This window comes from Staurois parvus, unplaced genomic scaffold (genome assembly GCF_062004578.1).
Source record: "Staurois parvus isolate SC_StPar_1 unplaced genomic scaffold, SC_StPar_1.0 ptg000131l, whole genome shotgun sequence".
NCBI classification, from domain to species: domain Eukaryota; kingdom Metazoa; phylum Chordata; class Amphibia; order Anura; family Ranidae; genus Staurois; species Staurois parvus.
In genome coordinates this window covers 9,444,368-9,516,456 of record NW_028317927.1, presented here as the reverse complement: position 1 = coordinate 9,516,456, position 72,089 = coordinate 9,444,368, and the positions used below count along the sequence as shown (strand labels likewise).

Here is a 72,089-nt window from a genome sequence, read left to right as displayed (position 1 = left end):
ACACACACACACATACAAATACACACACATACACTTACACACAGCCCTATAAAAATTTGCAGTATATAGTTACCTTCACTCACAGAGCCGGGTACTGCACTCTAGGGGGAGGCAGAGAGCACAGCACACACTCCTTCCTTTGCTTTCATTTTGCTTAACTATTGAGCAGTCTGACGGCTCCCAGTGTGAGTGACAGATCTGGCCCTGAGTTCCGAGCCTGCTCAGCAAGACGGCCCTGGGGACACACTTGCCCCCACCATAATTCCCACTCACCAATGCGGGCAGGCAAGTGGAAATTTCAAGCTCTGGCCTATATTTCCATTACATGTAGTGTGCTGTATAGTACAGTATATGTAGGTATATCGGTCACTACCATTCAACAGTCTTGCAATAAAAATCATAGCAGTAGTAGATTGTTGTTAGTCATTAGTCATTAATGAGGCTGTAATGGCTGAAGGTTTTTTAACTTTATGCATGAAGGTAAAAAATCATCTGTGTGCTGCACCCCCACCCCCATAGCCCCCTAATACGTACTAGAACCCCCTCTCAATCCAATGATGTGCACATGAGTTTTGGCTGTCCTGGGTCTCTCTTTCCTCATTGGCTTAGACAGCTGCGAGAGCTGTGGTCTCCCACTGCTGTCAAACACAGTCAGTGAGCCAATGAGGAGAGAGCTGCAGTGGGGGCGAGCCACGGCTCTATGTGTCTTATGGACACATAGAATGGGGCTTAGGAACACACACCAGTGGCTTGCTATTGAGGGTTTTGGTCAAGGGGGAGGAGTCAGAAGCACTGTCAGGAGACCCAAAAAGAAGTGGATCAGGGCTGCTCTGTGCAAAACCACAACACAGAGCAGGTAAGTGTGACATGTTTGTTATTTTGTTTACAAAAAAGCCCCTTTATTATCACTTTAAATAATGCAGAAAGTCTGGATTTTAAAGTGATACCCTTTTATCAGCTAATTTAGGTTATCAAAGATACAAAGAGTGATGTAAGGAACTAAGCTTTCCTGGAAGCTTATGCCTTTAATAAATTGTTAGCCAAAAAAGGTATCACTTAAACGCCAAACTTTCTAAATTAAAAATCATAACATTTAAGCCCTAGCCAAGCCCCTTCTCAAACTGGTTAACCAAGGTGGACAGAGGTGGGAGATATGCAAAGTTAAAAAAAGGCAAAAATGCACAAACATTGAAAATTATACTGCCCAGATCAGGGAAGTCCTGAGTAGATTGGACATTTTTGGATAAGACAGGGTTTTTGTACCCTGATTTATCCAAAACATGTTGTATAGGGTCAGCTGTACAAAACCCAACACCCCAAGCTAAACAGTACAGCTAGTACTGGTAACCCAATCAATGAATGTGTACATTTGATGTTCAGTCTTTATTCACTTCAAGAAGCACTATGAAGAAGCATTAAGCATTGCAGAATATCTACTTGAAACTAGCTATTTTAATAAAAATCAGAAGGTTTGAGCATCAGCAGTTCTTAAAGTATACCTAAAGCCAATTTTTTTTTTCATTTTTGGATAGAATAGAGGAGGGTAAACCACTGTCATTCATTCTTTTCCTTTTTTTGACATCTGTATCTCATTAGAGAGATTTCCCTTCACATTTTTTGTCCTGTAGACTCAAGAGGACGTGAAAGTTTGTCTTTTCAAGTATTTGAGGGAAATTCCCTCTTTGACATTTGTCATTGGAAAAAGGGTCCACAATATTTTCCCTCTATTTCTGTTTTGGTTAGAACTCCAAATTTTAGATTTACCCTCACTTTCATTCCAAGATACATTGGTGATCAGGACAATTAGAAAGAGTGCATCTCCCTAACAGAGACACAGACAGAAATGATAACCTAGCAGGAGTCCCAACCCCTCACCGCTCTATCCAAATCTAAAAAAAGAACGTTTTGCCTTTAATCATGCTTTCACGCCTTAGCATTTGCAAATATTTGCAAAAATGTTAGAGAAGAGATTGAGGATGGCCTGATGTAATAAAGCAAATGGTTCTGAATCGGATAGTTATGATGATCTGTTTGACATATAGCATTGTTCAAAACAACTAAAACCAAAACTAATGTGTGTTCCGCTGCTGCCAATTAATCAATAATAATAATATTAATATAATATATATATATATATATATATATATATAAATAAATAATACCATGTGTTAAAGTATACAACATCAACAAAAATACTCACACGTGAATCCACATATAGATATATACAGTTTTTGAAAAGTGCATGAGATAGTCCCAAATTCACTCTACTCCAGTCACGTAAAAACTTCAAAATATTTGATCCTCCTATTGGTAAGTGAGTCCACTTTTCGGATGCTGTAATGCTTTACATCAATGTGCATCGCCAACAGGATTGGAGAGATGTAGGAATAGCGGTGTCAATATAAACTGTTAGCGCATGTCACCTAGCTACCCCTGATGAGATCACGTGGTTTGTGATGATACATGTGGGAAGGAGCAAGGTGACATCAGAGCCGAAATACCAGAGACACTACAGGACGCTGAGCACTAACAACCTGGAGTCCGTGTATTTGTTTTTTTTAAGCATGTTTTTAACATTTTACATGTGAGTCCATTTTAATAAATAAATTGGTTTTTTTAATGTTCTGCACTATGGTGGCTTCCTTTTGCTTTGAGCTTTACCCTACAGAACTATAGCAGTTGTACAGTGATCACTAGGACACATTTACCTATGTATAGGAAGTGGAAGAGAGAGGGGGGCCAGGACGATTGAGATGCCTATATAGATCCACAGAAGAGGAAAAGCGTTGTTTTGACCTGTTATAACCAACAGGTTAATGCTTGAAGATGAGGGTCCATCTTAAATCAGGAGTGTGGTGATGCACATTGATGTGAAGCTTTGCAGCATCGGGAAATTTGGCTCACTTGCCAGTAGGAGGATCAAATATTTTGCACTTTTTCCCTGTTTGGAGGAGTGAATTTGGGACTTTTCACAGACTGTATATATCTATGTGTGGATTTACGTGTGATCAATACTTTGCAAGGAGTATTTTTGGTGATGTACACTTGGTATTATTTATTTATATATTATATTATTATTGATTCATTGGCAAGAGTGCAACACACATTCGTTTTGGTTTTAGTGTTACACTAAAATGAACACACAATAACAGTTATTGCAGCAGCTGGAATATTTGCATCCATTTTATTTATTAATTTACTTAGTACACATTTGGCAGTACACAAATTATCTTAGGTTTAATTGTTCAAAATAATCAAAATAAACAAGAAGTTTCCTCTAGAAGAAGTTTCTTGAGCTTAGGGTGGGCAAATTCAAATGACCAGCCTGAATATTGGGGAGGTATACCCAGATGGTGGCTGGAATGATGTTAAATAGTCTGGAGCCCTAAGGAGATTGTCTTCTTCTCTGCTGGATCTGTGAGCTGAATAGCGGGGACTACACATATGGATTGATCATGTTCCAGGACTCTGAGTATACCTCCTTTACCTGTACTCAAACCTACTTCATGGTACCCAGCTGTGATCATATAGACTGTTCCAGTTTACCTGGTACTTGTGCTGCTGTTACTGAGCAAGAAATATCCTCTGCTAACAATATCTAAGATTTTGGAGTATCTCATACCACCTCAAACCCCCTCCTATTACCAGTTCTACAAGCAAATAAAAATTAAAAAGACATCCCTTGTTCCATGAGCCAGAGTGAATGGACTGTTACTGTGTGAACTTGTTAAACTACAGCAGCCCCTACAAGTGTAGCAGTACGTGTCAACTTTCTCAGCCTAAAATCCACCATGAGAAAGTTAATTATTTTCAGTTTGTACTGTAGGTCATCTGGCAGTTTCATAATAGATTCCAAAATTCTAATGTCACAAATGAGATCTATATGGGACAATTCATAAGTAATAGACTCTGAATATAATAGACTATGACTATGTCCTTTCACCTTTGTTTCTGGTTTTGGCAAATATTGTCTGGTTTTCTCATTACCTCTTTTTGCAGGACTTTGCCTATGGTCCATTTTATGACCAGGTGAATGCTGTAGGACTTCCTGTATTCGTGCCTCATATGGACTGTAGGAAAACAATTTAAAGAGTTTCTCCACTTGTTTCCTGTGTTTGGTCAGGCAAAAGTATAAGTTTAGGGATGTTTTAGTTACGAGGTTAAAATGTGGGGTGAAAGGTCAATAAAAGGAAGGTACTTTGTGCAATGCATAAAAACTGTATGTTTCTTCTGAAAAATTGTTTCCCTGCTGATAATTATATAAAAGTTTCAAAAATAATAAGAACGGTAATAAAATATACATTACATTTTGCAGTTAATATGTTTTCTGAGCAGAAATCTAAATCGACAGATGGTAACTCAAATGTTGACAGAGACATAAGTGACAGAAGGTTGTTTTGCATGTGCATGGCATCTGGACTGGATGAGCAGCCACACAGCATTAGACAACAAACAATGGTGCTATTTCTAAAACAGGAACTAGCATTCCCATCAAGGGTCACACTAGAGGAAGGAAGAATACAGCTGCAGTTACTCTTCTACAGCTTGATTCAAAGGATTGATAGGCTTCCTGGAATAGAGTTCATGGACCAAACTCAATGTTTGGAACATTAGTGTATATTTAAAGAGTATCTCCACTTTTGTTGATGAAAAAAAACTATCCCCTCTGGGATATCAATGTACATTGCAGTTATTTTAAAAGGTAAGTTCACCTATTCAAAAAATAAATGTGCATTTATTATTTTTTGTTTCTGGTGCCTCTAAAGCATTGCACCAGCGATCAGCAGATCACTAGTGCCATGCAGATCTACCTTTGATCTGTCAGTGTATCTGCTTCCTCGTACATCCCATATGGGCAAGCAGATACTTACTGGGTGGAAGGCTCAATGAACTACTATGGCGTGTGGAGTGCCGTGGTAGTTCATTGAGAACTACAAGCTGACAGCCGCAAAGGCTGTCGGAACATGTAGTTTTCGCATTCACAGAAATACTATGAATGAGGGATGTGGTTGTGTTTATTTAAAATTGTGACAGCTAGACAACTAGAGGGGAGGAGAAGATACCCTGCTAGCTGTCACAATGGGGATGGGGGGGGGGGGGTGGAAGGGGTGTGGGGGTTGAATACTGGTTAATTTATAACATGTCACATGTTACATCCTGAATATGGATGTTACATAGTATGAAAGGTGAACTTATTCTTTAATAAACTTTGCTGCAGATTTCTACCTGTTTCTGCTCTAAATAATAAAAAATAAATAGCTGTTTGTTAGACCTTGCCCTGTGCAGACAGATTTTGAATAGAAAGTCTGGTTCATTATAATCACCTGGTGCACTCTCAGCATCCTGATAGTGTCTATATCCCTTTAGTAGTAATTAAGTCTTAAGGAGTATTTTACCAAATATTACATTTCTGTTGCAGTGGATGTATACATTATATATATATATATATATATATATATATATATATATATATATCATATACATACAAAAGCCATATTGTAGTTGAATATTATTAAAAATCATCTTTCTTTTCAATCTGCAGGGCTGTAATTTTCTGTAAAATGCAATGCAGTATGGCAGCCTAGAGACATTCTGTACAATGTTGGTGTACAGAAGACCTCCAAAAATGTAATATTGCTTGCTGCCAATCCAGCACACATGTTTAAAGTGGTTGTAAACCTCAGACATGAACAAAGCACATACAGTCAGGTCCATAAATATTGGGACATGGACACAATTCTAACATTATTGGCTCTATATACCACCACAATGGATTTGAAATAAAACAAACAAGATGTGCTTTAACTGCAGACTGTCAGCTTTAATTTGAGGGTATTTACATCCAAATCAGGTGAACGGTGTAGGAATTACAACAGTTTGCATATGTGCCTCCCACTTGTTAAGGGACTAAAAGTAATGGGACAATTGGCTTCTCAGCTGTTCCATGGCCAGGTGTGTGTTATTCCCTCATTATCCCAATTACAATGAGCAGATAAAAGGTCCAGAGTTCATTTCAAGTCTGCTATTTGCATTTGGAATCTGTTGCTGTCAACTCTCAAGATAAGATCCAAAGAGCTGTCACTATCAGTGAACCAAGCCATCATTAGGCTGAAAAAACAAAACAAACCCATCAGAGAGATAGCAAAAACATTAGGCGTGGCCAAAACAACTGTTTGGAACATTCTTAAAAAGAAGGAACGCACCGGTGAGCTCAGCAACACCAAAAGACCCGGAAGACCACAGAAAACAACTGTGGTGGATGACCGAGGAATTCTTTCCCTGGTGAAGAAAACACCCTTCACAACAGTTGGCCAGATCAAGAACACTCTCCAGGAGGTAGGTGTATGTGTGTCAAAGTCACCAATCAAGAGAAGACTTCACCAGAGTGAATACAGAGGGTTCACCACAAGATGGAAACCATTGGTGAGCCTCAAAAACAGGAAGGCCAGATTAGAGTTTGCCAAACGACATCTAAAAAAGCCTTCACAGTTCTGGAACAACATCCTATGGACAGATGAGACCAAGATCAACTTGTACCAGAGTGATGGGAAGAGAAGAGTATGGAGAAGGAAAGGAACTGCTCATGATCCTAAGCATACCACCTCATCAGTGAAGCATGGTGGTGGTAGTGTCATGGCGTGGGCATGTATGGCTGCCAATGGAACTGCTTCTCTTGTATTTATTGATGATGTTACTGCTGACAAAAGCAGCAGGATGAATTCTGAAGTGTTTGGGGCAATAAGGAGGTGAGCTTACATCTGCACTAATTGGAGGATTCACAAACAGTCACAGATTCACAAACAGTCATGGATTGAAGATTAAATAAAGCACAGAGTCACTATTTTTATGATTAATGGGACACTGTTTTTACACAATATTAATTAATTATATATGAGTATTTATTCACAATATTTTTTTGAGATTTTTATATTTTTTTCACTAATAATGATGCACAATTGGTTTAATAATAATTAATTTTATAATCACGGATATGTATTAATATTATGAGTTATTGAGGTTTTTTTTAATTAGAATAATTTTTTAAGTATATTAAGTTATTATTATATATGAATTTTGGTCAATGGTATGAACATATGTTTAAATATATTTGCAAATTAGATCACTTGTTTATATATGATTATTAATTTTGGGTATAAATAAGGGATTATAAGTATTAAAGAGATATTATAAATTAATAAGGAGCGCAACACACTATGGTGAAAAAAGTGTTTGGGGCAATATTATCTGCTCATATTCAGCCAAATGCTTCAGAACTCATTGGACGCCGCTTCACAGTGCAGATGGACAATGACCCATAACATACTGCAAAAGCAACCAAAGAGTTTTTTAAGGGAAAGAAGTGGAATGTTATGCAATGGCCAAGTCAATCACCTGACCTGAATCCGATTGAGCATGCAATTCACTTGCTGAAGACAAAACTGAAGGGAAAATGCCCCAAGAACAAGCAGGAACTGAAGACAGTTGCAGTAGAGGCCTGGCAGAGCATCACCAGGGATGAAACCCAGCGTCTGGTGATGTCTATGCGTTCCACACTTCAGGCTGTAATTGACTGCAAAGGATTTGCAACCAAGTATTAAAAAGTGAAAGTTTGATTTATGATTATTATTCTGTCCCATTACTTTTGGTCCCTTAACAAGTGGGAGGCACATATGCAAACTGTTGTAATTCCTACACCGTTCACCTGATTTGGATGTAAATACTCTCAAATTAAAGATGGTAGTCTGCAGTTAAAGTACATCTTGTTCGTTTTATTTCAAATCCATTGTGGTGGTGTATAGAGCCAAAAATGTGTCCATGTCCCAATATTTATGGACCTGACTGTATTTCTATAGTATTTACTTGCCTCTCTCCAAAGCACTAAATGTAATTTCTCTCTGTTGTCTCTTTCCTGTCTCATGTTATCTGAATGAGTCACATCTAACAAGTTTTCCTGACACCAAGAGCTAAAAAGCTGACAGGGGAGGGAGCTCCAGCTGACTGACAGCCTCAGCTCTGTTCCTGTGTGCTGTGTGAAGGGGGGTGTGTCTCTTCCCTCCAATCAGTTCTCCAATCAGAGCTCTTGTACAGTGTGTAACTGCAGCTCTCCACCCCCTGCTTTGTGAGTCTGTGAAAAATCCTTTTCATCTCTGAGTTTCACAAGGATGTACAGGAAAAACGGCTGCAAGTAAACAGTTAGAATGTATGTAGGGGGTTTTGCTTTACCTCTGTGTACATGGCCAGATCTAGGTCAGATTCCAGTTGTGCACTCCCCCCCCCCAGAGCCAACAACCCCCTCCCACCTCCACCATCCCTGGACTCTGTGCCCAGCTGCTGAACTCCTCCTGGGGCTGGAGTAGTGGCTAGAGGCAGGGGCACACAGAGAGCTCCAGCAGCTCCGTTCTCCCTATTCTAAAAGACGACAAATGCCTAGCATAAAAATATTGGACAAAATAAATCTTCTCCCTTGATAACAGAATTTCCACTGCAAACAGCCTTGCCTACTGCCAGGCTGATCGTGCATTTTGTTATCAGGTGGGAAGGTTTACTTTCATTTAACCCTTTATTTCTGTCCATTTGTTTACTTGGCTATTCTGATGGGTACTCACAGGAAGTTTTTTTCATTCAACCCCAGTGATCTCAGTGAAAACAAAAACTTACAGATCACCAAACTATTACTACTAGTGATGTTAGTGCGGTGATCTCCCCGCTGAGCTATTTTGTTCTGATAGGGGGACACCCCCACCCACACACACCAGGACACACTGATCAGTGCTGGCTGCCATTGACTGGCAGCGCTGATCAGATGCTGGTTTTCCAGCATGCTCATTTGATAGAGAGACCGGCTTCTGTCAGACGTGGAGCTGTATACAAGGACCGAAAGTCTGACTGTTTTCAGCTGATTTTTGGCCCGTGTGTACCCAGCTTTAGGCTGGCCATACATTAAGCAATTTTATTTCCTTCAACCATGAGTGAAAGGAAAGAAAATTGCTCAATTTCCCCATCAACACAGTCAGTGTAGATGTGAGAATCCCTCCTGTTGCACTGTTGTATTTTGACAGCGGGAGGTTTCCCCATGGTCAGAATTCAATAATCATTGCTAGCGGCTACAGCCAGCAGCAGTAATCATACGAAAAAAAAACCTACAGGCTGGTTGTACTGAGGTCAATTGATCGATTGACTTCAGTACAACCAGTCTGCCCAATTTCAATCCATCTTTGGATGGCTTTAGAAGCACCGCCTTCCTTTTATATTTAATTTCTTTGTCTATAATTCAAGAAGGGCTCTTGGGACACTGATATAGGGAGGAGGGGGGACCCTGATGTTGGGGAGGTGACACTAGCAACCCTGATGTTAGGGAGCCATCTCTGAGAATCCTGGTGGGTGGTTCAGGTGACACTAATGTAAGGGGGATGAGTCTGGGACACTGATGTAAGGGGGAGTCTGCGGACCCTGAGCTAGAATGAGGAACGTCAGGAACCCTGTTGTAAGAGGGGGATTTAAGGACCCTGATGTTAGGGGGTGGGTGGTTCTGGGGATCCTGATGTAAGGGGGAGGACTCTGTTTGTGGGGGACCTCTGACAGGGATTCTTGATGTAAGGGGGAATCTGTTGTGAACATGTGGGCTCGTCCTAATGCTGTACTCAAGCTGAACTAGGCAATTTTAATGTTACTTACTCCTCACCTCCTGTATTCTATACATTATGCTGTACATAGACCTGACCAAGGTGTTCAGTGCCCCAACAGCTGCTGGTTTTAATGAAGTTCTTTAAGGTGGGCTCAGTCACAAAAAGTGATCACTTTTTGTGCTCAGAAAAGCATATGTGATGGGAGCATTTACATTTTTAAAAATGATCCTTTGTCCTGAGGGTTATGTGTATCTGTGAGACTGTGATTTGTGACATATAGTATTAAGTAGTATTTTATGGGTACGAGGTCTGTGCTATATGTGTGCAGTATATACAACAACTAGGCACAGATTCTGTTTATTCGTCCCCTTTAAGCTCCTCCCATTGTTAGGTAAAATCTGTCTTCTGCGTCACTTACTACTGACCCCTGAACTCTGCCTTACCTACTACTGACCTCTGTCCACCACCCTGCTGCCCTCGTGCACTGCCTTTCAAACTGCTAACCTTATCCTCTTCCCTACTGACCCCCTGTATAATGCCCTGCTGACCTCTCATACTCTGCCCCCCCTGACATTTTTTTACTGCACCCCCACATTGGACAGGCTAGATCCGGCCCTGCTACTGACCTCTGTCCACCACCCTGCTGCCCCTGTTCACTGCCCTTCAAACTGCTAACCTTATCCTCTGCCCTACAGACCCCCTGTATAGTGCCCTGCTGACCTCCCATCCTCTGCCCCCTGACATTTTTTACTGCACTCCCACATTAGCAAACAAAACAAAAAACGATTAGTTATGGACTCAACCAAGATAATGGGTTTGTTTATACATATTGTTATACTCATACTCCACAGGTCTCATGTAATATCCTCCTCAGGGGGGTACCCGTCATATCAATAGGTAAGCAATTGATGACATTTGATAACTCTCTCTAGAGAAAATGTTTTGCTCAATACATAAGATTCCAAAGCTTGGTCATTTAGAATCCTCTTTAAAGGAAATACTATCTGCATCATATATATATATGTATATCTGCCACTCAAAGAAAACCACTATGAATGGAAATATAGTTGAATTCCCATGTGTAAATGAAAATGTGTAGTTCAGAGAAGGAGGATGCAGATTGTCTGAACCTCCATCTCATTGGGAATAGCCATGTGGAAGTACCAAACAATGCACCAATATGAATGTAGTCAAGAGGAGGAAACCAGTAACAAAAACTGTATGTATATTTTAGAAGATAGCTCCACCTTCCTCTGGTGCCCAACACTTAAGGCACCATCCAGGGGAGGATATATATGTCAGCTGAACCTCCCTCATACATTAGATTCAGTAGATGGAGTCTTAGTCCAGGAAATGACCAAATTCTCATCCATGAAAAGTGATAGTGGCAGTCCCTTTAGTGCATATTAGCAAAAGAGTTCTTCCAAAATTGATAGAATTGAAGCATCAAAGCGGAATTAGAGCAGAGTTGAAGGTACTTATCGTGTTGTGGAAATCTATCAAAGAGTTCCTAGAAGACCATGGGGTGTGGAGATAACCCTTTCCTAACCTGTTTTGCCAGCACAACTGGCTGCATCAGAGGTAGGCTCAAGTTTGTTTGACATGCTTTCCTGGGCTGGGCACCTAAAATGGCCGCTCTGCTCCAACTACGCATGTGTGTAAAGTCACAATGTCCTGACGCAACGTGCATAATGACGTCATGCGCATGCGCAGTGAACAAGACATATACATACTCAAAATAGTGGTGAAAATGATAAAGGTCTCTAATGCATCATCTAGTGGACATTACAAAAATTGCAGTAATTAATGAAAAAATATCAGGATACATGAATGTATATGGTGCTGAAGAAATGTTGTTTCCAAAAGATCGGTTTTTTGAAAGAACAGAAAAACAACCAATTAAAGAAAACCCAATCCACAGCATGCCAACAGCCAATATTAAAAACAAATCATTAAATGGAATTGTCAAAATAATGTCCCAAAAACCACACAGCCCAACATTATTCTAAAATATCTACCTCTATATGAAAAACAAAACCCCAAAATTGAATAAATGCACGGAAATGCCCACGCAAACCCCCTCTCCCCCCAAAAAAAACAAAAACAAAAAACAATAGGAAAACACAACAGCAAATGAGCCATGGAGAAAACCTCAAGTTGTTAAAAAGGGGGCAAAGCTAAGGCTTTCATTCAAACCAGGGGGTTTGGAAGCTCCAAGCTCCCATATCCACCTTGTTTCATGTTGAAGTACCAATTTATCAAAATCCCCCCCCCCCCCTGGTATTGTGAGGGACAACTTCCAATACCCAACATTGAAGATATCTGGAATCACTATTATGTTTAAGACACACATGTCTTGCCAACGGGAATTTGAGATGATAGGTGGAGATCTCATAGGGATGATCCCGAAATCTCTTACGAATAGTATGGATGGTCTTACCAACATAGAAGGACCCACAGGCGCAGAGAATAATGTATACAACTCCAGACGTGCCACAATTGGCTCTTTGTCTGCACCTTAGGGTCTTGCCAGTCGGCAAGGTCAAACTATCACCCTCAATGATAGAAGGGCAAACAACACAACATCCACACCAATGCATACCTGATAGATGACGCAATTTGGTGGGGACCAATTGATATCACTGTGGACCAATAGATCTGCTAGGGATTTAGCCTTCCTATAAATCAGATTGGGATGGTTGTTAACATATTTCTCAACCGAACAACCGTCTTTTAAAATGTGCCAATGTTTGGCACAAATTTCTTACATTATACAATTATCTGGAGATTTTTGGTTTAGATTTACCAAAAACCATATAATAGGAGGACAAACCTAAACAACACTTTCAGTTATATCCAATTAGGCAGGCCCTTGCACTACACAGTTGAAGGTAAATCTAAAGGAAATTGGGCAGAAAATTGGAAGATAATTGTATAATGTATGGCCAGGCTTAGATCCAAAAATTAATTTCTCATGGTCAGAATCTCTCACTCTTTGATAGGTCTTTGTCAGCCATTTCTTTTTGTATCCTGTTTGGTAAATCGTTCACATAGATTAGATGCTTCCTTTTCAAAGTCCAAGGGGTCTGAACAGTTCCTTCGTGCCCTCAGATATTGACTCACCGGGATACCCTGAATGAGAGGGTGGGGGTGGAAACTTCTAGTATCCAATACATTATTAGTAGCCGTAGTCTTCCTAAAATGTTTTGTCTTGATACTTCCATTCCCATCCAATTCAATCTCCTGATCCAGAAAGGTCACTTTTTGGGTGTTATACTCACTGGTGAACTTTAGATTGTAAGGGTTGGGGATGAGCCCTTCTACATACTCTTAGGACCTTGAGGCTCCCTTTTGGAGGTTTTGAAACACCCCCACATTAGACAGGCTAGATCCGGCATTGTCTGTGTATCACCTGAGGCCAATAACTTCACTGGGTATATATAAGGGTTTACAACCACATTAAATCAAAACTGTTTTCACAAAAAAAATTTCATGAAACGGTGCTTTACCACTTGAGCTCTGGAAGGTTTTACCCCCTTCATGACCAGGGCATTTTGTTTTCTATTCAGCACTGCACTACTTTAATTGGTCATGCAATACTGTAAGCAAATTAAATTGTAATACATTTTTTCACACAAATAGAGCTTTCTTTTGGTGATATTTGATCACCACTGGGTTTTTTATTTGCTATGATATAAACGAAAAAAAAAATAGAACATTTTGTAAAAAACAATATTTTATACTTTCTGTCATAAAACATATCCAATAATATCAAATTTCATCACAAGTTGAGGCCAAAATGTTACTACATGTCTTTGATAAAACAAATCCCAATAAGTGTATATTAATTGGTTTTTGTGAAAGTTATAGTGTCTACAAACTATGGCATATACACTGTATATTTGATCCTGACGGCCTCATCTCATTTCCTGAGGCCCTAAAATGCCAGGACAGTACACATTCCCCCCAAATTACCCCTTTTTGGAAAGTAGACAGTCTGAGGCATTTAGTAAGAGGCATGATGAGTTATTTGAAAATTAAATGATTAAATAAAATAGTTTTTTCATAATGTTTTTTTTCACATACTGTTACCAGTGAAGTACAGTGTCATCATATGACTGATGTGGTGGTGATCAGGTACACTAACTGGTGATCTTATTTAAAAAAAAAAATATTGAACCATTTTTTTTTTCAATTTTTTAGATAGATAGATAGATATTTTTGTTTTTAATTTTTGAAAAATGTTTTATTTTTTTTTTTTACATGCTTTTATCAGAGTAGTTCAGTGTCACCATAGTAACACTGCACTACTCTAAGGGAGTGATTTTTTTTTTTACACTTTGCTGTTACAATGAAGATTATTTTAACAGCAATGTTTTTAACTGTCATAAATGGGCTAACTATTCATCATAGCTGTGATCAATAGTGTAGTGTGGCTACAGCTAATCACATGCTACAGGGTGCTGTAATTGACCTAGATACCATGTGATAGCTGTGGGCCAATCACAGCATAGTTATTTTAATAAAGTGTTTAAATGATAAAGCACTATTTCTGCCTATTCCATTTGTACGGATCGATGGGGAGGGGAGGAGAAGGAGGACAAGATCTAAAGCCTGTTGTGGGATTGAGTGCCAACAGGGGAATCCTCATCTTATTCTGTCTCATATAGAGTACACAAGCGTGGTGTGACCAAAACATTATATAATGTGAGGTCAAAAAGCTCCAGGTGAGAGCACAATTTGGGTGTTGATGGAGAAACACTGATTCATGTCTTATGAAAATACTGTGGTGAAAGATTAAAGCTACTTCAAGATACATGGGACTTTATATATTCACTATTATGCACATGACTTTTTTGCAAATGTGTATAAATTTATGAATATTTTTAGGTAAAAGGAAGGTGCTGCACTAATTTGTTTGTTTACACCCAGCCCGTGCCATCATCTTCATTTAATGTCAACAGGGGGCCAGCTTTCTTTTCCAGGTCATGTAGTGGCCCTGTGATGACATGCATGTGCAATGTGCCGTGTCATCAAAAAATTGCACAATCCCAATGCACACATTCCTGCATCAAGAAGTGGCTATATTTGTAGGTGGGTGCATCAGCAGCCATCGGCTGGAACCGAGAAGCATCACAGGAGAAGAATGTCACCAGCTACTGAAAGGCACACCTCCAATGTCTTTGAGCAACGATGCCCAGCTGTTTTGACAGGGATAAGCAGCCTGTCTGTTCTTCCTTTGTTTACATCATGTTAATACACAATAGTTATACCTTTGTGAGGAATATTTTACTTCATATGTGACCATATTCTATACCCCTTATGTACTACATGATTCACAGATTTGATCTCTGTTTTGTAGCTTATTTATTAATGCACAAACATTGATATTGTTTACATTTCCTATACATATATATGGCGGGAATATGATGTTTAGGGGTGGGGCTTGGTGTATTTTGTTTGCATTGGTTGATGGATGGTTCTTTAAATAGTTTCTTTGTATTGCTACAACTTGTCTCATGCCTGATGAAAGGGCCCTGCGAGACTCCAAAACATTGCTCTTGCTGTAACAATGTGATTGCTTATTAAAGCAATTCTAAATGTTCATCTTTTTTTGCAAAATAACAAGCATGTTATACTTACCTACTGTGTGCAGTGGCTTTGCACAGAGCAGCTTGGATCCTCCTCTTCTTGGGTCCCCTGAAGTTTCTCTTAGCCCCTCCCTCCGGTCTGGTGCCCCCACAGCAAGCAGCTTGCTTTGGGGGAACCTGCTGCTCTGTGTGTCCATTCACCCCTCTTTCTTCTTATTGGCTCACTGGTTGTGATTGATAGCAGCGGGAGCCAATGGCTCCCTCTTGCTGTCTCAGCCAATGAAGAGGCAGAGACCCGGGACAACTGAGGCTGTAGTGCACATCGCTGGATTGCGACAAAGCTCAGGTAAGTATTGAGGGAGCTGGGGGCACTGCTGCAAACAGAAGGTTTTTTACCTTCATGCATAGAATACATGAAGGTAAAAACCTTCAACCTTTACAACCACTTTAAAGCTTTGAACCCATATTGGAGAACCTGGTGCTGGTTACATTCTTCTCCTGTGTCATCAAGGGGGCTGCTGCAAAAAACACGAATAGACAGCAAGCCTCTGGTGTGGTGCATGAGTCGTAGAGTACCCCGTGTCCTCCTGGGATCTGTGATGAAGGTACCATAAGAGGCTGTGGGCACAGGAAACCTTATTCTGGCCTAGGCCTAAAATAAGAAGTGCAGGGAGGGGTCCCCCCCAAAAAAATCTGTTCCATTCTGTTAAATAAAATTGAAAGTGAGGGTAAAGTTTTGCTTTAACTAACGTAAGTGGGATATATTTTTCTAACACAACAGTTATATATGGTTTGTAAAAAGTGTTCTGTTCTGCGCTTGTAACTGAGCAAATAGCTAAACAGCTGCCAGTGCAGCACTTAGTAGCCATTATCACAGTCAAAATCATTTCATAGCTGTGCAGTGATTTACAACAGCACAAAGAAGGTCTGAGACCACCAGCAGGACAGACAGCAACTCCTGGATTTTCAGACCCTGTTGGGAATGTGGCCATACAGCACAGCTCACAGGCACTAGTATGACATTTCAGCTGATCCCTGCATGCCTATACTTCTGAAAACTCCGTTCATACCGTCTGACTCCTAAAGTCCTATTGGATCATTTCTTCCTATATATATATATGTATATTGCAGAAACAAAAATGCACAAAGGTAACCTAAATCAGTTCCAGAATAGAAGGGAGTTATCTGGAACTAGTGACATTTCAAATGAGCATACATTGTGTTACCAAAAATACAGTGAGAGTATCGGGTGTCAATGACATCAAGTCCTGTGTATGTACTAAGTGTGCTAGTCTCCAGAAATACTGGGAGAGGATGCTGTACAGCAGTCCAGTGTGCACTCCTGATCTCCTTCTCTCCGCTGTGCAGGGAGACTGCAGGGGGCAGAGAGGAGACACACACACATGAATCAAGAAAGGAATTCCAAAAATATAAGAAGAGATAGAAAGCCAGCTACTTCTACTTTTACTGGGAACAGATGGAGAGAGACCTGTGAGGAGTAGAAGTACAGCTCATGAAAGGATCTTGCACATCACAAGAGAAAGAAGTTATGCTTTTGCTCCATACAATCCAGTGCTTGATTGACTTCCCACCACACATGGGCACAATTTACCATGAAGATGTCTAATCTCTTCAATACAAAGAAAGACCACTGACTCCTGGACTGGTGTTACACAACCTGCTTTATATATGACTGGGACTACCTACAGTACCTGCATGCTGCATTAGTCCTTACTCAGAGGAATCCAGCCACATCCAGGACCACCAGGTACCACGTTTACTTTGTGCATGCAGAAACAAAAATTCTCTCCATTCAGCCAAAGTGTATACAAGTGGATGGATCAATAATCTGATCATTGTGATGATCGCTTGATATGGTTTATTGTTCTTGTTTACTCTTTGTACTGACTTAAAGGCTAAGCCCACCTTTTACACATGGTGAAGCGTGGTGATGGTAACATTGTAAACATGGTAAACAGTGGAGTTAGCCTTCAAAATGTGCCTAATGCAAACATTTTTATTTAGTTTTTAGTTTTGGAAGGTGTTTGGCAGGGTTAGCACCCCTGTCATGTTTCTTTTGCTGTCTGTATTCTCACCGAGGACATTCACCCTTCTCGTTATCCTGTTGACCTTTGTCACCAGTACTGAAAATGAGGGAAAGATCCAATTTTTTTTAGTTGTCACTGGAAGAGAAATAGAAGTAAAATTGTGCAATGGGGACACTTGTTATGGTAATAACTGAGCGAGGAATTCCTCACATTGGAAGGATTTCCTCTCACTTCTTGATGTGTCTATGGGACACAAAGTGAAGGAAAATCTCTCCAAATGAGATAGCAAGAAAAAAATGTCAGGTTTTAACCTTAAGCTATCAAAAATATGTATATTTTGTATTGTAGGTATACTTTGTTTATTATGGCCATATATATGTTGCCAACAATTTATGCTTAGCGTTACATACTATACATTCTTATCAGTCACTGCCCTCAAAAAGCTTACAATCTAAGCTATCTACCTCACATACTAGAGCCCAGGGGCAGACTGACCATTTGGAAACTTGGGCACTGCCCGAGGGCCCAGGGTCAGTAGGGGGCCCCATGAGATGCCCCTGGTACCTTTTTCATAGGCTTTTTTGAGTTTGGGCAAGGACACAGGGGCCCCATGATCCCCTATTGCCCAGGGGCCCCATGAGTTGTCAGTCCGCCCCTGCTAGAGCCAATATACCTACCGGCATGTCTTTGAAATGTGGAAGCCTTGCAAGCACAAGGAGAACATGTATACTCCATGAAGGTAGTGTCCTGGTTGTGATTTAAGCTGAGGACCTCAATGCTGCAATGCAGAAGTGCTACCCACTATGCCACTGTGTTACCAAGGTATTGTGCAATATGTAATGGCATTCACTGTATAAACAACAGGTAGTAAAAAAGGGAGGCTGGAAGCTTACTATATGAAATGTAGTTTGTACTGGAGCACTGTGTATATGGTGATCGCAGACAAAACACACAGTACTGTAATCATGAGTGTTGATAAGTAACTTGTGACAATCAATCAGAAGTCAGCTGTTGACAGCCTATTTAAAAGGTACTAAATGTTGAATTTTTGTTGCTGAGGGTTATTGCCTGCCATTGCTCAGTGTGATAATATACATTTGATTTCTCCAGAAATAACCTAAAATTATTTCACGACTAAAATCACCCTTGTTGAACCATTTATTGATCTGTTTTGCGCTTAAGTTTTGTTTTTTCATCTAGCAAGTTTTTATATTCTTACTAAAATATCTATTGCATATAAGATTTGACAAATTGTACAGAGATCTGGGAATGCCCTGATATATTTTAGCAGTTTAATTTACTTATTCTAAAAATTTCTATCTGCTAATTTAAAGGGACATTTCCAAAAGCAGATTTCCTAGTGTTAATTACATTGTAACAGTAGTACAAAAGTAAGAGTGATTCCTCTATTTCCTCCAAGTGTTGTACAGCACCGCCATCTATCTCTACATGTCAAAGATGGCTCTTAGATGATGATGGATTGGCAGCTTTAGGCTGCTGCACTTTGTATCTTTAAACCATGTTACTGAATAAGCAGCTTTCTTTTCTACTTGCAATTATCTGTTAGAATTATAATATTTCACTAATTTATGGTACATCAATAAAACATTACCATGCATCATATAATGTGATGTAAGAAAAAAGTGGAAATCAATGAAATGTCTCTTCCTTGAATCAGCTTTGAAGTAGATCTTGGGACAGCTGATTGGCAGGAACCCATGGGGAAGAGGTCACTGCTACTGAACCTCATCTGAAGAAGCCTCCAAATTCATGTTATGAGGATAGATAGACAGACAGACAGAAGGATGGATGGATGGATGGATGGATGGATGGACGGACAGACAGACAGACAGGGATGGATGGATGGACGGACAGACAGACAGACAGGGATGGATGGATGGACGGACAGACAGACAGACAGGGATGGATGGATGGATGGACAGACGGACAGACAGACAGAGATGGATGGACGGATGGACAGATGGACAGATAGATAGAGAGATATTCCATATGATATGATATAGCACAAGGCATTCTGTGCAGTATCTACAGTGTAAACATGACCAAACATGTCAGTTTCTTCTACAAGAGAGTTTACCCTGTTAACATGTCTTAACCGCTTTCCCGCCACCCTATAGTAGAAGTACTGCTACAGGGTGGCAGGGCTGTGCAAAATCATGCATATATATATATACGTGATTTGCATTTCCATTGGCACCTAGGGATGTCAATCACGGGGTTCCAGATGGATATTCCCTGCCAGCACCCGGCAATCGTTGGGGAAAGCTGACAGGCTGTGTTAACAACACAGGTCTCCCTCCAGCCAGCAAGGACATTCTGCTTTGTATATCTCTGCACAGCAGAGAAATACAAAGCAGCATGTCTCCATAGTAAAACACACACAGCACACAGTTTACCCTTTGATTGCCCAAAAGTTAACCCCTTCCTGCCAAGTGTCATTAGTACAGTGTCAGTGGTTTTTATTAGCACTGATCACTGTATTAGTGTTACTGGGAATGTTTAGTTTGACCTAAATTTATGACGAAATTTAATTTTTAAAATTTTTTTATTGCATATGTTTTGAAGCAAAATGTCAAAACTGTCAGTCTTTTTTGGTTTATAGCGCAAAAAAATAAAAAACGCAGCGGCGATCAAATACCACCAAAAGAAAGTTCTATATGTGGGAGAAAAGGACATAAATTTAATTTATGTACAGCGTTGCATGACCGCACAATTGTCAGTTAAAATAACGCAGTGTCGTATCGCAAAAAATGGCCTGTTCAGCAAGGGGGATAAATCTTCTGGAGGGCAAGTGGTTAAAGGGAACTTGAACTCAGAAAGTGAAGATTTGCCATGTTATAGGGAACATTAAGAAATTTTATTTGCCTAAGCAGTGCCTTGAAAATCTAATTTTTGTCTTTAATTCATTCTGTAAAATTGAATTTTTTTTTCTGTGCCTGCAGCCTGATAGCTGTACACCAGCCAGCCACAACTTTATGATCACTCTGTAGCTGCAGACTGGTCAGGGTGCCCATTCTGTTTGTGTCCATGGGCAAAAGCGCCTCCAGTCGGCATGTGAGCATCAGAGCTGGACCATGGAGTAATGGAAGAAGGTGGCCTGGTCTGATGAATCACACTTTCTTTCATACCATGTGGTTGGCCTGGGTCGTGAGTGTCACTTACCTGGAGAAAAGATAGCACCAGGAAGCAAGATGGGAAAAAGGCAAGCCTGCAGAGGTAGTGTGGTACTTTGGGCAATTATCTGCTTGGAAACCTGGGGTCCTGCCATTCATATGGATATTACTTGAGGCATACCACCTTCCTCAACCCAGTTAGTGACCAAGGACATTCCTTTATGGAAGCAGTATTCCCTGATGACAGTATCCTCTTTCAGCAGGATAATGCACCTTGCCACATGCACAAATGGTTATAAAATGGTTTTAGGAACACAAAATCGAGTTTGAGGTGTTGACCTAGCCTCCAAATTCTCCAGATCTCAGTCCAATCAAGCACCTGTGGGATGTGGTGGAAAAACAAGTCCGATCCATGGAGGCTACATCTCACAACTTACAGGACTTAAAGGATCTGCTACTGATGACTTGGTGCCCGATACCACAGTATACCTCCAGAGGTATAATGCCTTGATGGGTCAGGGCAGTTTTTGTGGCAAAAGGGGGACCTACTCAATATTAAGTAGGTGGTCATAAAGCTATGGCTGATTGGTGTTTATCTGCATGTAAATCTAAGCCATAGCTGCCTCTGACTGCTAGCCCCAGAAGAATTGGTGGTGTCACTGTACTGCTTAGTCTTCTCCTTGCTGGAGGCTCTGACATGAGAAAGGAAAACCCTGCCTCTGCAAGATGGCCACCTCCATATGGAGACACAGTGCAGAATGAGGCATGATAAGTCAGGGAGATCACAGGCAATACTTGTGTAGCATACCCTTAATTGTAGGCTTTGATAAGAATATAAGTACAAAAATATAAGTGCAACAGGCACAACCAAACTTTATTTTTGTCAGATGAAATTGCCAAGAGATTAAACAAAAAAAGCACAAAGTACAGGATAAAAAACACCACATTTGTATATGTAGACATTTGAAGGGTGGTCAGTAATACTGACCAACAAGCTAATTAAATAATATTACTGCTACTAGTGCTGACAACTTGAAGTAGACCCACTTGATTCCCAGGTGTGCACAATACTACCAATACTTAACCAGCTGTAAATTGCTGTCCTGGTGGGGAGCCCTCTTCACCGTGGATACAAATGCAATCCAGTGGAATTCTTTAAATATTCAATAATGGGTTTTCTTGATCACTCGACTTTACTCCCGTGAGACTGGAATATTTTGGATTCTGACAGACAGATAAATGGCAGTAGACTAATTTATGATTCCTGTTGTTACACAATCTGAGCACTGTTGATCAACAGCTCTACAGTCCATAAAAGGCACACGGTCCATTAGCAAAATATAGTGGCTGTCCACAGTTGTAACGAAGGCTTAATGAAAGCAGTGCTACTACAGGAATTTTGGAATTTCAGATTTGCAGCTGCTGTATCTTAAGTTAGATTTCAGCTTCCCTCCAATCAACAGTAGAAATGGCAGATATGCATAACCCCTCAAAATTCTTGAACTGACAGAACAGGGGTTCAATAACCTACAGCCTTGGTGAAGTGCTTCTTCTGTTATTATGGCAGATTTCTCTGGATGAGTATCTCTGCTTAGCTGCAATCTTAGCTACCATAGACAAAAGTCTCCTCTCTAGACATAGGGACAGAATACTGACTTATTGCATGTTAAGATGGCTCCTCTCCTTCTTCATTCCTCTCCCTTCATCCTGCAGAATATTCCCTCCTCTGATGTCACATCCACACACCAGGCTGGCAAATATATTATTCTCTTCTACAGCTATGGTAAATTGTGGTGACCATTTTTGAGTGATCCAAAGTATATTGAGCTACGTTGCTGGTAAGCTGTCAGATATGGACTGTTCTCTAGGGCCAGTAACAGTTTTTGTGAAATACTGTTTCACTAATGTAGCAAGTGAAAATGTAATTTTTACAAAGTGGAACAGTCCACTGTTCTGCAATACAAGCACACAAAAGGCAGTAAAGCAATGTCTGTGGGGTGGCTATACCACCCCTTCCTTCCTTAAATACTAGGGCCCTTCCAAGTAAAAGCATGATGTAGGCTGACAACCTGATAACTTTACATTTCACAAACACAGTCGCTTCTCAATTTCAATACATTTTCTTTAGAAGTAGGGTATGCTTCTGGAAGAAGTCTCTTAACCTTTAAGCGACAGTTGGCTGTCACAGGGAATAAATAATCTGCATTCACATTGAGGTTACTCTTGAGTCCCCATATGCCAACCATAGAAAATTCCATCCAAATCATGTTCATCTTCACCATCATTTTCTTCTTTGATGAATGTTGGAGGTGATTGTGTGAGTGGTGGAATGTCTACTCTGCACCTTAATCTTCTGGACCTTCAAGAGAGGCTTACAGTGAGAAATTCTGGGTTCAGATTTTAACTTTCTCACTGACTCTGCCAAGGCATCATGTTATTATGGTGCCAAGTTTTGATGGATTCTGCTTTCTTTTCAGGACAAACTTGGAAAACTGAAATGTTGGGCAATTGTAAACCGATTATGTAAATATGAAAACCCAAATGATTGGCTTGCTTGTTCGTTGCTTGCAGACCCAGGTCCCAGGGAGGAACTTGTCCCCAGGTTGCAAATCATGTATCTTTACCTTCTGGTCATAACGTTTACTATTCTGTTGGTATCAGTGGTGGCCTTAGTCCTCTCATAAGCCTGTTGAGATCTTTCTCTAATCCTTCCACATAGCTTGCATGAGATTAGACAGGGTTCAGCATTAAGTTGAAAAGCCATATTAAATGGAAGATAAGCTTCTCTCTTTAATATTAGAAAATAAGGTGAGAATCCTAAAACATTATTCTTGGTGCTGTTGTAAGCATGCACAAAAGTAGCTACATGTCTACTCCAGTGGCAGTGTACCTAGCATATTCAGCATGGTTTGGGTAAAATGCTCAGATTGAGGGACACCTTGAGAGTGATAAGAAGTAGTATGAGACTTTTGAACCCCCAGAAGAGTAAACAGTTCATGGACAAGCTTGTTCTTGAGGTCACATTCTTGATGTTAATGAAATCTGTTTTTATAGTGCACAAAAAAACATTTCAACAGGTATCCTGGCTAATGTGATAGCCCTCTGATCACAGGAAAGAAATTAAAGTACATGCAGACATGTTCCACAGATCACTCTCCATTTTTCTTAGGGGGGTAGCTCTAGTAGTTAGGGCTTCTGCTGAAGGCAACAATGCATGATCAGCAATAGATTTCCACATTGTTTTTAAGTTCTGTCATAGCTCAAATGGTCATGCTCATCATGGAGTGACTGGACTATTACATCTCAGTGCTTCTGAGGAAGCACTGTCCTGTGCAGTAGGTTCTGTATACTAAACCATTTTGAATTTCTAATTTTCCAGGGATGAGCATGAGTATGAAGGACATCATCATCGTTCATGAGGTCTGCTTTGTAGGCCATTTGCACCTCCATTTGGTGTTCCTAAATGATACTTTAAACCAAAGTTATACCTGAGAACGTAGCCATCCATCTGTGCCCTGTAGCATCCATATTATCTACCACAGCCCATTTCAAAGTAAGGAATTTGCATACTATGTATTTTTTTGGCATATTTTTTAGCATCAACAAGAAGACTGAATGACTGTGCTTGATTAGCATATGCCAAAATCAGCATCTCAGGAGTCCAATAGTCTTTTGATGCCCTCTTTGAAACCCCTTAGTTCTCTTGGCTTCTTTAAATGAATGTGTTCATCTGTCTCCTCACTGACAATCATTCTGTAGCAACTGATTGAGGGGTTTTGCAATTTTGAGAAGCCTTTGAAAACTGTCTGTAGTAACCTTAGAAGCCGACAAAACAGTGCAGCTAAGTGATGGCCCTTAGCCTAGGTCAAGAGGTAACATCTTCTACTTTGCTCTAGTCAGTGGCTATTCCTTTGATTGACACCACATGTCACACTTATATAATGAATGACTACAAGAATTTGTAATTATAAATTTACAGTTTCAGTCTTTCTTTCTCAAGTCTGTCTAGCACTCTTCAAGAGTCCTCTCAAGGGCAACAATTTAATTGAGATAAACAAGAACCTTCAGCCAATGCATATCTCCTACTGTTCTGTACATTAGCAGGTGAACAATTTAATCCTTCTGGCATGCACTCAAATTCAAAGAATCCCAAATGACAAATGAAAGCTGTCCTATTGCAATCTTATGGATGCATTGAAATTTGATAATGGTCACTTCTTAAGTACAGGACACTTAACCACTTGCTGCCCACCAGTCAGTTCAAAGCATAATGTACTGGTCAGGAACATTTGGAATGACCTGTTTCTCTTTCTAACAACAGTTGGAAAAGCATAAGAACTTCTAGACTCACTAATTATTCCTCCTGATTTCAGACCTTAAAATTATTTTCTTAGATCTTTTATTTCTCCCAGTGCTACTATCTTGGAGTTCACACAGAATGGACAATCTTCTTTGACCCTTATTCAATGCTGAGTGCTTTTAGCTCAGCCTGCATCGGATATACTTACACAAAAACATTTCTTCTTTGTCAACAAAAACAGTTCTCCTTCGTCAACAAAAATCAGTTCCTCAAAAATCTCAACAAATCTCATGCTCTGGCTATCCATTCAGGTGATATCTACCTCCCAAATCCACATCATTATCATTAGTCTTGTAATTTCTTTGGAAAGTGATAGGCAAAGAACTAGCAGCATACACATTACCCATGTGTACTTTGAATCTATGGTCTACATACAGGTGCACATTCTATGTGTGCTTGTGTGTGTGTGTGTACAGAGTGGCTGGGTTACAACTTTTTTGTTTTTATATTACATTTTAATATTTTTTTTTTACTTCTTTTTCAACAGTCTGGGTTTCTGCTTCATTCCTTACTGTAGATCTCTCCATATCAGTGTTTCTGTTTAGCAGCAGTGTTAGCAGACACAGACTCTGTGGACACAGGGGCAAGATATGACCTGAATGATAGGTGTATTTTGATGGTTTTGTGTCTTGTAGTATGAAAAATATTTTACACTGACATTCAGCAAGAAAGAAATCAATGGTTGTACATATTATTAGCACAATGATGAACTGAGATTTTTCAGGAACTTGATAACTTTAGGATTATTATGCACATTGTATATGGTATAGCACATTGTATATGGTATAGATGGAATTTAGCATCTTTGAGTTGTAATCTGCTCTTATAACTGTTACCTGAAGTTATACTACTAGGAAATGTGTATTACTTTACTGTAAAATCCTTTAGACTGTTCTTCATAGAATGTATGGTAAGCCTAAATGTGGCTGTGTGCCATTATTCCATTTCATACATCCCCAGCAGGAACACCTCCGTACATACAGAAGCTTCATGTTTCGTCTACAACATAGAAAACACCTAGTGAAACGCACGTCCTGCAGAGGAGGGAAGGGACAAGCAATTCAATCATATCAGCAAATTTTCTTCCTGGAATTCACTTTGCTGGTGCTATCCATCTTGTGTAAACCATTCGTTTTTTTTGGAATGGCTGTTTGGCAACCAGGGAGCTGACGTGTTCTCTGGCACTGGCCTAGTCACAGACAATTTAAGAATGTTGTTAATGGATGAAATGTGTTTTGTAAGACACAACTATCCAGCAGTTGATTGCCCTGGGCTTGTTCAGGTTTCAGAATGAGGACAGACTACAAACAGCAAGATATGTAGTAGAGAAAAGGCCATTATGGCAAACAAGGGAAATAGTTCACAATACCATAGGACTTACGATGGCCGCAATGAATTCATAGCAATGTCCATTTTTATGTTGTCATTCTGTGTTTTCACTCAGATGACTTTAGTATGTAAGGGGGAGTTAATGGATTGTTTTTGGGATTGGCCTGGAAGTAAAGCCTTGGTCTAATTATAGAGTGGGAGTAGTGAGTTAAAGATCCAAATTCATGTTGCAAGAAAGATGAAGGTGTAGGATGTGCAATGTCCTATTTACACCAGTTGCTTTGGACCATTATTCTTCTTGGGAATTGAATACAACCAATCATTTGTAATTAAGTGTGCCTTTTGCATGGATTCTATTATGGAGTTTATTGTATTGTGCAAGTGTACAGCATGGAAAGTGAGTGCAATTGCGTAAAAAGGCTGCAAGCAGTGGGCATAGAACCGGTCCAGTGGGCATGCTGGATGAAAATAGAATTGGTATTTCCTTTTAGCAGCCAGTTTGGGATAAGAGTGGTGGTGGTTATTTACAGAGGTCAGTTAGCGGTAATGACCAGTAAGGTTCCTCATGTACACCAGTGTTGCACATGACTGTTGTCTTTTAATAGCTACTGAGGAAGGGACATCCTGTAGGTCAAGGAACTGGCTTAAAAACCTTGATGCTACCTATCCACGATGGGTTTCCATTTCCCACTTTCCTCAACTCCTCCTTAATCTCATTTAATAATGCTATATAATTGGCTTTATATAGGTTCTTAATTGAGGCTGATAATTTTATTCCTAGATATTTCAATTCTTTGTCTCTCCAAAGGAAAGGGAATTCCTCTTGTAATTTTTCCTTTTCGCTGTTTTTAAGGTTTATATTTAAGATTTCTGTTTTTGTCCGCATAAGCCACTACCTTATGTTCTCTATCTCCTATCTTTATTCCTTTTATGTCTATGTTCTTCCTAAACATGGACAATAAGGGTTCCAATGATAACACATATAACAATGGCGACAATGGACATCCCTGTCTTGTACCATTTGACATCTTAAAATACTCCGATCTTCCTCCATTTACCATTATGGTAGCGGTAGGGCTTCTATATAACTCTCCAATCCACCTTCTCATTCTATTTCCAATTCCTAACACTTCCAGGGTATCCATCATAAAACCCCAACTCACCCTGTCGAATGCCTTCTCAGCATCTATCGACATCAGTATCATTGGGGTTTTTCCTTTTTTACCCTCCTGTATAAGCAACAGTGATCTCAGAGCATTATCTCTACCCTCTCTTCCTGAGACAAACCCCACCTGATCTCTATGTATCCACTCCGGCATCAACTCTTTCAATCTATTTGCCAAAACCTTTGCATATATTTTGGTGTCTACATTCAGCAGCGCTATTGGTCGATAACTCGCACATTGCGAGGGGTCTTTATCTTCCTTCTGTATCAATACTATATTAGCCTGTAAAGATTCTCCCCTTATCTCCATCCCCTTCCCCAAGGAGTTCATGTAGATCTTCATCTTAGGTATTAAAAGCTCTTTATATTTTTTATAGTATTTGACCGTATATCCATCCGGACCCGGACTTTTCCCTCCCGCCATGCTTTTTAACGCTGTTTTTATTTCCTCTGCAGTTATTTCTGCTTCTAAAGAGTCCAGTTGTGTTTCTCTTAATTTCGGTAGGCCTGCGTCCTCTAGGTATGTCCTTCTTTTCCCTCTATTTACTGTTTCCGTTTTCTCAAACGTATCCTGAGGTATGATATTATACAGCTCGTTATAATACTCTTTAAATGTACTAGCAATATCCTTGGTTGAGTGTACAAATTCCCCCTAGGATTTTTTATTTTCTCAATATAATTTCTATTTTTCTTCTTTCTTAAAGTTCTCATTAAGTACTTTCCCGGCCTATCTCCCCATCTATACCTTTCACATGTTATTTTATTAAAGACTCTTCTTTTTTCCTCCTTCATTGCATTCTCTAATTCTTCTTTCTTCTTCATTAACAGCTGCATTGTCTCCTTAGATCTTTCCCTTTTATGCACCTGTTCAAGGTCATATATTTCATTTAATAATCTATCTTTTCTCTCCTTTCTTTTTTCTTTTTTGTCCCCATTGCAATGAGTAGACCTCTGATGTAGGCTTTATGTGCTTCCCACACCGTTGCAACCGACACATCCTCTGTTTCATTCTCTTCAAAAAACCATTCAATTTCCCTCTTAATTCTTTGACCAATCATTTCATCTATGAGAAGTGCCTCATTCAACTGCCATACATACCCTTCTCTCCCCTCTCTACCCCATCTTAACTTCATTGCAACTGGGGCATGATCCGACAGGGTGCTTCCTCCAATTTTTACTTCCTCCACCCACTCTATCATTCGATGTTCCACTAATATGTAATCTAATCTAGAATAAGTCTTATGCACATGCGAAAAGAAAGTATAATCTCTCTCCTTCATATTCCTAATTCTCCAGATGTCCACCAGTTGACATTCATGCAACAATTTCTTTAACATTCTCAAGGACTTGCTTTCCTCCCTCCTCACACAGGAATTAGTATCCATCCGCGTATCCATACAGATGTTAAAGTCTCCTGCTACTATCATACACCCCCTTTTAAAATCCATCAATCTCTTCAACACTTCTCTCATAAACATCTCCTGCCTCTTATTTGGACTGTATATGTTTGCTATTGTACACTCAGTTCCCTGTAATTTACCTCTCAAAAATAAAAACCTTCCCTCCAAATCCATTAATCTCTCCTCCAACTCAAACCTTATATTTTTTGCAAAGCCTATAGCTACTCCTTTTGCTCTTTTAATTGGTGAGTCTGCATAAAACCATGTTGGAAAGTGTCTAGTCCTCAATCTAACCTTTGATTCTATCTCTAAGTGTGCTTCCTGCAGAAATACCACTGAGAATTTTCTATGTTGTAGTTCTTTAAATAATCTAAATCTCTTTCCTGGACAGTTTAACCACTTTACGTTTTAGGTTATATATTGGATTTCTTCCATCTTACTTTTTTCCTGTGGGCTTATCCTTCCTCTTCCATCCTTCTCTTATCCTGCAGAGTTTTACTACCCCCCTACTCTTTACCTTTCCCATGTCCCTACCCCCCTCTCCCAATAGCCCCTTCCACCCTCCCTTCCACCCCCACCCCTCACCTCCCCTCCCCTCCCCTCCTCCCCCCCCTCAGGCCTCCTTTGCCTTTGGATCATAATCCACCTCTGATCCCTACCTTAGAGGTTCGGCTCTGCCTATGACCGCTCACCTTCCCCCCCTCCTCCCTGGTGTCCCTTTATCCATTGACTCTCTGTTTCCTCTTCTAACCAGCTGCCACTTTCCTTCCCCAGGAGCGTATAACTCTCCCTCCTCTACTTCCCAGCCCGGTATCTCAAGTCTCTGCAGTCCAAATTTATCACAGAAATCTTCCATATCTTCTGGAAATCTTAAAATTTCTGTGATTCCATCCCTCCAACCGATTAAGCTCGTTGCACGACCCCATCTGTATTTCACATTATATTTTTTCAACACTTCTAATAGGGGTTTCAGTGATCTTTTCCTTCTCAGAGTCTCTGCTGTTAAATCCGCAAAAATTTGAATATTTTTCCCTCCATATACAATACTTGTTCTTCCTTTAATCTTTTTCCATATTTCTTCTTTATCTCCGTAATTATGGAATTTAACAAGTATATCTCTTGGTTTCTCTAATCCTTTTTCTTGTTGGTACTTCCCAATTCTATACACTCCATCCAGTTTAAACGTCACCGTATCCGATTTATCCATTATGGAGTTCAAGATTTTGCCAATTAACTCTTTTAAGTCTTCCCCCTGGGTCGGCTCTGGGACTCCTCTTACTCTAAGATTATTTCTCCTTTCTCTATTTTCTTGTTCTTCCATCATATAAAGCAATCTTTTTTGTTCCTTTCTATTATCTGTTGTCCATTTCTCTAATTTTGGGAGAATTTGGGTATGAATTTGAACTTTTTCCTCCGTTTCCTCCACCCTGGTTAACAATTGCTCCAAATCTTCCCGCATTGTCCCCATCTCTTGCTTTATTGATTTTTCCAGGTTTTTACACATCTCCTCTATTTCCTTTTTATTTGGTAATTGCAGATCTCTTTCAATTTCTCTCGACTCTATACCTTCCGTTAGATGTTGACTATTATATACCGGTCCCAGGGAAAGTCTCGGACTATTATCCAAACTTATTTCCAATTCAGGTATAGATGAATCAGAGTGACTTGCGAGCCACAGGTGTGATAATTACTAGAGGATCGCAAACATGAAACACATAACTACAATTGTGTTGGAAATATCTACAAATATATGTTGCACTCCTAAATACTTCTCAATAAATAATAATTAAATTATTACCATTAAATTAATTCAAATTATGATACAAATAACTAATAAAAGTGTATAAATACCAAAAAATATTTAAATAGATAATTTCAACTAATCAAACTCCTCCAAATAAATATCAAAATAATTCCACATGAAATACTCCTCTAAAAAAATATTTTACCAAGTGCTCATAAATCATCTATTAGTGACATGATGATCCAGGGAAAGTGAACCGAATGCGTGTATAGCCTAATTGCAGGCATCAAAGGAGGTGAGTGCACATCTTCACTATTTGAAGGATTCACAAAAGTCACAAATTGAAGAACAACAAGCACCAAGTCACTATAAATAAACAATTGTTTATTCAATGGGACTATTATTTTGATGATATTTGGATTCATACTAATCACTACTAATTATTTATGAGCATCTGGTTATTTTTATTTATGGGGGATTATTTAAATGCGTTTTAGTTGAGGGTTATTAGTTGGTTTATTATTTTTATTATATTAAATGAGGGTATTATGAATATAAGTGAAATTGAGGGTATTAGTAAGTACATCATGTGTACTTAAGTTAAGTTAAGTTAACCTCCCTGGCGGTATGATCATGTCAGGAATGTTGTGCTGAAAGCGGTACCATTTTTTTGCATGGAAATATGTAGTTTTTAATTGTAGGCTGTAATTTTTAGGAATAACTCACTGAAATCTATCCGAAAAAGAGTCTATTAAACATTCCGGATATGATAAAACTTGAAACACGAAATCATAAATTATAATTTAATAAATAATCATAAAAAATAATAATATAATAATAATAAATTTAATTCAATAATATAATCAAACCAAAAACACTGAAATTTGAAATACAGAGGCAAATTCGCACATCGCTGAGCAAAGTTGCAAAATCGTTTTCAGTGTCTGATGACGAATTTCCCCACAAATCATTATCACTCAATTCTGCAAGTGATTCTGATTTACTATCGCTGTTCTAAAACCGCTTTTGACGTAAAGGGATGCTTTTTGGCCGCCATGGACTTTTCTAAGTTTCCAGGCAGAAAGAACAGTCAAAATGCAGGCAGGGCACAGGACAAAGCAGTGGGGACAAAATGTATGTGAAATGCAGTGAAAAAGCAATGACAGCAAAAATGTCATTTTTTAAAAATTTCAAATTTCCCGCCGGTTCCGCCGCCCGAACGTTCCGACGTCACGGGGACCGCAACACGGAAGTCAGATGCCGGCATCCGCCGGAGGAGATGGACGGGGACGATGCAGGGGACCCATCGTGGGAGCAAAGGACAAGGTAAGTGCTGCAGGGACCCCCAGAGAACGCTGCATGGTAAGCCCGAGTGTAGCTCGGGGTTACCGTTCTTGGTATAGAAATTCTACCCCGAGCTACACTCGGGAAAACCGCCAAGGAGGTTAAGGGAAAGTTAACCCCGAGCTACACTCGGAAATACTGCCAGGGGGGTTAATGGGGAGCGGGGGACAAAGCATTAAAGCGGAACTTCCCCTTTTGGATGGAACTCCACTTTAAAGTCTACGTGTGCCCAGAATATAGACATTAAGTAAATGACACTGTTTTAACATGCAACAAAAAGATTTAAAACAAACCTCTTTAGCTGCTTGTACTTTAACCACTTGCCTACCAGGCACTTACACCCCCTTATTTACCAGGCCAATTTTCAGCTTTCAGCGCTGCCGCACTTTGATTGACAATTGCGCGGTCATGCAACATTGTACCCATATGAAATTTTGATCATTTTTTTCTCACGAATAGAGCTTTCTTTTGGTGGTATTTAATCGCCACTGGGCGCTTTACTTTTTGCGCTATAAATAAAAAAATTGCAAAAAATTTGAAAAAAAAAGTTTCTTTGTTTCTATTATAAAATTTTTCAAACAGGTAATTTTTCTCCTTCACTGATGTGCGTTGATGAGGCAGCACTGATGGGCACTGATAGGCGGCACTGATGGGCACTGATAGGCAGCACTAAAGGGCACTGATAGGCAGTACTAATGAGGTGGCACGGATAGGCGGCACTGATAGACAGCACTAATGAGGTGTCACGGATAGGCGGCACTAATATGCAGCACTGATAGGCGGCACTGATAGGTGACACTGATGATGGGTACTCATAGACGGCACTGACCGGCATCACTGCTGGGCACTGACTGGCGGCACTGACTGGCACAACCGCTGGGCACTGACTGGTGGCACTGACTGGCAGCACTGCTGGGCTGCACTGGTGGGTGGCACTGGTGGGCAGCACTGGTGGGTGGGCACAGGTGGGTGGGCACTGGTGGGCACAGGTGGGTGGGCACAGGTGGGTGGCACTGCTGGGCACAGGTAGGTGGCACTTCTGGGCACAGGTGTGTGACACTGCTGGGTGGCACAGGTGGGTGCATTGCTGGGCACAGGTGGGTGCACTGCTGGGCACAGGTGGGTGATCTGCTGGGCACAGGTGGGCAGAGTTAGTGGGCGCACTGCTGGGCACAGGTGGGCTGAACTTGTGGGTGGCACTGCTGGGCACCGATCATCAGGGCACTGATCATCAGTGCCCTGATGATTGGTGCCGATCCTCGCTCTGACAACTGCTGGTTCTCGGCAGTACTTTCCTCACGATCTGACAGCGTGAGGAAAGTGCAGCGGAGAACCGGCAATTGAATTTCCCAGTGATCAGCGTGTCATTGGACACGGCTGATCACTTGGTAAAAGGCCACTGTGATTGGCCTTTTACCACATCACATGATCAGCTGTGTCCTACGGATCACGGAGATCGCCGGGTGCGCGCCCCCTGGGGCGCGCAGGAGAGCGCGTTCTGGGAGCACGTCATATGATGTCCACCCAGAACTGGCCGGCCTCAGTGCAGCCGTCATTCGGCTATCTGCGGTCGGCAACTAGCTAAGGGCCAGTTCACAACATTTTGTATGCATTTTAGATGTGTTTTTGATGCATTCCAATTCATTTTTCCTCCTCTGTTGTTCTTCAACTTAAATAAGGATGCATTCCAGTGCATTTAGATGCTTTCCGCTGTGTTTTTGATGCATTTTACTGAGTTCCAGTACAGTTCAGTGCAGAAAAACTGCAGCATTTTTTTCTTTCTGGAAATGGAACGCACTGGAATTGGCCGCACTGGTGTGAACTATGCCATTTGAAACCATGTAACCTACTATCAATGCGTTTTTGATGCAGAAAAAAAACACACTGGACTACATGTGGTGTGAACTGGTGCTAAGAGAAAGTAACAGGAAAAATATGAAGATTACACGGGCCAGCACACATTTTGGTGCCTCGAATGTTAGACCTGTTCCTGGGTATATTTAACCTTCTGATTCCAAAAATGACACTGTTTTTTCCCTATCAACTCTAGTTTTTGAGATACAGTATTAATGCATTATACCACTCTTCATTCTGGTTGTCCATCAAAAATCAGGATATTTTAATGTAACGTTTTATTTTATCTTCTTGTTGCATGAAAGAAACACATAAAAAATTATCCATAACCTCTACGGTACTCAATATGCAAAAATTAAACAATACTAGTGGCAAAATACACACGCCTCTTATACTGTACAATCATAACTATAATACAGTTGATAACTTACACTTTAGAATCCAATGTTTCCAATGTAAATTTACCATTCTAAGTAAACACTCTCACCATATCTGCCAACTTGTACACAAAAACACAAACTAGGTAACAGAAGAACAAGTTGATCAGGAAGATCTTTTAGTAAACTGACTAAACAATTATAAGTTCAACCTTATCTAAGAAACTAGAGCTGATGCAGTCTAGCCAATGCAGTATTCTGAATCAGCGCCCCAAATAACCATAACGAAAAACGTTTTTTTCTATTGGACTGTGATTTTTTTCCACCACACCTATACATACAGAGGTGAATGAGGGCTTATCTTACAGTACTTTTGCTGCTTGTTCAGAATATGTAATGCTTTAGTGTGCATAGTCTAGGCACAGGTTCACTTGTGTTTTCACAGAGAGAGTGGTTGTTTTTCATTAATTGCAATTTGCTTTAGGTAAGAAGACAATATAGATACACACAGTGCTTCTGCTTACTGGAGTCCTTCTATAAGTACACAAGGGAAAACCAAACCGGGGGCGGACTGACCATTTGGAAACTCGGGCACAGCCCGAGGGCCCGGGGTCAGTAGGGGGCCCCATGAGATGCCCCTGGTACCTTTTTCATACGCTTTTTTGAGTTTGGGCAAGGACACAGGGGCCCCATGATCCCCTATTGCCCATGGGCCCCATGAGTTGTCAGTCCGCCCTTGAATCAAACCTTTATTTAGCAAAGTTAAGGAAGTAGGCAAAGTGCACTGTCCTGAACTAACGATTCACAAATCATCTTTTATAATGTTCTGACTACTGGAAACTTGTGTAAGAGGAAATGTTATTATCTGTTTCGAGCAACTCCACAACATTGCTATATGCCTTTTTCTTAAACAAGCAGACCTGATGTCTGCCAAGTTTGAAAACCCACACTTAGGAACAGGTTAACCCAGACTTCTGGTGATTAGACTGACACATCTACATTACGTACAAAAACCACATTTTGATTTCTTGGCTAAATCTTTATGGTAACCTGAACTGCCTTACCAGAAATTCTATTAACCTGTTTACAAAGTGTCAGTCACTTGAGGCACAGATTTGAGGTGAAGGCTTAGATGCCATTTTTGTTGCTTCCTTTATGTTCTGTGGATGTCTTTTTGATATTTGACTTTTCCATTTGTGGTTTTGTCTCATAGAAAACAGATGCTAATGTGAAATTCCTTATGCTGTTTTTATATTTTGCTTTTGTAGGGTAATGTTGCTGTAAAATAACCAATGATGATGCAGAAGATAGGCAGACGTCATTCATGTCTACCTGGCTACCTTTTCATCTTCTGGATCCTGGTTCTTCTTGGCAGTGTGAGGGCATGCCCCAAACCGTGTGCTTGTTATGTTAAGACAGAAGTCCACTGCACTTTTAGGTACCTCAGTGTCATCCCAAAAGGAATTCAAGATGATGTGGAACGCATCAATTTAGGGTAAGTTTGTAAACCTCTTTAACATCTGATCTTCATTAACTGTTAAAGACGTTATTTCATATACTGTATAACTGTATTTAATAAGCAAATATGATTGCCTTCTATTAAGCACAGCTGATCTTTCTAAAAACAAACATGTTTAACTTCCACTCCAAGTTCCAAAAATAAGAGGGGCTTTCTCCTCATTTTTGAATGGAGGGCTAAATACACACATACAGCCTAATAATATAGAAGAAAAACAGATGCAGTGCTCACTTTAGGGTCCTAGGATAAACATGCTCTTTGTTCTAACTTGCTGTCCATGATGTGGTAATGCATGTGGTTAGAATAGCACCAGTTTCACAGCTCCCAATGTACACAGGACAATGTCTTTTGGCACACTGACTTATGAAGGTCAGCGCTCCCATTGATTGTGCTGTGTTACAAAACTAGTCTCAAAACTTTTTGATACCACCTTGTAAAGATGATCATTTTACAAAGTGATTTTTTTACAGTTGAGGAAGAGGTCATATTATATGCAGCAGGCATATTTAGGCAACCCTGTGGTTGCTTTAAAAGCACCATAAAAGGTGAGAGATATTAAAAGCACATATCTAGAGATTTCTGTATATAGGCAGTCCCCACATTACAAACATTCGACTTACATATGACTCATACTTAAGAATGGAGGCAGCGTGATGTCAGGCCAATCCCAGAAACTGCTGGGTGGCCATCTTGCTGCTCACTGCATGCTGCCACCTACTGTCCAGCAGATATGTCAGCAATCTCACATCACTGAATGGCCAGTTAACCCTTCCTTATGCTAACCAAAACTTTAAAACAATTTTTGGCTGGAGTTCACATAAGAAATATTCCTGTTCCAGCTTACATACAAATTAAACTTAAGAGCAAACCTACAGAAGCTATCCCAGGGACTGTCTGTACATGCTAACATATCTTTAAGAACACACAGAGCATAAAAGCATTGGGTACCCTGTAATGAAAATCTCTACATGATCCTGAGGTTGAGACTTGAGTTCCAGCCCTGGCCCCCAATCGACTGTCTTGCTCACTGATTGAGAGGCGAGAAAGTCTGGTGGGGCATAAATGTTATGGATTGCCCTATACCATTGATCCCTGACTAGAAATAAACCTATCCATTTAATTCAGTCCCTTCTCAAAAGAGTCTTTTGTTTCATTAAAGCAATGATATTGCAACATATTGGTTTTCTCGGCAGGGAATTTACTTTTCACTTCAAACCACTGTTGTATAAATATTGCTAAGATCCACTGAAGGACTGGCTAATACCACTGTGTGTTCTAGACTGATCTCACATTCTTATTCACAAATATTGCACATGCCACTGTTCTAGTTGTGCTTTTCGTGAAATGCTTTTCCCCAACTACAGCCATCAATTACAAAATCATAGCCCAAGAACAATTACCATGTGCAGGTGTGAAAAGTTTCCTGCTAAGCCTGATCTATCAATAATGAGTCTGTGTTCCTAACCTATGCATACCATTGATGTGTTCTACTATTTTGGCACCACACTTAGCTGGTAGCCATGACCCGTAGCAGTTACCTAATCTATTTATTTTTCTTAACAACACATAAAAGAATTTTTCAAATACATAATGGAGGGCATGTTTCAAAAACAGTCGTGGTCTTGCAAGTTGAAAGACAACCTCCTCTGGAGAAATAAACAAATAAAGGCCTAACTATGAGGCCAATTGAGAAAAAGCTAAAAGTAGATAATAATTTACAGATGTTCATAGTTGCTTTCTCAAGCTCTTTGTGCCTGTGTGTGACAAATCATATACATTTTAAGTTCTATTTGGTAATAGAAATATAGTTTTAATTCCATGAGCTCTGGTGGATTGCACAAGGAGTGCTTTTCTCCACAGTGACAGATGAAAGTGTATTTATTAATGCAGTTAAAAGAATATTAATGATATACAAAGTGCAGTAACCATCAAAAACCTATCTGCCAATTAGATTCCACCTTTTATATGTTTAGAGTAATGAGAACCACAAGAGGTGATTGGTGCACTTTGCACAACTTATCAACTAACCCTGATGCCCTTCTATTTATATACTATATGTTATCAAATTAGATTTACATCTTTTGTCATCTTAGAACAATTTTCAATATTGTAGTCTTGCTGATTTTAGGGAATGTAATCAATTAATGGAGAAAGGTGCAATGTAACACTTACACATCAAAACCCCAAACTATAAAACTTAACTTTTATTGGTCTTTAAAATTCCTTCAAAAGCAGCCTTAGTTACCATCTTGTACTCTCACTCATGTCTCTGCTTATATAAGCTCACACAGTAAATGATGGACTGCGAAAATAAAAATGGGAAGATCCTAAGGTTTCTTCTTTATCTCTTCTCCTTTACTTCCTACTGCTCTCTTCAGTTAGCCCTTGCTCTATTTCCTGAGCTAAATGCAAGAGGAGGAAAGGGGAGAATGGATCTTAGAGGACACTGTCCCTGTTATCTGTATCATTTTTCTTTAATTTCAAGCATCTTCGCAATAATTGTGAATCAAATATGCTTTTCAACCATGTTTGTGGTATATTAATGTGCTCACTGGTGTGCTCTTGTATTTTGGGACCTTATAATGTTTATTTTTCTTAATGAAGACAGCTGATGAAGAGTCTTCTAATATTAATGTCCCTGGTCCTATATTTTCTGTTAAAGTCTAGATTGAGTCAGAAATTACAAAACACAAACCCACACAGGAGACATTACTTATAGTCAGTAGGGTGTGTTCCTTGTGTTGCTATCTCTTCTATTAGTTGACTACTGAACTTTGTCAGTAGGGCACAGGACAGCTGAGCATTCAGTGGATCACCACTGGAATCATCAGTGCTTAGAGCGACTCTCTAAGTAATTTAATAGGGCAGAGGAAGGTATCAGTAGAGCAGGTGATGGCGTCAGTAGAGCAGTGGATGGTTCCAATAGAGCAGATATTGGTCAGTAGGGCAGTGGACCATGTCCGTAGTTTTTATATTTATTATTTTACACAATTGTATTTTTTTTGTGCATTTTTTTACAGCAGCCCTCATGGTTGCTTTGGTGAAATATCACAAAAAGAACTTTCTTTTCATTCACAATTGAAGCATAGTGAACACAGATTACTATGCTTCAGTTACAAATGAACACAATGAGCGGGACCGAACACTCACTGTGTTCACTCAAAAAAGGCAGGGGCCAGTAGATGACACATTTACAGGCACCTTCCCCGCTCCCATCCTGAAACCATCCTCTCCAGCAGTCAAGAAGAGGAAGGGAATCCAAAAGCCCTGCAAGGAAAGGGGAAGCACACAGGGGGGCCAGGCAGCAGAAGAAAGAGGACAGACAGGAGGAGCAGCAGCATATACTGGATCTGAGTCCTGTTATTTCCTCCTACAGCATCTGAATGTCGGTGGGATGAGAGAAGCAGGCTTTCAGCTGCAGGAGGTAAATACAAGGCTAAGTTCTAGTAAATCTTCCCCCGCTGCCCTTCCTGTCCAAGTTCCAAAGGTCGGCAAGGAAGAGCACCATTCTACCCATCACCTGCCTGCAATTAAAGGGTACATGGCGATATATGGGTTGCCAACTTCCATCTTAGAGTATTACTATAGTAACCTAATGCATGATTACAGTGGGAGATGTGGGCTCATGATTCTTTGTAGTTGAATTACATAAAGTTATATTAAACCCTTTAATTTTTAAGCACTTTCAGCAGCTTATTTAATCACTTACTGGGTATTCAGCTTCTTTATCATTTTATCTTTGCCTAAGTTCTTGTTTAAGCTGGTGCCATGAACACTCTCCCAGCTTTCCTGTTTCAGGATGGCTCCTTTCTCTCGCAGCATCCTATGGAGACTCCTTTGCATGCAGGAAACAGAGTTATGTGCATCAATAGAAACAACCAGCTCCATAGCCTAGGATGGCAAGGCACTCCCCTTCTCCTGCCCCTCACTTCTCCAAGCTCACAGAGTGTACTGTCCAATGGTACCTTTTCTCTCTGAAAATCAGAGGTTCAGGGAAGTAGCGCTGAAAGATCCGAAGCCAGCAATAATGAAAGGTGTAAACTGCAAGTACAGGAGTAAAAACTTTTTTACTAGTGAATGTTTATGGTGCTCAATGTGTTAGATACAAATGCTAAGGGTTTAATATTACTTTAGGGAGCACATTTTTTTCTTAGCTTAGTGATGTTATAGTCACTGCAGTCTTCAAGTAATGTGCAATGGAAATAAGTGAGTTTTAAATTTACCTGCAAATGACTGGACGTTCAAAGTGATGCAGGCAAACCAGAACATGTAATCCTTCATTAAATGATACACTTTTCTTGTTCCATTATTTCATATTTTAGTGGGCAATAAGGATAGGAAAAAATGGTGAATTTGTATTCAATTATACTTTTAAAAGCTCTTCAGTCAAAGGCTTTGGCATGAGATATGGGGCCCTCCATTTCAGTTTTGCATTAAGGAAAGGTGTTTTATAGTTGGACCTTTGACTGTACCTCTTTGAAACAGACATCGACATTGGATGGTTACCATGGGTAACAGCTCATGGTTGTACAATCAATCCAAGCAATACATGTCTATGACTTGTAAACAGATACATCAGTAATCTGGGACAGGATATAAGCTGTGGAGCCATAAAAACTTGGAGGCACACATCCAAAGAATAAAATGAACTGCAGTAAAAATGTAGTGTATGAGTTTTCCCAGAAATGACCTCACTCCACTGTAGAAAAATACATTTATTCCTTAAGTACAGTATTCATGTTTTTAAGTGTAGAAACATAATCAAAATGTTCTACATGTTTTCTATATATGCTGTGCAAATCACATTCTGTATATGTTACTCTTGCATATTTTTCTGTCTACAGGTACAACAGCATAAGCAGACTAGAAGAGAATGACTTCTCAGGCTTACAGAAGCTGGAGTTACTGATGTTACATAGCAATGAGATTCATACAATCCATGAAAATGCTTTTAGTGACTTATCTTCATTACAGGTAAAAAAAAAAGAAAATAGCAGATCCAACCTAACAATAATCTTTACTGCTTTACTGCATGAACTAGATTAACATTGTGGGTGCCTTTCTAAAAGGTGTGCTCACAAAGGGAGAAGAGAAAGAGAGATACCCACAGAGGAGTTATTATGACCACCTTGTTTTATGTTCAGCATTTTAGACCTCAGCAAATTTCTAAGCACTTCCAGGAACCAACAACTTTTACATGACCTCTAGGAGCTTGGGGAACTGCTTGTAAATGCTCTTTACCCCTCATTTAAACCAATGTGGTCCCTTCCTACTTCTAGGGGTTCATGCAGTTTGTTTGGCAGGAACCAATAAAAGTTAAATAATTAGCATAGTAATTTAGTAATATACAAGAAGACTCAATTTACATAATATGGCATTTTCTAGATGGATACAGTTGAGTTTTAAAGGAAAGTTACCTTTACAGACTCCCAAAAGGATTGCATCTTTTTTTTCGTGCAGAAATCCTATCTTTGCAGCAAGTATTAAGAAATTATTTACAAAATCATAACCTGATGGTACAGGACCTAGCCAATCCTTGCAAAACTCTTACCCAATCAAACTGACTGCTGCTGGCGATGTGACCAACACCCAGGTACCATCCTACATATCTTTTGGAAATGCCCTTAACTTAAAACTTTTTGGCAACCTGTACTCCAACTTATACATACATTTACATACATAAATCCCTTTCATTAAGGGATAGCCCAGCAGCTGTCCTTCTAAATCTTACCCCAATGTTGAGAAAATGTTAGCACAAATCCCTCCTCAAACATCTCCTAAACGCCACCAGGGCTTGTATCCTGTGTCAATGGAAACAATAGCACCTATAGTGGCCCTATGGGTTGCAAGAGTGGATGATATTGAGCAGATGGAGAACCTGACCACTGAGCTCTGGGATAAATCAGAGGACCATAAAAAACGGTGGTTTTACTGGGACCTCTTCTGCTTCTCTGACGAAGTCCTTCAATAGACGTAGATTCAACTGAACATGATTGGTGCTGCCTGCTCAGTCTTTGCATTTCCTGCTCCCTGGGAGGATTTTTTTCTTTTCTCCCCTCCCCACTTTTACCATGCCCCCCCCACAACACTACTCTCCTCTCTTATCCAATTTCCCTACCCCCCTCCCTTTTTTTTCTCTTTCTACTTTCACCTCTCTTCATTTCCCCCTTTTCCTCTCATAATTTTTCTTCTTTCATTTTCATATCCTTTTGTTTTTATAATATCCACAAAAACTCAGTATGCACAGATAGTGTTAGATTGCCTCTCCTTAGTCTTCACCTCAGTTGACATCGGCCCTTTGTGACCATTAATAGGACCAATCCTTTCCTGTTGTAGTCATTGGGACATGCTGTAAGAGGCTCTTGATGGCCGTAGCTTTGCTTTATGGATGATGGTCCATTTACCACCTAAACCTTGGTCAGTTATTTTGGGTGGTCCTGTTTATAGAGCATTGTACCTACTCTTGGATGCTGTAACTGATGTCTATTGTTTTCTTTCAGTTTTGTGAAGGTATTGTTTTTTATTGTACTTGTGTCATACCACTAAATAAAGAATTTTAAAAAAGGAATCTTGCAATTATATAAATTCAGGGCTTCCATTTCTGACCCCCTTCTGAAAATTTTGGTTACCCAGCTTTCTCTGGCTTCCATACAGTATTTTCTAAATCACAGACCCATTACAAGCATACAGTGATGAAAGTCAAAATTAATGTAAATGTAGACCATAACTATATGTAAAGTTACTTTCTAAAACACTGTGGGGGAGATTTACTAAAACTGGTGCACTCAGAATTTGATGCAGCTGTTCATGGCAGCCAATCAGCTTCTAACTTCAGCTTGTTCAAATAAGCTTTGGCAATAAAAACTGGAAGCTGATTGGCTTCTATGCAGAGTTGCACCAGAGTTTGAACTCTCCAGTTTTAGTAAATCAACTCTCAGTATATCATGAAAAATTGCCATTTTTTTTCTTTACAAAAGAATACTTGTTTTACCTCTTTGCTTGTGTTGCTGATCTCATACAGCCACTTTCTGTATACATGCATGCGCTCCAGAGACAGCTGCATTCCAATGTGTTGAAATTACCACTTGTAGTCTCAAAAGACCCTGTAACTGGGTAACAACAGAGGAGCCAAGGGATAGAGCATTCTCACCTCTTAACAGGTATTATGGTAATTAAAGATACCAATGTAAAAATAGTGAAAATGACTTTTTAAGTTACATTAATGTGTTAAAGCTTATATGTGATTTTAGTGATTAGGTTTACATCAACTTTAAATAAGACATTCTGAAGGGCATACTTGTTTTGGTTCGTTGTCTCAAAATAATAATGCCCTTGGATTTGCATGACAGCCAAACAACTTGCCTTTTTCAGAAGAAGGTAGACTGAGACTTTTTTAGAAGTTCTACTGGTAAGGCCAGCCTGGATTGTGCATAAGGGGGATAGCAATGGGATGGGAATGTTCAGTCAATTTAGTTAATTTAAAGTGACAGTAGAGCATATTTTAAGTAATTATTGCTGTGTTTATTTGTAAAAATGATTTTTACAAGTTTGCTCTTCCATATTTTTAATACGATATTAAGTGTAAACCAATTTAAGCTGTTCCAGCATATGTGAAGGAAATAGTGCCATTTAAACAACTGTCTATAGATAGCATTCTTATAATATGATACAATACCATTTTTGGAGTTCACTATTTATTCTGCACCACACTGTGAGATCTGATGTGAACATTACAACAAATCTACAGAAACTGCTTTCAGTAACTCGGCTGGAGCTGCTCTGCAAGCCAATAAACTGAGTGAAGCAGAGGAAAAAAGAGAAAATACAAGACTTGAGCAAAATGTCACAAGATCTCAGAAAGAAGAAAAAGCTTTTGAAATGGGATTGCAGGTTTCTATGAGGATATAGAATATTAGAATATTGGAAGACTGAAAGCTGGTTAGCAGAGTATTCAGAAGAAGAACAACGTCAGGCCGAGGGAAGTAAAGGAGACTGGCTGGCGAGGGTTAACAAGTGGCACTCGATTAGCAATCCCCAGGCAGAAACCACATCAGCAAGAGACTTGGATGTGGGGATCAGTTTTGATAACTGATTTCATATGGCAAGGACTTCTAAAGGTCTGGAAAATAGCTTACCAGGAAAGGAGGGACAGAAAAAATAGATTTTGGATAACGGTGGGATTTAAAGGATACGTTCAACTTTTGGAACATGTTACATGATTCATCTGTATTTAGGGTGGAACATGTAACATGTTCCAGTAGCTGCAGCCTCTCCCCCCCTCTCAGTAGCAGCAAACCGGAGATCTTCTCTCAGCGTATTTGAAAATAACGTGGCCGTGCTCGGCACACCCACACAGCAGCATCATTCATTCACTGTTTCTTGTGAATGACTTGAACTACAAGTACCATCATCCTTTGTGGCTCACAGGTTGTAGTTCTGAATGGACTGTGGGGTCACTGATGAGCAGCCTCGTAGTTCATTCACAAGCTCTGCAGCTTATAAACAATCAGCCCGTATGCAGGTACTGGGTGAAAGCTGTGGGGCTTGTCTACAGGAGTTTAGTATTGCACTCCTAATCCACTGATCATGGGTGAAATGCTTCCCAGACTGCTTGAGGAAAAAATAATAAACACACTTTTATTTTCCTACAAAAATATGTGCATTTATTATTTTTCCCAAAAGGTGAACTTATCCTTAAAGTTTTCATATCCAGAGCTAAAAGTAAATATCCTCGCAGTGTAAATGTTTACTGGTTGCTTGTAGTAATTTCAACAAGTTATCAATATCCTACTTCTCTATTAGACTCAAGCTCTTTTTTAGAAATAACTCATGACACCAGCTGTGATGGACCTATGCACAAGATTTAGTTATGTTCTATTTTCTTGCTTTTTAGGTATTGAAAATGAGTTATAATAAAGTGAAAACACTACACAGGAACACATTCCATGGTCTAAAGAGTCTGGTCAGATTACATATGGATCATAACAAACTGGAATTTCTGGCCCCAGAATCCTTTTACGGCCTCAGTTCTCTGAAACTGGTTCACCTGGAGGGAAATGTGCTACGACAGCTGCACACAGACACCTTTGTTACTTTACGCTACATCCAGATATTTAAAACATCGTCTATAAAGCATATCTATCTGTCTGACAATCAGTTATCTACACTGCCTAAGGAAATGTTCTTCTACCTGAATGAATTAGAAGGACTTTATCTTCATGGTAACCCATGGTCATGTGATTGTAACCTGCTGTGGCTTGCAGAGTGGGGACAACAATCCAAAGGTATTTCATTTTACACTCTATTTATGCATTAGACATGTGTTGTTAATACACACGGGCATTAGTCTCCCTTTCTGTGCAAAATATCAATACTAAAGTGATAGGACCCAATACATTATGAGAAACAGCTGCTAATAAGGTAGTGAAAGCACTACTGTGCAGTAACTAAAATTGTGTTATGCAGCCTACTTCTGGCAGTAGGTTTTACAGGTTGGCTCATTTTTATCTAGTAAATATAGAGATGTTAAATAAAAAAATATTTTAACTAGTGTTATGTACTGTATGTTTGTAGAGGTCTAATGGATTATCTTGCTAGTTTTTAGCCAGTGTTTGACTACTTTAATTACATTTGGTAACCCTGATTTGGTAGCATTGCTAATGGGATTACTGGACAAGATGTCAGTTATGTTTTGGAAAATATTGCTCCACACTGGATCATATGTTGTACACCTATGATCTCTTCAAAATCTTACAAAAACATCCATGAATGTTATTGTAATGTATGTTTGATGTCCTTATCTTACAACTAGGATAGTTTTGTGATCACATACAATGACATAGCCACAACTTTGTCAAAACACTTGCTATAGAGGTTTGGACGAGAAGGAGTTTTACTAAACAGTAGACAATTTTCTTCTTGTGGGTGACTGCAGGGTTCATTCTTCAAGGGGAATTATAAAGTACTTGAGCAGCCTGGTGGGGACAGCACTAAATATAAAACAAAGTAATGTAACCTACAAATTGTATAAACCTTTCTTTTCATTTATGTTTCAACAGAGTTGATTAAATGCAAGAGGGATCGTTCAGGCCAGCAGTGCCCACTTTGTTCTAACCCTCAAAAGAATAAGGGTAAATCTTTAAATGAACTAACATCTCAAGATCTGAGTTGTGCAAAACCAGTTATAGAAAACATTTACAAATTGAAAAACTTGACTATTCCAGAGGAAGGGAGCTTTACTGTTATATCAGCCAAAGATTTTGTGGCACCAATGGGATCTCTTGTTCTAAATATGACAGACCAATCTGGAAATGAGGCAAACTTGGCCTGCAATGTTCAAAGACCAACCAAAATGTCCCAGATAACATTGGACAGAAAGGAAGAATATATAATAATGAGGACTACATTTTCTTCCTTTTTGGTGTGCAGCATAGACTATGATCATATACAAAAACTATGGGGGATATTAGCAATGTACAGCGACTCTCCAATGAAACTTAAGAGAGACCTCTTGCTTACAAAGTCTCCTTTCATTAGTTATAAATACAAACAAGTGGGGTCTGGTGATGATGTGTTTACAGACATTGAGGCAGACCTTCGAGCAGAGCCAAACTGGTTAATGCAAGACTTTGTGACATTACAGTTGGACAGGTCAGCGACAACCCTCAGCATGCTCCATATTCAGTACTTAACTGATGTCTATGTAACTATTCCAAATTCTGTTTACAATCCTGTGAAAAACAGCTGGGTCATGATTAAAAAAAGTAACCAGACACGGACAGAGTATACTGCAATAATTGGAGGAACTGTGGAGATGAACTGTCAAGTTGAGGGTGAACCTGCACCAAACATTGAATGGGTTCTTCCAGATGGAAGCAAGATCAGAGCTCCATATTTAAGTGAAGAGGGTAGGATAACAATAACAAGGGATGGAAAATTTACCTTAAAAGCCGCTGACAGTTTTGACACAGGTGTTTATCATTGTATAGCAACAAACTATATGGACGCAGATGTGCTTACTTTTAGAATAACAGTTATAAGTGCTGATGTGGAAGAAGAAGCTGTCAATGGAGCTGATCTTTCAGTTAATAATGGGGACATGCTGTATCTTCCCTGTGGATCAAACGCAGCTCCTGATGCATCAGTGAACTGGATATTACCTGACCATTCTGTGCTACAGGAGACATCCAGGAACAAACTTATTTTCCCCAATGGGACACTGAAAATTCAAGACACAACTCAAAGAGATAGAGGACATTTTAGATGTATAGCTGCTAATCAGTATGGTCTTGACATTCTGACACACAGAGTTTTAGTAAAAGAGAGGAAACTTGAGTTTATCAATAAAAAAATACAGTTAGACCAAACTGGAAATGAAACTGATGAAGGATCAGGCACTGAAGAAGTTAAGGACAATAACTACTTGGCTACAGGGAAAGTCACAACACACAGAAGATTCCCAACCAGACGCATCAATAAAAAGCTGGACAGCCAAGGAAATTTGAACACTGAGGTTCACAGAAGGAATAGAATAAACCAACGCCTTAGAGGATATCGGAGACAATTTACACAAAACACAAGGAAAATCGATCCTCAGCGCTGGACAGAGATCTTAGAAAAGACAAAAAAGAGTTCATTGAAGAGTCAAACACCAATAAAAGTTACAGAGAGTTCAGCAAAAGAAGAAAATATCACAGAGTTTGTATCTGGTGAGCCGGATGAAGCATCTGGTGAAGAATTTCTTCCAGTGGCTGAAAAGTTTTTGATACTGTCAGAAAAACACTCAACACAGTATAGCACAACTATGGCTCCAACAAATACACAGTCATACACATCATCATGGACTATAGAAGAAATATCAGCAACATCAAAACATACAAATATTCACCAAGACAAAATACACAAAACAGCAATAAACAGGGAAATCACAGTCACCACAGGAGATTCTACTATGTCAGAATATTCATCCATAAGTACTAATAGTCCTCAATATATTGATACATTTACACATGCTACAGTCAGCTATAACAATGAGCAAATGACCACTCTAAGCACCTTAAACACCACATCAGTGGCAGCAGTGCCTGCACCTGAAGCTACTACAGGTATCCCGCACTTGACTTCAGGAGAAGTCACAACCAGTCCTTTGCGCAAATCTTTTCCTCTTACTAGTGCTGAGAATCTCATAGGTGAAAGACAAGACCATACTACTGCATTCTACTCATTAACTGCAACCCCAAAAATAATGATTACTAGACCACCTACTACCAGCAGTGTTTCTTATACCACAGCACAGGATACTATAACTGCATCACCAATTGCATCCAGTGGCTTCCATACTACTCAATATAATGTAATAAAACCAACCACTGAAGATAATGAACTACAAGTGACAACACATGATGATATCAGCAGCTTTATTACTACATCAGGTTATTTCGATAATCTTCCAGATGATGCTGTTGCCAGTCCACCACCAGAAATCAGCTATGTTACAACAACATCTCCAGATACTATTACTAACCCAGCTACATTATCGTATGCCCTGCCCGTTCATAATTCTATTCGAGATGAAACAACTACATTTAGTTATTTGTCTACAACTTCCCAAAGTATTCTTGGTACATCCCAAAGCATTGATAAACCCTCTTATCTATCCATGGGTACTCCTCAAGGTACACAAAGGGCTACTGATATAAAAGTAGTTACAGAACCAACCCTTATGCACAAATCAGCTATCACAAATATACAAACTACTCCTAAACAAGATATTTTTAATTTCCATATGTCACTTGCCACACCAAAAACTAAAAGTAGTGCACAACAAATCACTACATCAACCTCTAAAAAAAATAATTCTGCATCTAAGCAGGGGTCTGAACATTTGACTGCTTCTCAAGATAGGCATTCAGCTCAACCACGTGTTCACAGCACAAGGATTCCACACTACCCTGAAAGAAAAGATAGGTTTGAGGGTGAAAATGTTTTTAGCATTGATTCTTCAACAAAGTCAAGCACAAAAGTATTTCTTTCTCAAACAGATATTGGGCCCATTTATATTCACAGTACTCAGAAAATTATTTCACCAAGTCTGTCAGCTGGCTCCACTATTATTTCTCATCAACAGATTCAGATAGTTAAAGATGTTACACCATTGGTGCCAACTTTAAAACGTTATGGACGTAGGAGGATTCCTGGAAGGAGACGCATTGTAAGACCAGGTCGTTATCCAAACATTAAAATCCATCAGTTAGAGAAGTTTGGCAAATCTAGTTTAAGAGAGCTGTCCACAGCTACAACACCTCACACTACAGTTACTGATACTAGTGAACAAAATCAACTACTATACAGTCCTGAATCTTCAAGCACATATGTTTCCTCACTAACTGAACAGTCTAACATAAGATCTCTAGGGACTATACGTGGAGAAGAAGCCACCACTCAAGCAAATTCAGGATTAAAATATCATGATCCATCCATTAAAATTGAGATTATGCCTTCACAGCCTGCTACCTATAGAATTCCAAAGGATGTGACTTTGGGCATGTTTATTCCTGGCAGTACAAACAGGGCTATAACACAAGCACAAGCTGTAACTACAGATATTCCAACAAGTTTGTCTATCACAGAAAGTGAAGTCCTGCTAAAAACCATTTCTTCCCATGCCACTACCAGGCCTAGAGTTACCTCCAAAGTAATCAGAAGAAAAATTCCATGGCATAGATTATTTGGCAACAGCCAAATAAGTCAAAGGGAAATATTAAAGAAGCTAAGAAAAAATATTAATGTAATATCTGTAAATAATACCCGTGCTCCAACATCTGGTACTGCACCTCCCAAAACAACTCAGTCTACTGTGAGCAGTTCAAACATATCACACATCACATCGTTGGTAAAAACTGAGAGCAAGACAGCACTATATCCAAAAAGTGTGAAAACTACAAAATCTTGCATTAATCGTGATGATGATTCTAACTTAGTAACACCCCACACAGTTCATTCAACTGTTGATAATGCAGCTACAGGTGTAATTAATCTTGTAAGTCATAGAACACCCACCTCAGTTTTCTCAACCAGATCCCAAAACACAGATGTTTCTGAGCCAACTGTCACCACACCAGCAGCAACTCCACTTTATCTTACTAGTCTTAGGTCTGAACTTGCTGTAGTTCATTCAAGCACCACAAAAGCAGCTGCCACTGCTGCTTCTCAAACCAAACCAGGTGATGCAGAAATAACCATTCCAACAACCAGTTCAAGTGATACATGGTCCAAGACTTATTCTACCAGTACGTTTGCAGATACCACTTTAAAAGATGTGAGATTTACTCTTCCAAAAGGTGATATATATGCAACAATAACCCCAGTAACATCTGCCTTTGTTGAAAGTACAAGACCTAGATTCCTGAGAAGAAAAAGACCACGGAAAAAGCATCCTTATTATAGCTTTGCACAATACAATCACGGGAAGTCATCAACAAATTCAAACAAACCTGCTACTTCTCAAGATGAAACCACCAAATCTTATAAAATAACTTCACCTTCAGACTTCTCACCTAGCACTGTAGCACATAAAGCAACAATGGTGACTACAAACAATGATATTCCTATGACCTCTGTTAAGAGACTTGTCTTGACCAGTACTTCAAAGGCTCCTAAATTATTCCTGCAACCATCGCCTGTGCTAAATGGCACCAATATAGTACCAACCCAACATCTGGAACCATCTGATAATAACTTTGTTGTCACATCCGACCAAGCATTAAACAACAAGAACAGTTTTAAAAATATGATGTTTACTACAGCAAAACTAAAGGCAACATCATCAAACTATAAAGATATTTTAACCAGCACTGCTTATCCACTGTCAGTGACAGCTAAACTCATTAGCAGTCTGACTGACCCCTCACCCATATTAGGTCCAGCCATGACCAAACCACCATTCGTATCTGGAAAGAAAGTGGCTACATCTAATGTAGAGATCAGGCCAGATACAAAAACATCAGAGAGAAAAGTACACATAATAGCACATATTCCTGGCGTCAAAAAACCAGTGCAGTTTAACCCCTCCTCCACTACAGCACAAGGAACAGATAAGAAAGCAACATTCAACAAGATGGAAGAAGGTCCATCAAATAATGACCGAATTAAGCCACGCATTAAAGGAGGTAAAGCTGCAAGCTTCACAGTCCTAGCAAATTCTGATGCTTTTATTCCTTGTGAAGCTGCTGGGAATCCACCTCCTACTATTCTATGGACTAAAGTGTCTTCAGGTAAGCCATTTTACTTTTTATTGCATTAGGAGAAATTACTTTTGCAGATAACAATGCTGGTATAATGTATATTTATACTTTTATAGATGCATTTACTCATGACCATGATCCAGTATTCAGAATTTGAGGGTCTTGAACCTTAATACATAAAGTATATCTTCTTATTTTGGAATAATGTGCCCTAAAAAATACCAGTTAGATACAATGCACTGTCTTTCCCATGCTACAACTAGCATGTAAAACCTTGTTTAGTAGTGTTCCACAACAGTTCATAAAACATTGAGTTGATCATGTCTGTATACAACATTTTAAAGGACACAGAAACTAGTTATCTTTTTTCTTTTCTCCTTATTTACATACAGTTCCAGAAGATAATTTATTTTGGAATAGGCTTCCAAGACTGAAAATGAATTAGAAAAACAAAAGAAAAAAGACCACAAAACAGAAACAGATTATACCAAGGCTGGCTGTGGAGAGGCATATCTTCTAGGAAACATACTGTGTAGGGATAACTATGACCCTTACTGAGTCACATATATGTATATGATATTATATGATGGCTATGTATACTCCATTTTGAGCTTCTATCCATACCTTCATAGATTTCAAGTTGTGTATTGCAAAGGACAAACACATATCTAGATTGTAATTGTGCCATCAGGCGTGTGTAGCATTTTACAGTTGTGTCCAAAATTATTCAACCCCCAATGCTGTAAAGGGGTTTAGGGACTATAGTGTACATTTGGAATTGTATTCAGAATCAAATCCTACAAGGACGTTGTAACTACCCAAATGCAACTAAAATGACATCAATTGTTTATGTAATACAGTAGTAAATGGTTCTTATGTGGTTTCTTCATTGCCACAATTATTCAACCCCTTAAAGACTACCACTCTGAAGAACAGAGGTTCATACAGGTGCTTTCCATCAGGTATTGAAAACACCTGTGGATGTCACCGAGCAGCAATCAAGCATAATAAGCACCAATTAGGCAGCTTTAAAATGACTGTGATACTCAGCTCCTTCTAGACATTTACTGGTGTGGTTACAAACATGGTGAAGGCAAGAGAATGGTCCAGGAAGACAAGAGAAGAGGTGATTTCTCTTCACAGGAAGGGCAATGGCTATAAGAAGATTGCAAAGATGTTAAACATACCAAGAGACACCTTAGGAAGCATCATTCGCAAATTCAAGGCAAAGGGCACTGTTGAAACGCTACCTGGTCGTGGCAGAAAGAAGATGCTGACTTCGACTGCTGTGCGCTACCTGAAGCGTAGAGTGGAGAGAAGTCCCCGTGTGACTGCTGAGGAACTGAGAAAAGATTTGTCAGATGTGGGTACAGAAGTTTCAGCCCAGACAATAAGACGCACACTGCGTAATGAAGGCCTCCGTGCCAGAACTCCCAGGCGTACCCCCTTGCTGTCTCCAAAGAATAAGAAGAGTCGACTGCAGTATGCCAAAAGCCATGTGGACAAACCACAAAAGTTGTGGGATAGTGTTCTGTGGACTGATGAAACAAAATTAGAACTGTTTGGGCCCATGGATCAACGCTATGTTTGGAGGAGGAAGAACAAGGCCTATGATGAAAAGAACACCTTGCCTACTGTGAAGCATGGTGGAGGGTCAATCATGCTTTGGGGCTGTTTTGCTTCTGCAGGTACAGGGAAGCTTCAGCGTGTGCAAGGTACCATGAATTCTCTTCAGTACCAGGAGATATTGGATGGAAACGTGATGCAGTCCGTCACACACCTGAGGCTTGGGAGACGTTGGACCTTTCAACAGGACAATGATCCCAAGCATACCTCCAAGTCCACTAGAGCATGGTTGCAGAGGAAAGGCTGGAACATTTTGGAGTGGCCATCGCAGTCACCAGACTTAAATCCGATTGAGAACCTCTGGTGGGACTTAAAGAAAGCAGTTGCAGTGCGCAAGCCTAAGAATGTGACTGAACTGGAGGCCTTTGCCCATGAAGAATGGGCGAAGATACCCGTAGATCGCTGCAAGACACTTGTGTCAAGCTATGCTTCACGTTTAAAAGCTGTTATAACTGTAAAAGGATGCTGTACTAAGTACTAAGATTGAATGTCACTTGGGGGTTGAATAAAACTGATAATGCTGTGAGCACAGAAAAGACATTTGTGGTTATTTCATTATAACTGTTATGTTATATTTGTCTGACCTACAAGTGCCTCTTTAATGTAAATGTAAGCAAGATGACTGAATGATCAAAAGCAATGTCAAACTGGCCAAAACACTCAATTTCAGTGGGGGTTGAATAATTTTGGACACAACTGTAGGTGGAGCGCCTGCCTTGGTCCTTCCAATGTGATCTGTTTCTATTTGATAAGAAGGGCTATATAAGCAGGGAAGGACTCTATGAAAAGTGGGATGCAGGGAGGGCAGACACTGTGTTCCCCATATACGTACGCATATGCAACAATAAATATAATTTGGAGCCTCATCTGAAGGTAATTCAAATTTGCTTTAAAATAGAGGAACTTGAGCAGGAGGTACTATCCTGTCTATACAATATGTACACATACAGACTCATCACAATCACCTGTTTGTGTTTTTGAGACCAAAACTTTGCTTAACATGCAGTAAAATTATCTTTTCATTGTATGATTAAGAAATCAATGTTTGCGAAAACATTCAAACACACAGCAATACTGTACGTATGTGAAAAAATATGCCCTTAGTGTATTTAGGCTGTTTTAACCCATGCATTTGTATGAGTTTCACATTGCATTATCTTTTTTTTATACAATATAATAAAAAAAATATTGAAAAGCCTTTTAAAACTGAAATCCAGCTCCTGCCAAAACTATGGTATGCTTTGGATGAATTGGAAAAGGAGAAAGCTTCTGTAAAATTTGTATTGCTCCCTGTGCCCCATTAGAAAATGATTCCATATTTTCTGTGTTGTCACTAGGACAGGACAATATAAGGACACAGACAGCAATAAAACGCTTTTTTTTTAGTTGAACCTCTGTAATTTTTTATTGCTGCCTTTATACTTTATTAGGGATCTTCCTCTAATAAATATGTAATGAGTGGGTCAAAATTCAGCAGTAAAGACTTGGGAAATCTCCAAAATGGGACCCAAACAGCTATAAAACATTAAATAGATGCTAGCCCTTGCACACTCTATTTAAAATAAAAAAAAAGATTCACTTCAGTAATACAAATTTTCTTTTTAAAAGGGACTTTTGTGTCAAAGACAAGACGTGGAAACAGGATGGAAGTTTTTCCAAATGGAACATTGTCTATTTCTAGTGTGGGCATCCAGGACCGGGGTCAATATCTTTGTGTGGCTACAAATCAGTATGGCTCAGACCGATTACTCATCACACTGTCTGTTATAACATACCCTCCCAGGATTCTACAAGGCAAATCAAGGGAGATCACAGTGCACTCTGGTAGCTCTATTAACTTGAAATGCCAAGCAGAAGGAAGACCTTTCCCCACAATAACTTGGATACTGTCTAATGAAACCATCGCATCTGAGAAGTCTGCTCATAACCACAAAGTTTTTGTACATTCTGATGGAACCCTAATAATTAGAGAAGTGTCTATTTATGACCGTGGGATTTATAAGTGCTTAGCTACCAACATAGCTGGGGCAGATACCTTTACAGTAAAGATTCAAGTTATTGCTGCCCCACCTGTTATTCTGGAAGATAAACATCAGACAGTTCTTGCACTTTCAGGAGAGAATGTGAAACTTCATTGCTCTGCAAAAGGAAATCCTCAGCCTAGTGTTCACTGGGTAGTGTTTGATGGCACAAAAGTGAAGCCATTACAGTATGTTAATGCAAAGCTCTTCCTTTTCTCTAATGGAACACTGTACATAAGAAATGCAGAACCCAGAGATAATGGCAATTATGAGTGTATAGCAACAAGCTCTACTGGATCTGAGAGGAGAGTGGTCAGCCTCCGCGTGGAGCAAAGTGAGACAATTCCAAGGATTGTCCATGCATCTCCCAAATCCACAGAAATGAACTATGGTGACAAATTGGTGCTAAACTGTACAGCAACTGGGGAACCAATGCCAAAAATATTATGGAGACTGCCATCAAAAGCAGTGGTAGATCAGTGGCACAGGTAGGATAAATGTTTTATTCTTTATTGTTAGTATTTCATATATCTCTTAGGACTGGAATACCTGTTGCTGTGCACTTACTGTAGTAGCAACAGGCAAAAAGGTGTATTTTAATTAATTTCTTGTTGGATACATACAGTATTTTTCCATCATTAGCAGGAGAAATATCACGACTAAATCTGTGTCTGTAGTGCATGTTTAACCACTTCCAGACCGGACACTTTTACCCCCTTCCTGACCAGGGCAATTTTCAGCTTTCAGCGATATCACACTTTGAATGACAATTGCGCAGTCATGCAACACTGTACCCAAATTAATTTTTTACCATTTTTTTGAGACAGATAAAGCTTTATTTTGGTGGTATTTATTCACCACTGGGATTTTTATTTTTTCTGCTATGTAAATGAAAAAGTCCAAAAATTTTGAACAAAAGTGTTTTTTTTATAAAATTTTGCAAATAAATAATATTTCATCATAAATCTTTGCCAAAATTTATTCCGTTATCTTTTTAGTAAAAAATAAATTAGTTTATAACCAAAAATTATAATTTTTTAACATTTTTTTTTACATTTTTATTTTATTTTTTTATATTATTTTTTATTTTTTTTACATACTGTCACCCTAGCAGTACAGTGTCACCATGGTGACACTGTACTACTTGTGGGGGGTGATGAAGATTTTTTTTTTTTTTTTTTTTTTTACACTGATTGCTTTTACACCCATATAGGATGTAAAAGCAATCATTTCTCTTTCTCTCTGTGTGCATTCCTGCACTCATTGAGAAGTACTGAGTGAGCTGTGATTGGTCACAGCTTGTCACATGGTACAAGGCTGTTGTGAATAGCCTTGTACCATGTGACCTCTGTGATCATTCACAGATTTCACACATAGTAAGCAATGATGTCAGAAGTGACATCTTGCTTACTACTTTGCATGTGATCACTGATTGGCCAATCAGTGATCACATGATCGGGACCTCGTACAGAGCTCCCATCCGACGATCGGTGTTTCACTGTGTCCGGAGGACACAGCGGGCACCGGATCGCGGTGCTGCGCGCTCCCAGGGAGCGCGCACAAGCAGGGTGCGGGGAGGCCGTTCATAAACGGCCACCCGACCCTGCAGTGCCACCGTCCGGCCGTTTATATGCAACGGCCGGTCGGGAAGTGGTTAAACCTTAATACTATAAATAATATTAATATGTTAGATTTTTTACTCCAGGAGTGTATAATGGATTTGGAAATTCTAGAGAAATGCTTACAGTAAATAATGCATTACAATTTAACTAAACCCCATAGATTTTAGTCGGCTAAAATGTACTGGAGATGTTAGTTGACTAAAATACAACTAAAACAATTCATGACTAAAATACAACTAAAACTAAAATGGCATTTTAGTAAAAAAGATTATGACTAAAACTAATTGAAACTTGATGTCAAAATTAACACTGCTTGTAACTATATTCTAGGAAAAGCAGTGAATGGTACACATACAGTGTGCAGAAAATAAGATTTCTGGGGTTGTGCTGCATACAATCACTGCAAAGATTGCCCTTAGGTTGACATATTGCAAGCAACTGTCATTTCAATCTCTTGTCAGTTTAAAAAAAATTACTGCAACTGGAAATTAAAATGGAAAGGTGGTTCACTGATATTTATTTACAAAATTATTTAGTTTTACATAATTTTACAGTTTGACAATGAAACTGACAGGGGCGGACTGACAGCTCATAGGGCCCCCGGGCAATAGGGGATCATGGGGCCCCTATGTCCTTGCCTACACTCAAAGCACACGCAAAAAAGCCTATAAAAAGGTACCAGGGGCATTTCATGGTGACCCCTACTGACTCCGGGCCCTAGGGCAGTGCCCGAGTGCTCAAATGGTCAGTCCGCCCCTGGAAACTGATATTTTCCTTAACCACTTGAGCTCCAGGAGATTTTACTGCCTTAATAACCAGGCCATTTTTTCTGCTGTTTAGCACTGCACCATTTTAACTGGCAATTGCACAGTCATGCAACACTGTTGCAACACTGTACCCAAACAAAATGTATATAATATTTTTCACTCAAATAGAGCTTTTTTTTGGTGGTATTTAATCACCACTGGGTTTTTTATTTTCTGCAATATAAATGAAAAAAAATCAAATATTTTGAAATAAATATAACATTTTTGCTTTCTCCTATAAAACATATCCAATACAAAAATTTTAAAAAATCTATTTCTTCATACATTTTGCCCAGGTGTATTCTGCTACATGTCTTTGATTAAAAAAAAGAACAATTAGTGGTTTGCGTGAAAGTTATAACACCCACAAACTATGGTCTCTATACTGATTTTTTATACTACTAATAACGGTGATCAGCAACTTATAATGGGACTGCGATAGTTCAGGGGGCAATTGGACACCAACTGATGCTGGGGGGAACTAACTGCCACTGACATCACCAGTGACCTTATTACAGTGATCAGCGATAATATTATACATTGTCACTGTAGTAATGAGACTGGCTGGGAAGGGGTTAATATCTAGGGCGATTAAGGTGTAAAATGTGTGCCTAACTATGTGTAATGTGTGTAACATGTGCTGCTATTGCTAATAGATTCTCATCCCTGCAAAGCGATCGTTCTCTCTGTAAAGAGTTCTGTGTTGATTGTCAACACAGAACTCTGGGCTGCACACAGCCAATCAGCAGGTCCCAACCATTGGCCGGGACTTTCTGACAGGCTCCCGCTGTGTACACTCACAGCGGGTGCTGGCTGGGGGCACGCATGCGCATGCTCTAAGCCTGGAAGCAGGCAGCGATGTATGGATATGTTGCTTTGCCTACCGCAGCCACCCGTCCGCAGTACATTTCAGGTGAGCAGGCAGACAGCCAGGAAGTAGTTTAAGAGATTTTGCCACTAGACCTCACTTTTTAAATGCTTTCTCGCTGCCCTATAGCAGATATACTGCTACTGGGCAGCAGGGGTGAACAAAATCACACATATATATATATATATATATATATATATATATATATATATGTGTGATTTTGCAGTTCCAGGCAGGGGGCATGCTCATGTCCTGCCCTCACTGCTATTTGCGACCTCGGCTGTCAATTACCGGGTCCTGACCAGTGATTACTCACCAGCACCCAGTGATCGAGGAGCATTACCGACCTGTCATCTCCTGCACACTGCTATGCATGGCTTTGCATAGCAGGACCATGCATAGCAGTGTGCTTACAGTGGCACCAAGTCAGTTCCCTTTAGTGTCAGAATCCCTGCCGCAGTCCTCCAGTCCTGCTATAAGCCACTGACATTATAGCCATTACTAGTAAAAATTAAAAAAAATCCCAGTATATCTAACTCCATTTGTAAACGCTATAACTTTCATGTAAGCCAATTAATTGGGACATGTTTTATAGCAAAAAGTAAAAAATATAGTTTTTTTCTAAAATTTGTCAGTTTATTTTATTTTTATAGCACAAAAAATAAAAAGCACACAGGTGATCAAATACCACCGAAAGAAAGCTCTATTCGTAGAAAAAAAAGGACGTAAATTTAATTTGGGTGCAGCATTGCATGACCGCGCAATTGTCAGTTAAAGTAACACAGCACCGTTGGGCAAAAAATGGCCTGGTCAGGAAGGGGGGTAAATCCTCTGGAGGGCAAGTGGTTAAATGAAACCTTGTAGCAATAGCAGATAATAAGCATTTGCATAAAAATAAAGCAACATTGTTTTTTTCCCATGTTATGACCCTTAATATGAATCTGACCGCTTCCTGATAGTGTCAGTTCCTGCCTGTGCTGGCCTCTGTTCCTGTCCTCTACACTTGCTGCAATGCAGGCACTCGGCAGGAGCCTGCAGAACTACTTGTTAGTAAACATTAGGTTTTCAGGGATGATCAGAACAGTTGAGTACTGTCTATAATACTTTATTTTTTGTCCTGAAAAATTGCAAGATACAATTTTTCAGGACAAGCTTTCAGGGGTGTATCCCCTTCTTCATGGTCCAAGGAGTACTGCTTGGACCTTGAAGAGGGGGGTACACCCCCCAAAAAGCTTGTCCTGAAAAATTGTATGTTAGTGAAATTAAAAAAAGTATCACAGTATTACAGACAGTACTCAATTTCTGTTGCAAGTGCACTAATACGGCTACAATCTCCGCAAGCAGGGAATATCAGCAATTTGTTGTCTGTGCTTCAATAACAGAAGTAGCAATTGGAGCAGAGTCATTGGTAAACAAACATGTAAACAAAACAGGAGCTGATTGTAATATATGCAGATTGGAAGAGGTGTCAATACTGGGATTATTCAGTGTTCTGTTCTGTGTGAGCTATAATATTTTTCTTTTGGGATTGATAAAAAAAAAATCTACTTTTTATCAAATAGTTTCAGATTTACCCCTCTAAAAGTACTACAAATATTTTCAGCTTCAATTACTTTAAACTAGAAGTATGAAATTCCTGTGATTCTAAGATAAATGTTACCCAGCACAGCTGTCATGTTTGGCTTAATTGCTAGACGAACGTGGGCTAAATCAAATTCTCAAGCACTCTCGGGCATAGTCAGCATAATGAAACCCACAAGAACATGTAAAAAATTGACCACATGTGGTATATTACTATCCATACAAGAAGGCTTTTATTCTACATTATAGGTTTTAGCAGTGTGTACTTTAGAATCATTCTCATCCGAAAACCTTTACCTGTTGGTATTTTTCTGCAAGGCCCTCATCTGTTTCACAGTATGGATAGCAAATATTTAACCTAAACAGTTTCATTTTATATGGACTTGCTGTTTTAAAAGAAAACCCTGTTCTTTTTATGGCTTATGGAAGTGATCTGAATTTGGAATTTCCTTAATCAACTTAGTTGGTTTGTTTAGGATTAAGTCATTATTTAGTAACAACTGGGTCCAAACCCTGATAGAAAAGATACCTCTTGGTCCACCAAAATCTGCACGTATATAAATGCCTTGCAGTGTGTTAGTAGCTATGACTACCAATATTGGCCTCTGAATGCACAACAATCATAGTGTGACTTCGACTGCAAAGCTTCCCAAAGTAATGTTAAATGTACCAATACAGTTGTCTGATGGTTTATTTTAACGCAAAAAGCTGCACCATCACTCAACCATGTAGTGTGAACTGAGCTATTTTATCTAGTACATGCTTTAAGACCTGTAGTTTATAGGGAGTTTGGTAGTTGTTAGAACCACCTGTCAAACACCCAAAAAAATGCAACGTGGAGAAATCCTTAAAATGTTACGAAACTATACATCTGTTCTTCTATGGAACCTATGCCAGTAGCAGTGAACGCCAGATGTGAGAGGCTCCAGTTTAAAGATTACATTTCTTTCATGTTTTTTAAATGTTTTTACCTGCTAAGTCTAACCAAACACTTTAATTCCAATTTTACTGTAATGTACCCTACATCTGAAGTCTCTTTGTTTTGGTTTGTAAACTTTTTTTTATGTTTGACTTCCAGTTATATTAATCCAATTCATTTTCTTTTCTTTTTACATTTATCATTCAAGTCAGCCCTCATGTTTCCTTTTTTAAGAACACTGACATACAGCATATTGCTGTTACATTTTATCACAGCTATAATATTTACTTGCCTTTTCAATGCTTCCATTTCCATCTCCTGGCTTCAAATTAAAGTAAAATAAATTTAACATGCAATGAGTTACTGTGTGAAAGAGTTCTTTGTGATATTCACAAACATGTGCTCAGAAGTTTCCACAAATCCACAGGACTTAAGAGATTTGAAATGAAAATTGTTTTGCGGGGGAGGCAATTTTCCTTTGCACCTCTCAGCATGAAGTAATGGAGCCAAAGTTATCTCTGCAAACCTCTTTGTGTCTGAAATGTGAAAAATCAGAGTATTTACCTGCTGGTAGGATACCTAATTAAAGATGCCCATGCATGCAGGCCTGATCATGGATAAACATGGCATATATAATTACAGAGATTTCCTAGGTCCATAGAAGAGAGATTTTTGTTTTAGGTCCACCTAATGTTTTCATGGGCACACTGCAGGCTGAAACGTTGCCTCTCCCAGCATTGGTCTCACTTAACTCTGTCTCCTTACTTGCCTCTCTGTGCTCCCCATCTTCTCTCTTATATTTCTCTGTGCTGTTTCCACATTTCTTTGTATTTTGTGGCTGAAGCAGCAGAAAAAAACATAATTCATTTTGGATGATAATCTCAGTGTGCTTTTGTGGTCACTAGGGGCCTGAAAAAAAGATTCCAATTCTGCCTAACACTAGAGGCACACATATAGATGATTACTAATAGTATTAGTCCTAAGACTTGGATAACTAGGCAAGAGCCTTGGTTTCCTGGACCTAATAATGCCATTAGATAGCCAGGAATTTGCTGTACTTTTCTTGGCATATTTTAGTTCCACCAGTACCAACTGCAGACTCAGATAACATTATATGTACAGTACATACAGGTGATAAAAGGATAATTTCTCTTTCGTGTGGAAAAGGAATGAGCAGACATAGGTTGCAAACATATCATTAATGTAAAATCTCTTCAACGACAGACCCAAACAGAGAGTTAATAATTCTGCATCCCATGTAAGACTCTTCTGTCACCAGCTATGCTTGAATCAATCAGTACACATTGCTTTTAAATTCAGCTATACTGATCCCTTTTCTCCAGCACATTTTGTTCAAAAATATAGATCACACTGCCTATGTATGCTGTTGCAGTAAAACAGCTGGGAGTTAAAGAAGACCTATGCCTAAATGCAAGCTTAAAGTTGTTGTAAATCCTTACATATGGCCACTAAATTGACTAGTCTCAAATGGCACACAGAGCTGAAACAAATCCTCTTACACAAGTTGTAATTGTTTATCTGCAGCCTTCTCTTGTCTACATCCTCCAAAAACACACAGATCAAAGTTTATTTCTCAGAATATTTCTCTGATGTCACACACACTGCACAGCTAGAGCACAGAGCTCATTTAAACCTTTAACCTGAATGGAGGGAATGGACATACCCTACTCTATGAAATCATAGGGAAATATAAACAGCTGATGCTGTCTGTCAGCTGCTGTGTGCTAGAACGGAGTGGGCCAATGCTGTGGAGTCGATTTGGGCTATTATCAGTGACTTGTGCTGATAGCTGCAGAGACAACTGAGAGAAATTACACATTCACATTCATGTTGACATAGATAAATGTAGAGTATAAGGGACTTAGTTTCCCATGAGAAAATGCTGCTACATCATTTCTAAGAAAAGGGCCAACAATAGTAATTTGGATAGGTGACCTATGTTGAAGGGCAAGACTGCTTTATTCTCCCCTTGTATTTATATAATATTTATATTAATGTAATGTTTGATTATAGGTCGGTTTTAATCATTACAAGAAATTAATACAAAAAACCTATTGTTGCTAATTCAATACTCTTTCTTTTTAATCTACAGAATGGGAAGTCGGATTCAAGTACACCCCAATGGCTCACTCATTGTCCAGTCTGTAAATGAAAAGGATGCTGGTGATTATTTGTGTGTAGCAAGAAATAAAATGGGAGATGATGTAATTCTTATGAAAGTCAGTATAACTTTGAAACCTGCAAAGATAATACAAAAACAGCAGCTCATCAAGGAAGTTCCATATGGAAAAGACTTCAGAGTAGACTGCAAGGCTTTAGGTTCTCCATCTCCAGAAATATCCTGGACTTTACCTGATGGCACAGTAATAAACAATGTTCTGCAAGCTGATGACAGTGGCAGGAGGGTAAGGAGATATGTTCTCTTTGACAATGGTACTTTGTATCTCAACAAAGTAGGAATGGCTGAAGAGGGAGATTACACATGTTACGCTGAAAACACATTAGGAAGAGATGAAATGAAAATCCATATCACTGTGGTCACTGCTGCTCCACGCATTAAAATAAACACCAGAACAAAATTTGAGGCAAGAGCTGGTGGTCGTGTGGTTCTGGATTGTGAGGCTGCTGGAGAACCAAAACCTAAAATATTCTGGTTGCTTCCATCAAGTGACATGATAGCCACATCCCATGACAGATATTTATTGCATGAAAATGGATCTTTGACCATCAACCTTGTTAAATTGCTGGATGCAGGAGAGTACATGTGCGTGGCACGTAATCCTGCAGGAGATGACACAAAGCTCCTCGAACTAGATGTTCATTCAACACCACCTGTTATTAATGGTTTATATACAAATAAGACAATAATTAAAGATTCAGCCTTAAAACACTCTCGAAAATTAATCCACTGCAAAGCTGAAGGGACACCACCGCTTCAACTCATGTGGATCATGCCTGATAATATTTATCTTACAGCACCATATCATGGCAGCAGGATTATAGTACATCAGAATGGAACACTGGAAATTCGGAATGTAAGGCCTTCAGATACAGCAGAATTCACTTGCGTTGCTCGCAATGATGGTGGTGAAAGTATGTTGGTGGTCCAGTTGGAAGTCCTGGAAGTGCTTAGGAGGCCAGTGTTTAAAAATCCATTCAATGAGAAGATAATTGCCAAACCAGGAAAAATGGCTATTCTTAACTGTTTTGCAGATGGAAACCCAACTCCAGAAATATTGTGGCTTCTGCCAAATGGCTCTAGATTTGTAAGTGGACAGATGATTTCAAAATATCATGCAGGAACGAATGGAACTTTAATTATTTACAATCCAACCAAAAATGATGCAGGCAAGTATCGATGTTCAGCCCGAAATAAAGTTGGCTACATTGAAAAACTCATTATACTTGAGGTGGGTCAAAAACCTAATATTCTGACACATCCAAGAGGACCAATAAAGGGTATCATTGGGGAGATGTTGTCTTTACACTGTTTGTCTGATGGAATACCAAAGCCTAGTGTTATCTGGACACTCCCAAGTGGATATGTGATAGACAGACAACAGTTTAGTGGAAAATATATGCTACTAGAAAATGGCACACTGGTCATTCAAGAAGCAACTATACATGATAGAGGAAATTATTTGTGTAAGGTAAAAAATAATGCTGGTGAATCATCCATAAGTGTTCCTGTTATGATTGTAGCATATCCTCCAAGGATTACAAATAAAGCCCCACAAAACATTCATACAAGAGCTGGTTCACCTGTACATCTAAACTGCATGGCAATTGGAATACCAAAGCCAGAGATAACTTGGGAGCTACCGGACTCATCAGTGTTAACAACAGCAAGTAAAGGGCGGTCTATCGGGACTGAGCTTCTCCACCCCCAAGGAACATTAGTTGTGCAAAATCCCAGACCTTCAGACTCTGGGGTGTACAAATGTATTGTTAGAAATGCCCTTGGCATGGACAGTAGCTCAACTTATTTAAAAGTTATCTAAAGCTACAAGCAGAAAACTCTACAGACCATGAATGCATTTGAAAAGAAGTCAAAAAAGGAGGGAGGTAGAGACAATTGACTCTAATTTTTGGCTTACAAATGTAGGATTTTATCAATGCCTACATAAAATAAATGACTTACTTAAGGCACTTTTCTAAATCCTCCTTTATAAGGAAACTGTGAAAATAAAGAATGACATATTATATATATAAAAACATTTTTATTCAAAAACTATACCAGGAACATTTATTATTTTTCCATTATACTTCTTTACAAATAAAATAAGCAAACCTATTTTTTTTTAAAAGATCTCAAGGTCAATATAATTAATAAAAAAATAAAAAAATTGGTTGGCTGTTGCATTTTTTTTACAAAGTATTTTTAATCGAGACAAGTTAGAGTAGCTGTATTTTTGTTTTAATGAACAGTAAATACAGTATATTGACAGTTTTAAAAACAATGAATTTGGGTTTATTTATAGCCAGATGCAAAGCTTCTGATATGGGAGTTAAAATAGCCGCACACTTACACATCATAAACCACTGTTAGAACCTAACACTGTTGCAAGCCCAACTTATTTTTTTTTCCTTTTTACATTTTCTTGTAATGAATAAGAAATGTTTTTATTTTGGGTAAATCAAACATATCTAACCATGCCTACTCTCAGTAAGCCCACCAAACTGTCCACCATTGTGGATTGTGCTTGGCTATCTCTTCTTTACAAACAGTAAGTCACCATTGATTTAAGTGTTACTAATGTTTTAATATGCCTACTGTTGTTTTTATAGTTTACCTACTAAAAATGTTAAGCTAAGGTCACAAATATAGCCAGAAAACAACAGTTGCTACCTGAGTGTTGTGACCAGCAGTAAGTGGTCAAATCACAGATCATTTTATTTGTGGGAATTATTTTGTTTTGTGGGATCTTACAAGGCTATATATTGGTTGTGATTCGAGCTTACACATACTGACAATACCTATAACAAATACAGGGATAAGTGTATGGTTGGCAGAAAAAGGTTGTAAGCCTTTACATATACCCACCCAAGTGACAAGCCTCAGGTAATACACAGAGATTAAACAAATCCTCCTACATAAGTTGTATCTATTTATCTGCGGCCCTTTCTTCTCTACAGCTTCTCAAGGGCTCATTCACACCATGGTGCAGAGACGTCAGTTTTTCTGCATGGGTTCTGCAAGGGCACAAGGAAACCAATTGTTTTCTATGTGCCCTGTTCACACCACAACACTAGTATCACATGCAGATTTTTTTCTGCGCAGGAATCTGCAACATGCATAAAACTCATTGAAGCATGCATGGAAACTGATCTAAACTAATGTCTCTGCAAGTGAAATCTGCGCGTACATTTCCATCAGTTTTTCTGCACATATGGTGTGAACGAGTCCTAAAGCAGACATTTTACACAGCATTTATAAGCTCCAGAAGGCAGAGAGTGGGGATCTGGTATCGAACTGCACAGCACAGTGGAAGGAGCTAACTATAATTTTTAGACCCAAATCGAGAGAATGGACAAATCCTCCTCTACAAAGTCTCATAAGGAAGCAAGCACAGCTGATACTGTCATTCACCTGTTGCTGGGGGGGGGGGGGCATGGCCATCTCCAATGATTGTCAGATGTCAGCACAGACGGTCAGAAGTAACCCACAGTAGGTGTTTTGGATCATATAGTACACACTATAGAAGTATATGCTTTGTTCTTTTCAGGGGTTTACAACCACTTTATTACCACATACTTTATTTAGATTTCCTATTACATATTTAGTTGTAGGTCAGCTACAGTCACGGGCCAAAACGTTTTGCACCCCTGCATTTCTGTTAGATAATGCACCACTTCACCCTGAAAATTGTTGCAATTACAAATGTTTACACATTCACGTTTATTTCTAGTTTGTATTGGTATGACACAAAACGCCAAATCTGAAATATTCCATGCAAAACCCCAAAAATGGACTGGACAAAATTATTGACACCCTCAATTAATATTTGGTAGTACGCACCTTGCAAAAAATAAGTGAAATCAATTGCTTCCTGTAACCATCAATGATTTTCTAACACCTCTCAATTGGAATTTTGGACCATTCTTCTTTTGCCAACTGCTCCAGGCCTCTCAGATAGTGAGGGTTCCTTTTCCCAGATGCTGTTTTGAGCTCTCTCCACAGGTGCTCTTTTTAATGAAAAATTAAAATAAAACATGTGTTACTTGTAATGGCAAGTGTCCACAGTACAGGACCCCCCAAAAAGGAAATCTATAAAAGGCAAACAAAGGTGCATTGTGCCCCAATGCACTTTAAGTTCATTCATCTTTTTTCATAAGAAAATTGGTAAAACAAGTATGCTTTTCATACAGCAAGACACAAATGCAGCTATTCTTTCGGAAAAGAAAGTGACATGCAGGTGTGTTAAATACACCGCAACTTCACAAATAGATGTGAACTGCCTAAACTAACATTGTGACAAGCTGTAAATGTATTAGCGTGAAGGGATACTTATTAACATTGTTTTTCTTAGTTATCACTAATATGGTGAATTTACTGCAACAAGTAAAGAATTCGGTAATAATTTACTGAACTACCTTGTTGTCAAATACTAATGGAATGATCTATTAGATAGTGTACATATGATGTCAGCTCTACGGACACATTTGCATCAACTATCAAACAAATTAAGGGGAATACATGGGCTGTTAGAATCATTAGAGTGAAGAAATAAACTTTTAAATGTTTTTCTGGTCACCACTAGCCCCTTGTAGGTAGATCTAGCAGAAATATTTTGTGCTTGGTGTTAGCTGCACCAATGACTCACATACACATTACTAAATATAAAACCTTTTAGGTTGTAAGACTCAGGTTTACAAAGTTTGTTGCTTGAGACTGCTAATGTCCAAAGCAGTAAGTAGTAAGTACAATATAGTATGAGGCAGTTAAGAAGCCATGGGACGTATCCTCACGGTAACATCTGAAGCATATTGCTTACCCTAATACATGGTAGAAACAACCATCATCTTCAGAAAGTAGTCACAAGACTTTCTGAAACTCAGAATACACATGGTCTTCATTTCTTGCTATGTAAGCTATTATGCAACTACTGTAGAGTTGGAAATTTGTTTTATTATATGATGAAGGACAAATCTGGTGAAGTCTGCACAAAAGGAAGTCTAATTGACCTCTGCCTAGACGAGCATAAGTTCTTAGCCCTGCCCTTTAATATAATAAACTATTTGAAGCAGACACGGTTTTATTACGGTTGTTATTTGCAGTTTTGTTAACCTATATAAAATTTAGCATATGTTTAATTATGCCAACCAAAGGGATTATGAACATCTAGAAACTCCCCTAATCACACATTTGCAGAGACAGATGTTTGGCCATCTTGGATCACAGACACCAATTACTTTCAAACAGATTTGCTCTTAAGAAGTGTATAGTCTACATACAGTATATCGGATGTGGAACAGTACAAGCAAATGCATTTATTAAAAGACTCTCAGTTACTGAAAACAGAAATCCAAGTAAGTACAAAATGAAGAACATATTTTACATTACAACCTTGGCGTGACAAGATAGCACTTGTCATTTGGATACACTAACATTTTTATAAACTGCACAAGACAAATATTGTCATATTGATTTCCAACAGAACACAATTTAGACCACAGCAAAACATATTCTTTTAAACCAGGATCTCTATATCTTTGTGTTCTCAAGTGTTCGGAATCACAAAATCCCACCTTTAAATTCTTCTATTTTTTTGCAAGATTATCTTCCACATTCTATACTCCTCCCTTAAATACTTCACCTACTAAAATATGGGTGAACTATGATACAACAAGTCACCCATACTGATACTGAATCACACTGTACCCATGGCAGCAGACTTTAGTTTTTTCTTTGAATCAAATTAGCAGAAGATGAAGAAATGGAATAAAGGGTGTGTACACACAGTTCTTGTAGTGTGGATGCCAGGGGGTGGCTGCTCTGTAACACTAACCAGTCTCTCCTTGAAGAGTATGCTTAAAATGATTGTAACTGCTAATGTTTTATTTACAGACAGGTTTATACTTACTTGCTCTGTGCAATGGAATTGTGGTACACCTGCGAGCTTGCTCCTGAGGCCATGCTGCCTGTGTCTATAGACACTCACAGTGCAGCTCGGCCCCGCCCCCCACTCCCTTGTCACAGGATTTGACTGATAGCAGCAGGAACCCATGGCTCAGCTGCTCTCAGCCAAGCCTATGATGAATGGAAAGAAGGGAGAGAACCCCTTACAGGCTCAAGTAAGCATAAGGAAGGGGGATGGGCGGGGTAGGGGGCATACCAAGACATTTTTTTTACCTTAATGCAAGGAATGCATTGAGGTAAAATATACTTAGACTTTAAAACTACTTTAACCTCCCTGGCGGTATGATTATTTCAGATTTTTGGTGCTGAAAGCGGTACCATTTTTTTGCATGGAAATATGTATTTTTTTTATTGTAGGCTGTAATTTTTAGGAAAAACTCACTGAAATCTGTCCGAACAAGAGTCTAGTAAACATCCCGGGTATGATAAAATTTGAAACACAAAATCATAAATTATAATTTAATAAATAATCATAAAAATAATATAAAAATAATAAAAAATTTAATTCAATAATATAATCAAACCAAAAACACTGAAATGTGAAATAGAGCGCCAAGTTCGCACATTGCTGAGCTCAGTCGCAAAATCGTTTTCAGTTTCTAATGACGAATTTCCCCCACGAATCATTATCACTCAATTCTGTAAGTGGTTCTGATTTACTATCGCTGTTCTCTAGCTGATCTAAACCGCTTTTGACCTAAAGGGACAATTTTTGGACGCCATGGACATTTCTCAGTTTCCAGGCAGAAAGAACAGACAAAATGCAGGCAGGGCACAGGACAAAGCACTAGGGACAATATGTATGTGAAATAGGTTGAAACAGCAATGTTTTACTGTGTAAAATGCAAAAAAAAAAAAATGACATTTTTTAAAATTTTTAAATTTCCCGCCGCCGGCGGCGGCGGCGGCGGCGCCCGTACGTCCCGACGTCACAGGGACAGGACACAGAAGCCGGATGCCGGAGGAGATGGCCGGGGACGCTGCAGGGGACACATCGTGGGAGCGCAGGGTAAGGTAAGTGAAGAACACATGCCGGAGCAGCGCCGCATGGTATTCCCGAGTGTAGCTCGGGGTTACCGCTTTTGGTACTGAAATGTTACCCCGAGCTACACTCGGGAATACCGCCAGGGAGGTTAAGATACCTATGTAATGGGGTTGATGCCAATCATAATAATGAATGATAAGCACGTGGTCACCAAAATGATTGATTAGGTGCAATTTGCTGTGTGTTTGTCCATTAATGAAGGATGTGGGTAATCCTCATGTAAGATTTACATAAGATTTTTTTTTTTGTCAATTGCTTTTTATGGCCAGCCCAAAACAAAAGCTATTCCATGGGCAATACAGAAATAATATTTTTCGTTAGGTAATTATAAGGGGTTTGACAGCTATGTATGGCACGTTTTTGTTCTTTCATGGCTCATTTATGTCCTATTTATCAAAGCTTTTTTATAGTTTTGTTCACCAGGAGAGATTTCTGTGGGGTGTACGGTTCATAAACAGTATATAAAACATACTTAAGATTTTCATGGTTACAAGAAAGCAACCTTTGAATTTGATCACATTTGTAGTAGGTCAGATTGAAATAGATATGTAGTTTTATTAACATTAAATTGCAACAATTGTGATATTTTATAAGAGTGAACATTTTCTTGAATTTAACATCCAACTGCAGCCAAAACATTATATTTAATTTTGGATTGAATGGAGAAGCGTTGGAACTTCTGCTAAGTTTAACTGTCATTTGTGTTCTCTCCAACTAACACAAGATGAAAAATACACTTTTAATAGATTGTGGTAGGGTTAGAGCATCTGAAAATGTTTTATGATGTTTTTCAAAATCTAAAAAAATATTTGGCATTACAGTTTAAAGCAGAACTCCAGGTAGATTGTTTTTTGGTCACTTCTGGTGTGTAGAAAATGAGGCTTATGCCAGATCTGAGTTTTTGCCTTGTAGTGTAAAATTCATAATTTCATAACTGCAGGATAGTGCAACTATTTGCTTTTATTTTTTGCTTCCACCTCTCTTCTTGTCTTTTCAGAATATAAGGCATTCTGTGAATGGACAAAGGGAGAGAGGGGGCAAATAAATGGAACTACTGATTCCTTGAATAAGAATGGCACAGTGCAAAAGAAGCCAAAACATTTGAAGATAGTTCCTAATTCCCTATTAGTGATCATGTAATACAGTGGTCTCCAAAAGTGATTTGGGTGCCACATGTGGTTCTTAGCTCCCTCTAATGATGCTGTTGTCAGCCTCTCAGCAGTGTTGCAGCAGTGTACAATGCTTGTAAAACACAAAACCAAATTAATGACACCATATCTTTCATTAAATTGTATCTACGAGCAAAACATTTTTCTTACTAGGGAGTAGGAAAGGTTTAAAACCCCTACAATGTTATATTTTCCCCATCTGTATCATTGGGGAAATTTCTTTTCAACTAATGTCCCAAAGACACAACAGGAAGTGAGAGTATTTCCCCTCTTAGACAGTTGTCCCTATTGAACAATTTCCCTTCAATTCTGGTTCTGGGGACAGCTTTTTAATTTTGTATTTCTGCTCATTTTCTTTCCAGGTGACAATGATCATCAGTACAAATAGATGAGAAAACCTCCCCAGTGAGGACACAGACAACATAAACAATTGACATTGGGTCTTACCTTCCCCCATTCCAAATGAAACCAAAAAAAAAGTTTTGTCTAGAGATGTATGTTAAACCAATTTATTACTGCAAACGTTTTAGTGTACGTTTTCATGATTGGTGTGGATTGCTGTTATTTGATCTACTCAAAATGACTCACCATCTGAAGTTGGGGACCTCTAACGTAATAATTTGGAGTATGAGCCAAAAGTATAAGTAGTTTTCAGTATTATACGGACCACACATTTATCACTTACAAACCATTTTTTTCATTTAGAATCTTCTGTTGTATTAGGGAATGTTTTTAACATAACACACACCCTTGCTGTTTACTTCAAATTACAATCATAATTATGATCTAAATTGCAGCTGTTTTCAACAAATCTTCACTTGACCATTTTTTCTAGATAAAATAAATTGAAACCAGTGTTCGTTTACAGTATTTTATGAATTCTGCAACCCCATTATAAAAAGCAAACAATTTACAACCTGTCCGATTGGTTCACTTCAACCATAGAAACATCAACTGAAAAGTATCAAGACACAATTCAAATTTGAATAAATGTGAAATATTGAAATGATCAGATTATAAAAAGTTGGATTAATATGTGCATGTGGACACTAACAGGTACAAACACTTTGTGCATGGAATGACTTGGGAGTAACATCTACTATGAATCAAAACTTTAATACCGTTTACCATCTTTTATTGAAACTTTCTAAATTGTTCAATGTAAGGGAGTTTCTTTAGGTCAAAAAGGGAAAGAAAATCAGTGTCACTCAGACTATTGACATTATTCTCAATAGACTAACAATTTAAGTTTTGCACTTAAATATAACAGCAATGATCAGCCTAATACAAGTAAAGCTTCTGCCTTCAAAGACAAACACTCTGAAATTGCAAGTTACAAATAGTGCATGCATGCTTGCAAAATTATGTCTTGTGGCTTAACCTGAAGGCTCCCCAGCTGCTGTGCACAAACCTGGAATTATATATGACCTGTTGGCTTTAGCTCCTCTAGCAGCATTGCCCAGAGGATGTAGGCTCTTCACACCTCCCTCTTAAGACACTCAAATACTGTAATTTCACCAGAGGGGCAGAGACTATTG

The 72,089-nt window shown here is 39.1% G+C and overlaps 1 protein-coding gene across 1 annotated transcript; it reads left to right on the top strand.

Moving 5' to 3' along the window:
* Positions 1-16,559: 16,559 nt before the first annotated feature.
* On the top strand, positions 16,560-64,431 carry IGSF10 (immunoglobulin superfamily member 10). Its single transcript, XM_089672607.1, has 7 exons — positions 16,560-16,985; positions 35,241-35,467; positions 40,336-40,465; positions 44,385-44,775; positions 45,550-50,763; positions 53,968-54,868; positions 62,290-64,431. The coding sequence occupies exons 2-7, from the start codon at positions 35,265-35,267 to the stop codon at positions 64,196-64,198; spliced, it is 8,748 nt and encodes a 2,915-aa protein (XP_089528733.1). The 5' UTR covers positions 16,560-16,985; positions 35,241-35,264; the 3' UTR covers positions 64,199-64,431.
* Positions 64,432-72,089: the final 7,658 nt, after the last annotated feature.

Bases quoted from the DNA above. Each gene is read 5' to 3' on its own strand.
- IGSF10 (XM_089672607.1), top strand. From the start codon at position 35,265: ATGATGATGCAGAAGATAGGCAGACGTCATTCATGTCTACCTGGCTAC. The intron at 40,466-44,384 runs GTAAAAAAAAAA...CTTGCTTTTTAG, and splicing joins GTGACTTATCTTCATTACAG to GTATTGAAAATGAGTTATAA. The intron at 44,776-45,549 runs GTATTTCATTTT...ATGTTTCAACAG, and splicing joins GTGGGGACAACAATCCAAAG to AGTTGATTAAATGCAAGAGG.